General features: G+C 51.7%; 1 protein-coding gene across 3 annotated transcripts; it reads right to left on the bottom strand.

Moving 5' to 3' along the window:
* Positions 1–28,292: 28,292 nt before the first annotated feature.
* On the bottom strand, positions 28,293–48,660 carry SMUG1 (single-strand-selective monofunctional uracil-DNA glycosylase 1). Of its 3 annotated transcripts, none has more exons than XM_074934818.1 (3): positions 48,593–48,660; positions 37,719–37,954; positions 28,293–31,050 (listed from the first exon to the last, which is right to left on the bottom strand). In XM_074934818.1, the coding sequence occupies exons 1-3, from the start codon at positions 48,648–48,650 to the stop codon at positions 30,523–30,525; spliced, it is 822 nt and encodes a 273-aa protein (XP_074790919.1). In that variant the 5' UTR covers positions 48,651–48,660; the 3' UTR covers positions 28,293–30,522. The 3 variants fall into 3 exon arrangements, with proteins under 3 accessions (XP_074790919.1, XP_074790917.1, XP_074790918.1); XM_074934816.1 differs by having other exon boundaries at positions 37,668–37,954; XM_074934817.1 differs by having other exon boundaries at positions 37,668–37,954; positions 48,589–48,660.
* Positions 48,661–71,266: the final 22,606 nt, after the last annotated feature.

A 71,266-nucleotide genomic window follows, 5' to 3' on the forward strand; every position in this document is an offset into this window, starting at 1 on the left:
CACAAGTCCATGGGGCCGGGGGTGCTAAAGGAGTTGGCGGATGTGATTGCAGAACCATTGGCCATGATCTTTGAAAACTCATGGTGATCTGGGGAGGTCCTGGATGACTGGAAAAAGGAGAATGTAGTGCCCATCTTTAAAAAAGGGAAGAAGGAGGATCCTGGGAACTACAGGCCAGTCAGCTTCACTTCAGTCCCTGGAAAAATCATGGAGCAGGTCCTCAAGAAATCAATTCTGAAGCACTTAGAGGAGAGGAAAGTGATCAGGAACAGTCAGCATGGATTCACCAAGGGCAAGCCATGCCTGACTAATCTAATTGCCTTCTATGACGAGATAACTGGCTCTGTGGATGAGGGGAAAGCAGTGGACGTGTTGTTCCTTGACTTTAGCAAAGCTTTTGACACTGTCTCCCATAGTATTCTTGCCAGCAAGTTAAAGTATGGGCTGGATGAATGGACTATAAGGTGGATAGAAAGCTGGCTAGATTGTCAAGCTCAATGGGTAGTGATAAATGGCTCCATGTCTAGTTGGCAGCCGGTATCAAGTGGAGTGCCCCAAGGGTCAGTCCTGGGGCCGGTTTTGTTCAATATCTTCATTAATGATCTGGAGGATGGTGTGGATTGCATCCTCAGCAAGTCTGCAGATGACACTAAACTGGGAGGAGAGGTAGATACGCTGGAGGGTAGGGATAGGATACAGAGGGACCTAGACAAATTAGAGGCCATGATTCTAATCTAGGCATCTCACTCCCATGCTGGTGCTTTCACCACTGGACCACACGAGGCCAGCCTGAGACCTGCCAAACTCATTCCATTAGGGGCCACCAGCTGGAAACAACTGGTAACTACCCACCTGGGCTGGACAGCTATGTATTTGTTTCCGGTTGCATCCAGAATGTGCTAGGTGCTGTATAATGATGACAAAGGCCTCCATGGCCCAGAAGCCAAACAAAAGAGCAACATGGTGGGACTGCACAGACAGCACTGAGGATGGACAGATGGCGCAGGGACACACAGATGGCACTGGGGATGGACAGGTGGTGCTGGGGACCCACAGACAGCACTAGAGATGCACTGACAGTGCCACAGGCAGACAGACGGCACTGAGGACACACAGACGGTGCCGCAGATGGATAGGCAGTGCTGGAGATGCATAGGCAGCACAGGGAACACCTGGACAGTGCCAGGGATAGACAGACGTCACTGGTGAACCACAGACGGTGCTGCAGACAGGCAGACGATGCTGGGGGCACATGGACAATGTTGGGGATGCACAGACAGCTGCTTAACCTTTTCTCCAGCCAAACAGGGATCGTACAATTCTCCGGCAGTTCTGAATTATAGAATCATAGAATATCAGGGTTGGAAGGGACCTCAGGAGGTCATCTAGGCCAACCCCCTGCTCAAAGCAGGACCGATCCCCGACTAAATCATCCCAGCCAGGGCTTTGTCAAGCCAGGCCTTAAAAACCTCTAAGGATGGAGATTGCACCACCTCCCTAGGTAACGCATTCCAGTGTTTCACCACCCTCCTAGTGAAAAAGATTTTCCTAATATCCAACCTAAATCTCCCCCACTGCAACTTAAGACCATTACTCTTTGTCCTGTCATCTGCTACCACTGAGAACAGTCTAGAGCCATCCTCTTTGGAACCCCCTTTCAGGTAGTTGAAAGCAGCTAACTAATCCCCCCTCATTCTTCTCTTCTGAAGACTAAACATCCCCAGTTCCCTCAGCCTCTCCTCATAAGTCATGTGTTCCAGTCCCCTAATCATTTTTGTTGCCCTCTGCTGGACTCTTTCCAATTTTTCCACATCCTTCTTGTGGTGTGGGGCCCAAAATTGGACACAGTACTCCAGATGAGGCCTCACCAATGTCGAATAGAGGGGAACGATCACGTCCCTCAATCTGCTGGCAATGCCCCTACTTATACATCCCAAAATGCCATTGGCCTTCTTGGCAACAACGGCACACTGTTGACTCATATCCAGCTTCTCGTCCACTGTAACCCCTAGGTCCTTTTCTGCAGAACTGCTGCCGAGCCATTGGGTCCCTAGTCTGTAGCGGTGCATTGGATTCTTCTGTCCTAGGTGCAGGACTCTGCACTTGTCCTTGTTGAACCTCATCAGATTTCTTTTGGCCCAAACCTCCAATTTGTCTAGGTCCCTCTGTATCCTATCCCTACCCTCCAGCGTATCTACCACTCCTCCCAGTTTAGTGTCATCTGCAGACTTGCTGAGGGTGCAATCCACACCATCCTCCAGATCATTTACGAAGATATTGAACAAAACCGGCCCCAGGACTGACCCCTGGGGCACTCCACTTGATACCGGCTGCCAACTAGACATGGAGCCATTGATCACTACCCGTTGAGCCTGACAATCTAGCCAGCTTTCTATCCACCTTATAGTCCATTCATCCAGCCCATACTTACTTTAACTTGCTGGCAAGAATACTGTGGGAGACCATGTCAAAAGCTTTGCTAAAGTCAAGGAACAACACGTCCACTGCCTTCCCTTCATCCACAGGTTCTATTCCCAGCTCTACCACGGACCTGCTCGGTGACCTCGGGCAAACGCTTCCCCGCTCTGCGCCTCAGTTTATCTACACTCTGTCTGTTCAGACGCCGAGCTCTTTATGGCGGGGTTGGCATCCGTGCAGCGACAGGACCCTGATCGCAGCTGGGGCCTCAAAATGGTACTGGAATAAGAACTGGCAGCTTTGGAAATCTCACACAGGACTGGGGCCCTGTGGGAGTACTGGTGAAGTGTGTCTGGGGGGGTTGTTTGCAGGTGGAAAGGCCCCCTACCCCCTGTGCAGCTGGGAATTCTCCCCACGTGGCACAGCGCCCCCTGGGGGAGAGTGCCCAAAGCACGGCCTGAGCAGCCTTGGAGCACATAGTGATAAATGTGCTGCCTCCAACATTAGAGTGGCCATGAGGGAGGCCCTGAGAAGACCCAGAGGGAGGCAGGCGTCAGAGGTCCAAGGCTTGAGCTCTAGCGCGGGACAGGAGAGGGAAGGGGGGAGGCCTGGGGCAGGGAGGGGAGTTCCAGCAGGAGGAAGGGCTGGAGAGGACACAAAGGGATAGAACCCAGGAGTCCTGACTCCCTGCTCTAACCCACTCAGCCTCACTCCCTTCCCTGAGACATGAAGTTTAAGGCCAGAAGGGGACTCCCAGATCATCTAGTCTGACCTCCTGTATATCTCAGGCCACCGACACCACACATAGGGGCCGACTTCTACGGGTGCCGGTGGGTGCTCGACCCCCCTCTGCCCCCGGCCCCACCCCAGCTCCACCCCTGCCCCCATTCCAACGCCTTCCCCAAAGTCCCCACCCCAACTCCACCCCCTCCCTGCCCCTATTCCGACTCCTTCCCCAAATCGCCGCCCCTTCCCCACCTCCTCCCCGGAGCACGCCACATTCCCGCTCCTCCCTCTCCCTCCTGGAGCTTGCTACAGCTGTCTGGTGGTGGCAAGCGCTGGGAGGTAGGAGGAGGAGCAGGGATGTGGCGCGCTCAGGGGAGGAGGCGGAGGTGAGGTGGGGTGAGGCAGGGTGGGGAGCTTGGCTGCCAGTGGGTGCAGAGCACCCACTAATTTTTCCCTGCGGGTGCTCCAGCCCTGGAGCACCCACGGAGTCGGTGCCTATGACACCACCCAGCACCCAAAGGCCTAAATGAGACCAAAGCATCACAAGCTCAAGCTCAAGGAGTGTGCCACAGGCTGAGAACAGGAAGGACTGAGATGCACCGTGCCCCTGCAACGTAAGGAAATGATTAAATGAGAGACACCCCAATAATCCCTGCCCAATGTGCCATTTCCAGCTGTGGCCATCCCTGAGGCTGCAGAGGAAGGAGATCTCCCCAGCAGCCAGGACTCCATGTTCCTTCTACTCTAATCACTAGATATCCCGCTCCCCTTCCCAAGCCGGGCATAGAAACAAGGAATCTTGAAACCCGGTTTCCTGCTCTAACCACTAGAGCCCATTCCCTCCCTGAGCTGGGAATAGAACCCAGGAGTCCTGACTCAGTCTGTTTCCATCCAGGCCAGGCGGCCCTGGTTCTGTCCTAGGACTGGTGGCACAGTGACTACTCCCCATAAGAGGGGTGAGCAGAGGGGTAGCAAAACAGCCAGAAGAGGTGCCGTGATTTAGGTGAGCCAAGTCCAAAGAAGGCTGCGAGGAACCTCAGGGGGACCTAAGCAAGTTAGGACTGGAAGGGACCTGCTGCGTCATCGAAACCAGTCAACGCAGTCTTAGAACCCCAATCAGAAATGTGGCAAGCTCCATCTCAGAATCAGTCTCCCCCCGCCCCAATGGCTAGAAACCTTCTCATTTCCAGCCTCAGTTTCCTCCTGGTCTGTTAATCCCCATGTGCCAACACTGTCCTTGGGCTGCAATAGCTCTTCTCCCTCCCTGGTGTTCATTCCCCCCACCCCCCCTGTATTGGAAAGAGCAGTGAGACCCCTCTCAGCCTGCCTTTGGCCAGGCAAAGCACGCCGAGCTCCGGAGCCAGGGGAATGGGGAAGACGCTGGCGGGTGGAGTTCAGAGCTGAGCCATGCAAAGAAGGAACCACGGAGCCCCTTATAGGGTTCTAAATTGGCTGCATGATCTCAGGCAAGCGACTCAGGGGTCACCGTGGGCAGCTCGGTGGATGCCTCTGCTCCATGCGCAGCTGAGATCTAGAAAGCAAAGGCAATGTTAGGAGGCACCAGGTCGGGGGTGGAGAATAACGGCAAAAGGCCGATAAAGCCTATGAATCAGTGCCGTGGCGTCATGGCCTCTTGTGGAAACTATGTGCAGCCCAGGTCACCCAGTCTCCAAAAAGGAGCTTGCAGAACTAGAAGGGTGGTCAGAGGAGGGCGATGAGGATGATCAAAGGCCTCACGAAGCTCTCACGTGACAGGAGATTGACAAGCATGGGCTTGTGACCTTGGCAAGGACACGAGTAAGAGGGGCCAGGCCAACCGTCTGTAAAACCATGGGGCGTTTGTGAAAAGAGAGATCGGGAGTTTGTGTTCTTCCCATCTCAGATTTAAAGGAGACATTCAGTGAAACTGAAAAGCGGCTACTTCGAAAAGCCATCTAAGGAAAATTATGTTTTCACGCCAGATGGAGTTAGCCTGTGGAACTCACCGCCACTTGAAGTTGCTGAGGCCAAGAGCTGAGCTGGGCATCAAAGAGGAATTGACTGTTTCTGTGGCTAACAAGAAGATCCTGAGTTGAAATTGTTAATGTTACAAAGAGCCTTGGAAGGGAGGTGCTTGGGGGAGATAAGCCAAATTCTAACTGCTAGAGCTCTGGGTGAGGCCTCATGAAGCCGATTATCCTCCTGTGAGGCCCTTACACTTTTCTCTGACACAGCTGGTACCAGTCACTGCCCAAGACAGGATACTAGATGGCTGGAGCAGAGGCAGAAGCAGACATTCAGAGAACTCACTACAGTTTTGACTGGATTTTGTCTGTCCTGTGCTGATGGCTCCAATCCACTCCCTCACAGTCTCTTCGCTTCAACTTCATCCCACACCTGCCTGCCCCCTTCTCTTCCCCGGCCCCTGACATTCCCTTTCCCTTCCCTTTTCATTTAGCTGAGTCCCCACCCACCCCATCTAAACAAACCATGGAACTAACATGCCGTTTGCTGCCATATTGTTCACCCTGCTGGTGTGTTCTATGCTTTCCCCCATCAAGTGTCTGTCTGGTCTATTTCCATGGACCATGGACTGCTATGTTTGTTCAGGTGTGATCCATTCTCTCTGGTGAATCTGAGGCTATAATCCGGGCCTGAGTCTCAGGGGAAATTTCCAGCTCTCCTGGAGGGGTCAGCCCCTGGAGAGTTAATGGGGAATGCGTGGCTAATGGGGGACCTGAGTTATGGTGATGAGTGATGGACAGGAGGCAGAGAGTGAACAGGCCTGAGATGGAAATCTCCTCTGATACCCCAGCTAATAGATGCAGTCATAGCGCCGAGTGACTTAGCAGCACTAAAGAGGGCATCCTTCAAGCTACACGGCACGCTGGAGACATCACCTGCAGCGGCCCTGCCAGAGCCGTGCCTGGGACTTGCTCTCCCCCATGACTCACAGCCATCAATATCATCCCCGTGCTAACGGTGCGCTGCCATCCCCCCTGGCCAAGAGCTGCTGCAATGCGGCCACCTCTGGGCTGGGGGAGCAGCCGGCAGGGGGGCACAGAAGAACAGCCATGGGCAAGGGGAATCGAGCGGCTTTCTTTGAATCATCAGTGATCCCAACACAGAGCAGAGGGCTCCACACACATGGCCCAGTGGTGTGGCAGGACAAAAGGTCCTTTGCTTTGGTTCAGTGGCCAGGACATTAGCTTTGGTCTTAAGAGACCTTGGTTCTATTTTCACTTCTGCTGGTGACCTTGGGCAAGTTACTGGCTCCGTGCCTCAGTTTCCCCTCCCACCTTTGACCTGCTCAGATTGCAGGCTCTCATAGGGCAGGGAGCGTGTTGCCAGTTCTAGAGCTAGACACCTCAGCCCCAAACACTGTTCCTGCATTTCTTGCCTCTGTGTTCACTGGGGCCCATTGCTGTGACATTTGCATCGACCCCACAAGCTATTTCAGGGCCATCCTGGATGCTGGGGTGGCCCCACAAAAATCCTGATAGCAGAACTCTAATTATCTAGACAGCAGCACCCAAGGGCATCCAGCCCTATTGTCCAGAAGTGGCAGGGGGCTGTATTCACCCCATCCTCTGTTGGCTGGAATTGCTCATGTTATAGATTCCACACTGCCAGCACCGAAAAGGGATTCTCCTTTGGCTCAGGGACCTGGGCTTTTGTAGCAGGATGACCTGGGTTGGAGCCCACCATGAAGGCCCCAAATTCAGGAGGGTCGGAAGCTCCCTACATATAGGATGGGGAGTGAAGGGAGGTCCAGAGAATCGGCAGGGGACAGCTGGCTCCAGGTGAGGAAGGAAGGTCCTGGAGTTCCTACCCTCTCCTGGACCCATTCCAGCCCCTCCAGGCCCCACTCTCACCTCTCCATCCCCCATCATGCAGGAGTTTACACAAGGGCAGAGCCCTGCAGGAGCACCAGATCGCCCTGCGCCCCTGGTTCCACTACCCCTGCCCAGGTTTGCTTCAATATACGAAGAGGAGACTGGGTCAGCCCTGCCATCTGACGTCCCAGAAACCCTGGGCATCACTCCCCGCTATGCAAGGTCAACCAAGGAGCACCTGCTCATCCTGTTATCTGTAACCTCATCCCAGATCCGGGCCCCTGTTGCGCCAGGTGCTGCAGAGCCAGAGCAAGAGACAGCCCCTGTCCCAAGGCACTCACAGTCTGAACAGACAAAGGAAGAGGGGAAACTGAGGCACAGAGTGGGAATGTGACTTCCCCAAGGTCACCCAGTGGCAGAGATGGGAAAAGGGCAGAAGTGTTTGATTCCCCAGTCCACTGGTCTATCTGCTAGACCTGCCTGGAACCGGTTTTGCCACAGACTTTGCACTAGCCAAGGCCTTGCCGCATGCGGGTCCCACAGTCCCAGCTCTCTGCACCCCTTATTTCTGGATCAGTGTTTATTTAATGCTTGGGACCCTCTGCAGGCCTTGGCTAGCAGGGGGGCTGGGTGTCCCTAGTCAGCATGCCTGGAAGGGAGGGGGACCCTGGAGCAGGCCCATCAATACCCTAGCCCGCTACCACGACGATTACTGTGCCATGGCAGCTCATTCCGTCGCCTGTCTGCGGCTGTGATGCAGGGCCGGCCACTTGAGAGGGGATTTATGGCAGCAAAGGGAGCAGGGAGTAAATCCCCGACCTGTCGAGGTAAATCACTGCGGGTGACGCACCGGAATGAGGCGGCTGACGGGGGACGGGAGGGGCTGGCGTGTTGGGACCAGGCCACTGAAGTGTTTTACATGCTCATCCATCAATCCACGAGGCTGGGGGGGAGCACAAATCCACGGAGACGGGGGGAGCACTGGGAGTTGTGGGAAGGGGAATTGGGGGCACATAAAGGGGTCTCCTTGTCTGGCTGTTGGTGGGGGATGCATAGGGGTGGGGATCTGGACTGGTCCAAACAAGGAATGTCCATTTCACTGGAAAGTTCAACTTTCCACCATGTGATTTCTGTCTGAAACAGAAAATATTTCGCAAATTTCCCGTGAAACAGACACTCCGGGAAAACCCCAGGGGGGGAATATTTTGAAATCCTGCTGACACTATTTTTCCCCCCTCACTTCGAAGTTTCGTCCCCCAGTGGGAATGTGGGTCAAAACCGATACGATTTCGTGAGAAATTGTGGTTTTGTCAAAACAACCTTTGCTAGCAGAAAGTTGTTCCCCCAAAAATTTCCCAACCAGGTCTGGCGGGGATAACGTTAGGCCCGATTCTGCAGTCCAGCCCCGCCTGCACCCAATGCTGCTCTGCATTGGGCCACCCTGGGGACTGAAGATTGCACAATCCCCTCCAACTCTGCTGAGGATTGGGCCGCACAGGGAGAGCTATTATTATTCATTATTAATATATCCTAATAAAGGAATAATCAAGCAATTAAAGGCTGTGGAGTCATAAATAACAGTGATGGTAGAGAATAAATCACAATAAGGGAACAAACTTATACAATAATATCACCAAACATGCCTCAAAGAATCAAATCTAATTGCCCTCCCCCGAAAAACGATTGTTGTTATTACATTACGGTAGGAACTTGAGGATGCAACGGAGATCAGGGCCCTCATTGTGCCAGGCACTGCACAGATACAGAGCAAGAGGCAGTCCCTACTCTGCAGAGCTCAGAGTCTGAAGAGACACAGGGGGTGTGAGGGGAAACTGAGGCACCGAGAGCCGAAGCCATTTGAGCCGGAAAAAGAACCCAGGTGTCCTAGCCAGCGGGCCAGGCATTCTGCCTCACTAGGCTGCTTGCACTGCAATAAAAATATCCTCTGAACATGTTTCTGCTCCTTGGAAAAAAACCCTTTAATTTAGTCTCTGACCAGCCGTAAATGTTGCTCCTGACCTGCCAGCGCTCCTCGCCCCCACAGCCCACTCCCCTAAATAGCTGGGCGGGCAGCACTTGTTCCTATGTCTCCACTACTGAGCCAATCCCATGTGGGACTCAGTGAAAGAAAACAGAGCCCTGTGCTGAACAGCCTGAGTCCTAGGGACGCCGGTGCTCTGTGCTGTGGCCAGAGTGAAACTGATCTGGCTGCACAGAGAAAGAGACAGGCCCCTTGCAAAGGAAAAGCTAGTCTAGTCCTCCGGCTTCTCTGCCCCAAAGAGTGATGGGAGGCAGGGGGAATAAATCAGCCCAGGGGGAAACTGAGATCTTGCCCTGTTCCCCCCACCCCAGCCAGTGCCTTTGGAGCAGAACCATGCTCACTGCCCCAGTGGAGTTTGTGCTAGCAGAGACTTAATTCAAGTGGTGTAAATCTGCCAACTGGGGTGTAAAATAACACAGCTCTGCAAGATGAGAGGCTACTGTTGGCGCTGCAGGGGGCTGAGCCATCCTCTCCCCCAGTGCCTGGCAGTGTTAGTGGGGGTCTGAGTGGGACATTCCCCCTCTCCTATCTGCTCCCCAGCTCAAAGCTTCCAATAATGACCCTCCTCATCCTGGATTACCCAGTGGCTTCTTCCGTAAGGAACTGAGTAGTGTGGGTTCACTGCTGCTCTCTGCTGGATGAAATCGGCTCTGTTCAGCTATGTGCCCTAGGCCCTGTAGTGCAGTGTGCTGATGGGGATTCACCCTTACCTTTGGGAGCAGGAGGATCTAGCTTCTCTCCTTACTACTGAGAAGTTCTGAGCGGCTGCAAGTTTGCTATATTGTCACTAGGGTTCCGGGGCAATTGCTGGTCTAGTGTACTCTTCGGGGTGGAGTGGGGGGGTGGAGATGAGAGGAGCCGGGTCCTTTCAGAATCAGAGATAGGCAGGGAGATCATGGTAAAGCTGATGCCATCCCCACTCACACACACAGTCAAGAGCCACCCTTGCTGGGCTCAGGCTCATTGGCAACCTGTGCCTCGGTGTTAGGTGCAGTTTGGCTCCTGCCCATCATCCAGCCTTGTAACTTTAGCCAGAGATCTTCTTTCAAAGCCCAGGCCCCTGAGCCAAGAGAGAATTTGTCCGGAGACCGGGTCATAGACGGTCATGCCTAATGGTTGGAGTCCAAATGCCAGAGCCCAAATGCCTGGTTCCAAGGCAGAGACTAGAACATGGCTGGCTGCAGGGCAGGGTCTAGGCTGGGGCAAGGCAGGAGCAGGGCTTGGAGCAGGGTGAGCAGAGAGAGAGAATCCCCAGGCATGTGCACTGAGCAGCCACTGATCCCCTGCAGCTGCTGGGCGTAAGAGCAATCCCCCTGGCCTTAGCCCGTCAGGCGGCTGTGCTGTGGCCCAGCCACACTCACTGGCTGCCTGACGACTGGGCAGGTGCGGCTGCAGGCCCTCATTCCTCACAGAACTCCCATCAGCACGTGGGCACTGCAGGGCCTATGGCACACAGCTGAGCAGCGCCAATTCCAACCAGCAGAGGGCAGCGGCCCACCCACCTTGGGGGATGTCTACACTGCAGCTGGGAGCGATGGCCCAGATAGGTAGACTTGTGCTAGCACCGCTCACGCGAGCGCACTAACAATAGCAGTGTGGCTGCTGCAGCATGGGCGGTGGCTCAGGCTGGCCACCTGAGCTTGGACCCGGGGGTCCAGCGGGCTTGGAGTCGGGTGGCCAGTCCCAGCCGCAGTATCCACATCGATATACCTGCCCATGGCTGTGTAGAGGGACCCTAACACCAGGGGGGAGTCGAACCTTTTGCATATGGCAAATTCCAGTTACATGATATTTACACTCCTAAGCCTACACTCCTATTTCCATAAACACATGGAGTGCAACATCACAGCAGTGACCTACCCCATGGCCAGAGCTGGAGCTGCCTCCTTCATACACTTCAGATATAGGAAATCCCAGTTTAATTCCCCCCTCTGCCTGCTGTAGAGGAGAGATTTGCACTTGGGTCTCCCACATTGCAGGAGACTTCCTGAACTATGGGATGCTCCACAGTAGAAATCTCTCTTCTTGCAGCTGTTCTGCTTTTTATAACTAATTGAAGAGCCAAGGAACCACAGACTTGAACTTGGGCCTCCCATAGCCCTAGCAAATACCCGGACTACCAGGCTATAAAGGCTTTAATGACAAACCGTTGTCATCATGAACGACTAGCTATGAATGACAATGGACCATCCCATATAACCCCAGTAGCTAGGGCATGCTCCTGAGGAGTGTGTGGGGAGTGAAGTGGGTGTGGAAGGGGGTAAGTGGGTGTGTTTTGAAGCCGCAATGGGGTGCTTAGAGTTTGCAATACAAGATTGAGCGTATCAGATCTGGGTCCAATTTATCCAAATCCCACAATGTTGGATGGGATCATTTCTAGTCATCTGTCAAGTTTGGTGTGTGACGTGTGTGCACAGACCGACAGATAGATTGGTGAGTATAGGGATAGAAAGCAGAAAGAACAAATGGACAATTTTAGAAAAGAATCCAATACGCCAGCTTTTCCAAAGTAATTAGCAAAGCACCAGATGATCTTCAAAGTTACGTGCCCCTGCCACCCCCACCCCCCCAAAATAAAAACCAGCAACAACGCTGGACTATAAAAGCTGTCATGTTCCCTCGCTGAGAAATTGCTGCCGGAATCGCTGAGGTGCACAAAACCCAGCGCTGGCAGAGGATTACACTTTGCTAGCTCACAATTTTCATCATCATTGGATGTTCACTGGATTGTTATGCATTTAAATGTTATTTAATTGGATTGCAGAGTAGCTGCAGGCCAGAGCGCAAGCCGTAAAGTTGATAGCCACTAACTGGTAATCGAAATTCCCAAATAGCAACGCATCCTGTCTGACTGGGGACATTTTTCTTCCCAGCAAGTGAATTTTTCTTTTCTTTAAGTCACAAGTTCTTTTTTTCCTTTTAATGCTTCCTCCCTCGGTCTTAAACTCACACCACACACTCAGACACGCAACACACATTCACACAGAGAAAAATACACAACTCTCAGATAGAATACACAACACGCTCTCAGAGATGCACAACAGACATGCACTCAGAAAAATACACAACACACACAGAATACACAACATACGCTCAGAGATCCACACAACATTGCACAAGCACAGAAACACACAACACTCTCACAAACACACACACACACACACACAAAGGCACTCCCACCTGCAGTGTAACTCACACAGCTGCATACACAGACCCAGCAAACCATCCTCCCACTCCCCACTGTGTCTCACTGGACAGGGAGGCTGTTTGGACAGATGAAGCCATGGCCTACCAGGTGCTGGGATCCAGCCCCGAGTGACCCTTTCAAAACCTCAGACAGCTGCCCTCTTGCTTTGTCCCCGGGGCTGCCGGATAGGCTCACAGACACCAGCCAGACAACAGTAGGCAGGAGGGCTTTACAAACCCAGAGCCAGGGCAGAGCCTGTTCCCCACCCCAGGAGTTAGGGGGAGCATGAAGTGAGCCCCCAGGGGCTGGCAGGGTCACTGCAACAGGGGGGGATCCCCCAAAGATGCCCTGCATGTTTCAGGGGCTTGGTCCCCCAGGCCTGCCAGACGGGGTCACCCAGCTACCCTGTTCTGACGCCAACCCAGGGGTAGAAGTCGACTTACACCCCCATCTGCTGATCGACTCATGCCCACCAATTGCTTCTCCTTGGGCTGCCCCTGGAGGGACCCCCTCCTCTGGCTTTAGCGGAGTGTCAGAGTGTTCTCTGCTTCAGAACCCTGTTCTGGGCCGAAACAGCCCAGGTCTGTCCAACTTTCAAGTATGCTGCATGGAGCGTCCCTTTGCTCAGCAGAGTGGGCACTGATGGGATCAGACCTGCCTGGGGTGGGAGGTCTGCCTGCCACAGGGGGAGCAAGTTTGGTAGGTGTGGGGCTAGCTGCAAATGGAACTTGTCCCTCATGCCGGTGTGAGACCCAGAGAGGGACACACCCCGAGAGATGATCTGAAGTGCTTTGAAATCTGCCCAGATCTATAGGAGGAAGATGGATGGACCCTGGTAAGCCTCGACCTGCACCTGAGCTATTTACTGTTTCCAGGATCTGGTTTCTCTGTAATGCTTTTGTTCTGATTACAATCGTACTTTGGTTTAGGAAGGCTGGTCGCTGGTTAACCCTGTCATTGCCCCTGAGAGAACAGGATGGCAGGAGCTTAAATGAAGTCAGACCCACTGAGAGGATCACAGCCTAAATTGCAGCCTAAATTCCTTGTTTAGAGAGAGAGTCAATGGACTCTGCCCTGAGAAAGGTGGTCACTAGAGACCTGACACCTAAGTGGGTGCCCTCAACGAGGGCATGAGGGGCTCAGAGGAGCAGTTACTCAGGATCTAGTGGGCATCTAGGCCAGCGGGTTGACATTTTCCCATTAAAACAAAATTTCAATGAAAAATAGCTTTTTTGGAAGAAGAAAAAAAAAAGAAAAGAAAAAAAGTGGGGGACAGTTTTATGGGAACATTTCATATTTGATGAAATTATCTAAAAAACAGAAATAAAAAAACGGATTTTTTTTACTGAGAACACTAATTTTTATCAAAAACCAAAATTTTACCAAAAATCAACACATTTTGACTGAAACCTGAAATGATCTTACTGAAAATAGTGCACAAGAACCAAATATAGTTACCAAACGCTGATTATTATTTTTTTAACCTAAAACAGTTCAGAATTCAAAAAATGTTTCAGGTTTCATTTTTTCGACGAAAAAATGAAAACTTTTCATGGGAATTTTCAACTCAAACAAAAATGTTTTGAAACCCCCCCATGACAATTAACGCTTTTTGCAATAGCTCTGGAGTCTAGGACGTCAGATCAGCAGCTTGTGATAGAGATACATAAATTCACATAATAAAACTGATGGCACCAATCATTTGACTCAGACACCGTAATGTAGCGTATCTTCTAAACGGAATCCAAAAGGTTGGATTTGACTTGACCTATAAAGCCCGACATGATTTGGGCTTTGGTCTGTGAGAATTCCCCTCTCTCCCTAAGCCATATCGCTGCAAGTAAGATCAGCACAAATCCTTCAAGTTTCTCCTTCGATATAACAAGAGGGGGATACTGGGATGGACTTTGGAACTCTCCTCCACTTGATCCTGGATTTTTTAACCACACAGGCATTCTGTGTAGCCCGTTGTCTTCCTCTAGCTGGTGAGGAGAGGGGGCTGAGGCAGTATTTTTGGCCAGCCCTTTATATTTATCTATTTTAAGGAGTCCACAGCACAGGATAAATTTGAATCCATAAATAAATACAGACTTGGTGGCTTCAGTGGCTGGGAATTTCCTACCCTGAAAGGGGATTCTCATCGAATGACTCTGAATCCCTGTTTAAAAAAAGACACCTACAGCAAGAGGGGCTGGATGAATTTTAAAAGACAATTCACCTAACCTAGTCAATTTCAATGGGCACTGATGCTGAGTGGTCCCAATTAGTTTGTGCTGAGAACTCCCATCAAAGGGTCAGCCCAGCTTCCCCCAACCTGGCCTCCCTGCCTGTGCAGGGCTGGGAGTGTAGATCCTCACAGACAGTCCCAATTGTGAGCATTAATCACTTTACAACTCACAGTGCATGGAGCAAAATTACCTTCTGCAAGAAAACAATTTCCCCTGATAAACTGTAGCTTGCAATAAGCAGGCCCTGCTATTACATTTCAGCGACCTGATGCAGGGATCTAATTATTCTCCAAAATTGGGAGGTGATGCTTAAAAACAATAATTTGTCTAGTCCATAAATTTGGAGGCTAAAATATTTCCACTCAGAGACAGGGAACGAGCACCCACTCCTCCACTCCAATAACAAGCCCAGCAGATGTGTGAACTATTGTAGGAGTGGTGGAACGGTGGCAAAGGGAACTGGCTGGTTCGCGGGGAGATTGGGAAGGCTGGGCTAGGGAGCTGTTCACCCCAGGAGCGTCAGACCGGATCCAGCAGAGGTAATTGGTGGTGCAAAGGCATCGTACGGCTCTCGAGTGGCCTGAGTGAAACAAGTTGGGTGGGTCTCAGCCCAGTTCCTAGGGGCATCGGGGTCCTGCCACACAATCCACCCCCCTATCTCCCAGCGGTGAGCTAAGGAGTGGTGCCCTATGAGGTCTACATGTTGTGGGCGATTTGTACATGCGGCAGATATTAGTCATGTTACAGAAGCACGAAGCTCAGGGCCCATTGTGCTAGGGGCTGTACAAACTTAATGAGGCACAGTGCCTGCCCCAAATGATGATTTACACAGACACAGGGTGGGAGGGGAAAGAGACCCAGAGAGGGGAAGGAACTTGCCCTAGGTCACTCAACAGCCCAGGGGCAGGAATATCACCCAAGTTTCCTGAACACCAGTCTAGGGCCCCAGTCATTGGACCACACTGCTGAGGGAAAAGGAGCGAGAGATGGGCTAAGGAACTCCTCCAAACTCCTCTCATCTCCTTAAAGAGAGTCCCTGAGTCCGGATCAGGGTCCCAGCAGGCAGGGGATGCTCTGTATGCTAATGGGAGGGAAGCAAGCATGCACCATCACTGCCTGGGCTGGTTTTACTGTGTGGCTAAAGGGACGGTGTCTCCAGGGCCGTCCCACGGGCCTCTTTCTCTGCCTTCTAATCACAGGAGAACTGCCGCCAGCTAACACAGGCCAGAAAGCGCTTCTCAGAGCTGCAGCAGCTCCCGGCTTTGGGAGGGGCGGGTTAGGAAGAGCCTCAGAGGCAGAGAAACAGGATGGTGAGTGAGTTTCCCTCCAGGACCCGAAGCGAGGGCACTGCTCGGGAAGCGCCATGCCCGCTCCAATCGGCAGACGGACGCGCCGGCGCTAACGATCCAATCCAAGCTGCTCCCATTAATGAGGATGTAAATTTCATGCGGCGGAGAGAGACGTTTTGTTCCTCCGGCTCTAGGGAAAGCATCATGCCTTGGTGGCATAACCATTAAGGTGAAGTCTGTCGCCTTGAGATGAACAGAAGGACGTGGAAGGGGGAAACAGCGTAGGCAATTTGTGGTGGTGCGAGCTAGAGAAATGGCAGCCAAGCCCCGAAGAAGCTGGCCTCCAGCCGCGATCTCTGCAAACAGAGTCACCATCTGGACAGGGGCAATCCCAGCTGAAATGAACCATGGAGCAGAGGTTGCAAAACTGACATAGCAAGGGTGCTGTAGGTCAAATTTTAGGGTGCCGGGCTTACCCCTGTTATTATTCACATGACAGCAGCCAACCAACCCTGCTCTCAGCCCTGTTGTGCCAGGCTGCAGTCAGAACATCAGACAAGGCCTGCTCTGAAGAGCTTACAGTCTCCATAGACAAGGCAGAAAGCAACTTGCCCAAGGTCACCCCCCAGATTAGCAAGAGAACCAAGATACACTGATTCCCTTGTCCCAGGCTGGGCAGTTGGAATGGGAGGAAATGCTTTTCTCCTTTAGCAGACAAGGCCCAGAGTCTCAAATGTCTTTAGGCATCTAACTACCATTGATTTCAGTGGGAATTAGGCCCCTTAATACCGTTGATGATCTAGGCCTTAAAGCACTTACTAAACAATGCATCCCTTTTAGCTGCAAAAAAAAAAAAATTGCCCTTTGGGCCCCATTCCTTCATCTGGGACTCGGAACCTGCCTCCGTTGGTCTGTTGTGCTCCTTGAACAGGCTTCTGCTGGATTTTAATTTCCAAGGCCCAAACCAAAACCTTACGTCAGACTGAGCCCAACCTTTGAGCAGCTGGTACAAAATTCTGAATTTTGCAAAAGTTTGCCTGGCATTTGCAACCGGCTGAAGCAACCGCTGGAGCCGGATGTCACCTCTGGAATGAGAGACACCTGAAAAGAATTTGTGTGTTTCTGCTGCAGGGTGCTAATGGTGGCCATCAAGTGGGTCTTTGTTCTCTAGACAGTCCCAGATCTGGTTAATGCCCGTGAGTGTGCTAAACACCCTTCATTCTGGCTAACTAGCAGAAGGGGCCATTTTTGCTGTTGCTTTGCTGACTAGGAGGCCTTTTCAGGACATTCGGGTGCCAATTTGATGGCATCTGTTGTGCTTATGCATGTAACAGGGGAGACCATGAGCAGGGAGGGAATTGCCGAACTGCGACAGTGGCACGGTGCAAACTGTTGGACATATCACGGATGATTGTCCAATCTATGCTCATCCTGGAGGTGTCGCAGCCATTCACATGGCTACGCCCTCTGCTCTGGACTGGATAAGAGACCTAAAGATCCACCTGTAGTTGCAACATTGCTTTTACTGTGTCACTGTTGCCATAGGACAGAAGAAGACTGGCAAAAGCAGTTAAGCCCCATGTACATAGTGATAGCTAGAAACAATAGAAGCCACTGCCCTAGGCAAAGGGCTGCCTGGCGAGGCCTGATCAGAAGCTAAATGGTGTGGGCTGAGAGAGGTTTCCTGGTTGCAAATGCAGGGGCTGAGGGACAGTGTGGCCAGATGTGTGGGAGAGAGGCAGGAAGCGGAGAAAGCCAACAGAAATGGAGAGACACCGTGATGAGCCTGGCCCTGACAGACTGCGGAAGGACAGAGCTCCTTGGAGCATAGGACCACCTGGAGATGCAGGCTTGGGGATTTCTGAGCAAGCCAACTGCCTGCTGCTGTTTGTTCCTGCTGCGTTTCAGGCCCAGGACTCTCTGCACATTCTTTGTAAATAAACAGAATTGCACCAGGAATAGACCTAACTCGTATAATCCATTTCTCCCCTTAATGGGAACAACCGGCAAGGCCCCGAATATTGGCTAAAGCATTCAGGCCCAGGGGGCAATGTGCACCTCCAGATGCAGAAAGCAAGAGACACTCTTGCTGCACCTGATCTTTGATCTAGGGATCTGCGAAGCCATTTGCCCCTCTCGAGTCTCCCCATCAGCGCTCTGATGGCTTCCACCCCCTCTCCCCACCCGTCTAGTCCTTTCAGAGTCGCATCTCAAGTTTCCGGTTAATGTCACATGAGATGAGAGGCTGAGATGGGGCAGGGGAGGAGGTAATGACTTCAAACAGTGGAGAGAGAAATCTGTGCAGACAAGAAGGGGAAGGGGAGTGCAGGGGCAGGGGGAATAGGACAGGACAGAGGCTGAGGCTTAAGCCTCTCTCCCTCCATCAGGAGCCGGCTCTGTTTTCTAGGGGCTTTTTGATCAGCACTGACAATCCCTCCCACCCCCAACAGAGGCATTCCTCCCTAACCTCCTCCCCGATGCAGGGACTGTTACCACCAATCTCGGCGCTGGCAACAGACAGAATGCAAAGGAAGCAGCCAAGCTTAAGAAGTCATAATGTACCCGCTGGGTGATCCATCATCTGGCGTCATGACTAGCCTATTAAATGCCTCCTGTGAGGGTTGGGTGCTTCTGCCAGAGGGTGGGGGTGGGGAGGGGTCCTCTGGCTGCGTGTGTGTGTGTGGATCATGCATGCACATCTGCAGGACACAGTGTCAAGTGTGAAAGCGCCACAAGAATAATCCTCTGCATTTCATCTCAGTAATTCTCTGCATCCACCTCCAAGGGCTTTACAGCCACCCACCCCTCGAGGCCAGAGGTAGGGACTGGAGGAATAACCCCATTGTGCAGATGGGGCAGCTGTGGCAGAGACAGGGAAAGGCTCAGGACTGGCGTTTAGAATATCAGGGTTGGAAGGGATCTCAGGAGGTCATCTAGTCCAACCCCCTGCTCCAAGCAGGACCAATCCCCAATTTTTGCCCCAGATCCCTAAATGGCCCCCTCAAGGATTGAACTCACAACCCTGGGTTTCACAGGCCAATGCTCAAACCACTGAGCTATCCCTCAAATAGTTGAGGCAGCTGACTGGCGCAGAAAGGCAGGATGGTCCAATGGTTAGGGCCCCACGTAGCGGAAAGACCTGGGTTCAAGTCTCTCCTACGATGCAAATTTGCCATAGAACTTTGAGTACGACCACACAGCAAAAAAAAGTCTCCAGTAGTGAGTCTCTGACTCAGGCTCCATTGATTGGAGCTCCTGCTATGGTGCCAAAAACAGCAGTGTAGATGCTCAGGCTCTGAGACCATCACCAGGATACAGAGCCTGCAGTCCAGCCCAAGCAGGATTGTCTCCATAGCTATTTTTAGCACTGTAGCATGAGCCTGAGTCAGCTGACCCAGTCTCTAAGTCTCGCTGCCGAAGGGGCTGTTTTGCTGTGTAGACATATCTTTTGGGTATCCCTACACTGCATGCTAAGCCAGGCCTCTGATTGGCTGGAAATCAAGCCCCCTGCCCAGCCACACCCAAATCAGTCTGATTCAGCTCAGCAAGCACCTAGTAGTTAGGACCCTGCTGGGGAGGGGGCGGGAGTCAGAGTCACAAGCCTGAATCCCACAGATCCAGCTTTACAGTGTAGACATACCCTTAGGCCCAGAGCCTCATGGGTATTTAGCCATCTAACTTCACTGAAATGATTGAATCAATGGGCATTAGCCAGTTCACTATCTTTGAGATTCTAGGCCTCAGGTCCCCTCTGTAACTGGGGAAAGGGGCTGTGTTATGAGGCCGGAAAGATTGAGCTGCCTAGATGCTATGGTGATGGGGGAACATATAAGCACTATAGATAGGCGGAATTTCAATGGGATCAGGGCTCCTAACGCCCACAGGCTCCTTTGGGAAATCTCTCCCCATGTGGCCTATTATTTGGGGGACCCCCGATTTCAGATACCCCAGGCCTGAGTCTCAGAGTGACCAAGCCCCCCCGCAACCCGTTGTAGGTCCCAGTGATTTTGTTTAGGGCTGTGGGGGTCTCAACACCTCTGGAAATCAGGGTCCTTTGTGCAGTGGGCAGGACGCCCCCAAAGTCAAAGAGACAAAGCTTCAGAGGCCAAATGTTGCCATACGTGGCTTTCAGAGATTTTTAAGGCTACATGGGCCCGTTCTGCTCATGTAGGCTAGGGGTTCTCAGCCTGGGGGTTAGGGGCAGGTGTTAGGGGGTCCAAGTCCCTGTCATTATGGCTAGGTGGCTGGTGGTCCCAGAACTATTTTATGCTGGAAGATGATGGGGCCACACTCTGGAAAAAGCTGAGAAGCCCTGATCTAGCCTGAACTCCCACCTAACAGGCCAGAGACCTGATAGATTCGTAGTGTGTAAAGCCAGAAGGGACCGCTAGCTCATTCAGCCTGACCTGTATAACACAGGACATTAAACCACCCCCCTACCCAATAGCTTGTATCTGGCTAAAGCAGCTTTTCCAATCTAGATCTGAACCCATCAAGAGACAGAGAAGCCACCACTTCCCTTTGTGCCCATGGCTGAGCTGTCTCACTGATAAATGTGTCTCATTTGACTTGGTCTGGCTTCAACTTCCAGCCGTTGGTGCTTGTTCAGCCGTTCGCTGCTAGTTCAAAGAACCCTTCAGTATCTGGTGGCTTCTCCCCATGAAGGTCCTTCACGCTGTGATCAAGTGACTTTGCAATCTTCTTTTGACAAACTAACCAGATTGCGCTCCTGAAATCTCACCCAGCTGCAGGTTACCCAGCAAGTCAGTGGCTGAGCCGGGAACAGACCCCAGCCCTGCACTCTGACCACTAGCCAATATTCCCCCGTGACTGTCTGCATATTTGAGCATGGGTATATGGGGGTGCTGTGCACGTGCTACCTGTGTATCGGGGTGTACAGACCCGTACCACGTGTGTGATTAGACCACGGATCTGGTTACATGGGTTGTCATGAACTTGGAAGAGCACTGTGTGTACCCCCTCCACACAACCCAGGACCCCCTCCTCACCCCCATCCCCACCCCCAATCCCTGCCCCCTGCCACTTCCTGCACATGCCCCTCTGCTCACTATACTGTGCTACCCCATATGCACCGAGGGAGAGGGCAGCTCCGCGCTTCTGCACTGGAGCAGAGAGAATGAGTGGGAGGAGGGAGCCATCCTCTGCCACGGCCCAGACAGGGAACTGTTCGGCTCAGAGCGAGCAGCCAGGCCGGGGGATCCATCCTCAGGGCAATGGATCCGTGGTGCCAACCGCCCAACCCTGGGAGCAATGGAGAGGACAGGCAAACAAGCTCGGCCTGCAGGATGGACCAGCTGCAATTGGTACCGGGGACAGAGGGGACTGGCTGGGTCATGAATGAGGAGGGATCAGGGAAAAGAGCACAGGACCTTTCTGTTCTAGGAAGCACTGGTTCTGATCTGGCCCCAGGGGGACAGGCTGGCTCATAGGGTGTTGGGGAAAGAAATTTGGAGCCACTGGTTTTGATCCGGCTCCAGGGAGAACTGGCTGGCTCAGGAGCCACAGAGCGAGGTATGGCTGTGGCCTTTCCCCTCTAGGGGCCCGCAGCGAGGCCGAGGGGAGAGCAAGGGCTCACTACATGCCCCTTGGTGGGCAGAGCCTAGCCTGCCCTGCCCCCCCTCCCCCCCGCCAGAAGCACCGGGGCGGGGCCGCAAGTATAAGACAAAGGCCCTGCAGCTCAACTGGGGTGGGATCCACGGAGGAGAAGGATGCTCCTGCTGTACTACCAGGCCCGGGAGGGGAACCTACACCCGGCAGTCCCCTAGCCACAGAAGTGGGAGACCCCGATGAGGAGTGGCCCGGACTGCCGGCCACAGTGCCCTGGAAGTGAGCGGCACCAAACCCCGGGGAGGCAGGAAGTGGCCCAGGGGCAACCACGAAGCAGCTGGCTGCAGAGTCAGGTGTGGCTCAGTCGGCGTGGACCCCCCCGACACAGGGGCAACCAATCCTGCCTCCGCCAGGGCCCTGGGCTGAGACGTGGTGGAGTAGGGTGGGCCCGCGTCCCCCGGCCACCCCAACCCGGGGCCGCCGACTCCCTACACGTCACAGGGAAGCTCCCGCTCTGGAGAAGGAGCCTCCCGTACCAGCTCCCTCCTAGACAGTCGCTTTGCTGGTGGCCGGAGCCCCGCCCCGGCTAAAGCCAGCCCCTGAGACTGGCTTTAATTGCAGGTAGCCTGAGCCTCCATAAGCCCAGGCCCACACCAGCTCCATACCTGGAATTGCCTTGCTGGCGGCCTGAGCCCCGCCCAGCCCCGGTAGGTGTGTGTTTGCCGGCAGTTTGAGCCTCCCCAAGCCCAGGCTAGAGCCTGACCATGACGGTCGGCGCTCAGCCCTATCGTGGGGCTGGGAACTAGAGAACCTGCAGGGCCTTGCTCCACCTCGGGGTGGAGATGGGGGCCCTAGACTGTTCTGCAGCTTCGTGCCTTGGCCACACAAGCCCGACCGAGAGATGGCCTACGCCTTGGGACCTCCCAGCCTTCCCCCTCTAGGGGCGCTTGCTCCAATCCAGTCCGGGGGGGACTGGCTGGCTGAGAGGGGGTTAGGAGAATGGGATATGGGCCTTTACTCTACAGGTGGCACCAGTTCCAATCCAGGCCCAAGTCAGGGAATGGGATACAGGGCTTCTGTCTCGAGGGTGCCGCCGGCTCTGAGCTGGGCTCAGGTCACTGGGCTTAGACGGCTGGAGGGAGCTGGGTATAGGAAATGGAGCCTTTTCCTTCTAGAGCCCGGGTTAAAAGCTAGCCCTAGGTCGAGGGACCGCTGGCTCAGGGGCATCAGGGAATAGGATACAAGGCCTTTCAGCTCCAGGGCAGCAGTACATGCCTGGCCTCAATTGGTGGTTCTCATGCAATGAGTTTGCTGGGTCTCAGTCCCCACACAGACAGATGACCACGTCCCACAACTCCCCAGCACAGTGGGCTCATGGGGGAGGCTAGGAGGGACTGACCCCAGAGGCTCACTCCCCTTACACCTAGAGGAGTCTGAGGCTCAATGATGGATGAGGTGGGCGGGTGGTATCATGGTACTGCCCATGCTCTGCCTGCTGTGTGGGTTCCGGCTCCACCCTCCAGCATCACCGTGCCCCAGTACCCCCATGCTCTGAAAGAGCCATGCATGTGGCCCCACTGCTGACCCACAAAAACATGGGGCCTGCAGGGGGAGGGACTCTGGCAAACATGGGGTTAAATGAGCTTCTTTAGGGTTTTCTCCCCTTCAAACTATCCATACTATGCCCACAAATGCAAGGCACTGGCAGCGCCAGCTTATGTCAGGCAGAGCCCCAGGTATCGCTGCATGGGCTTCCCTGGCACAGCCTCTGCCAGACAATTGTGCCCTATTACTTGTTGCATTGGGAGCAAACATCTGCAGCGTGGAAGGACTGAGACCCCAACGCAGAGAGGGGCAGTTACCCTGGCTCTCAGTGCCACTCCCAGAAGCAGGCACTGGCTTCTGGGAGAGCCACACCTCTGCTCTTCAAGGGTAGCTTTGGACACTTACTCCCCTAGTTGCCAAGGGATGAACTAGACCTGTCCACGTAACCCTGCTTCCCAGCCTGGATGATCGTACCCAACATATCCTGATCTTCCAGCGATGAGCTGCTGTCTCACTGGTTGATCTGGAAGTGTTAATGCCACAAACTACCCTCAACCTCCTCCACTTCAGGGAGAGTTTCCAGACTGCCAGAGCCCATCCAGCTCATCACACTGGTAGCCTGCCTCAGGCAGGCTGGGAAGATTTGCACCAAAGGTGACTCATGCTGCTGCTGTCAGGCAGGTTCATTTGTTTCCAGCCATCTCAATTCTGGCTGTATTTGTTTAGCTGATGAATAGGGTTGTTAGCGTTAAACAGACTCCCAGCTCCGCAGTTAAGTGGGTGGCATTGTAATAAAATATTGAGAACATTTGCTCTCGGCAGCTGCGTTCCTGCCTGGATCCCATTTCAGAGAAGGCAGCCCCTCGACGGCAGATTATGTGCAAACAACAAATGTGTGCATGCGCCTTTGAACCCAGCACCTGGAATGCCCAGGCATAGCTGCCCCATCCAGGGAGCGGAGACAGAGGTGAGACAGCACAAAGAAAGGGGGATTGGGTCATCCTGCACAAATACCTCAGCATGTAATGCTCAGGTATTTCCATGCTTCCAGGTGCAAAGTTGTTCAAGGGCAGGGCTCTACACAAACTGGCACCAATGTAGTTAAACCAGGGCAAAAGGTGAAGAGTACCATTTTGGTTTAAGACTGGGGTATTGTGGTTTAGTTTACAGTTATTAAGGCTGGCACCGAATTAAGGCTGGCATTGTCCCTGAGCCGGGTGACACAGCAGATGTGGGGAGCCTGCCGGTCAGTTTTCTGTTGGGGAAGAAATCAGTGACACGGAGACTGGGTATTTTCTCAGTGTAATTTGCTTAGCAATACGATATGCACCAGTCTGGGAGCAGAGGTGGCCCTGAGTGGCAGGCAGCCAATCCCCTCTGCTCAGTTCCCAGGGAAAATCTCCGCCCCAGCAATTGCATCTAGCTAGGGAGGGTTAGCCGATGTGCCTGCAACTTGCAACAGCAGCCCCTAAAGAACTGTGCATCACAGAACAACAAGGTGGCACGTCTTCCAAGACTGAACACGGCTCCCATGTGAAGAAAAAAGAACTGGCAAGACTGCGCAACAGCGCCACCTGGTGACTCCTGCCATAACACTGGGTTAAACCAAAATAAGAATGTGTACACCACCTTCGGGGCGAGTTTCACATCACACCTTAAGTTAAACACATTTAACTCTGCCTGAAGAGAAACGCATGCCCCCGAGGCTCTAACTCAACCCACTTAGCAGATGCTCCAGTACAATTTGTCTTGTCTTGACTTGAGTTTTAGGTCTTAATTAGATGGAGTTAGCTCACAGGCTTGCCGCTCTCCCATTCCAACTTCACATCCTAGGCAAGGCCAGGCCGCAGCATATGCAAGTGCAGCGTAGGCAGGTGCCTGCATGAGTTTAACCTTCTAATGCCAGCAAGGTCCAAATTGCTGCTCGGGCATCAACAACCTCGCAGCACCAGTTCTACACCCACATGCCCAACCTCCGTGCACCCCCCTCGTGTATTTCAATTACGATACAGCCTCTAATTACATGATCACATTGCTATTTTTTCCACAGGACCCCAGCCTCACCCCATGCACAGGTTGGATCACCCAAAGGGCCTGAAATCCACTTTCTGTCCGATCCCACGTGCATAATCAGCCTGTGTTTGCAACATCACAACCTGCTGGCAAGGGGCAGGGACAGAGACGGAGCAAGTGAGATTTGCCCCATTTTAGCAGGGGTGGTGGCTCACATAATTCCACGTACTCCTCATCTCTGGGTCATCGGGTCACCCCTCCAACAGTGCTTTGTCACTAGATTACACGGTAAGGATATAAAGCTAGCCCAAGGCGAGCAGCCTCATTAGATGTGTAAAAGCAGCTGGCCAGCTTGGGGTCCGTTCCCAGCAGTGCAGGTATCCTTATCACAAACTCCCAGGCACTAAAAGGCCACACACTGAACTGAGCTATTCTTTATTAGTATGAAAGTCCCACCTACCGGTCCCGTCGCACCAGGCACGGCACAGACACAGAGCGAGAGGTGGTCCCTGCTCCAAAGAGCTCACAGTCTGAACAGACAAATGGCTGCAAGGGAAACTGAGGCACCGAACGGGGGAGGAACTTACCCAAGGTCACAACCAGGAATAGAACCAATGTGCCCTGAGGTCCAATCTGGTGCCCTACCCACAGGCCACATACAGAGGAAGGTAGCTTAACAGAGGAAGCTTCCTCTACCACTGCGGGGGGCTAGCGAGGGGGTGTCAGACTCCCAGAATGGGACTTGGCTCTGTTCAGCAAGCCATGCCTGTCCCAAGTCCCCCACTCCCCTTTGAGCAAAAGCCCCAAGTTTGATTTGACACCCCAGGCAGTGTGGAGAAGCATCCGGCATCCCACAAGTTATGTGAATCCTTAAGCGGCTGCGCTAGCAGATCCCCGGCTGCGAATTAAGTTAGCAGGATAGTGCAGATTGCTTTTGTCCACTCCGCTTTGGGCCATCCATCACCGGGCCTTGACAGCACTTAAAGGTCCAGAGACAGAGGCGCAGCGGCACTTAGCACTGAGTTATTTGCAACATTACAGCTTGGAAAATGTTATTAAGTGGAGAGATGTTTATACTCCTGGATTGGAATAAACCTCCGATCTGCACCGCAGCCGGCTCATGTGCAGCTCGCAGCTAATCCTTCAAAGGCAACGGGTGGGGGAAGGCATGGAGGGCACCTTTCTCCAGAAAATTATACTTTCCCTCTCCCCCCAGCATACACACAGGTCAAGGAAGTAGAGGATACAAATTTCCCCAGTGGAGATCTTTCATGTATTGCACGCTGCCTTGGGAGAAATGAGGGCGGGGAACCTGAGTGCAAGAAACTGTCTCTGCTTCCTTTAAAAGGAGACTTGGAATGGGAAATAAAACGGGCCTTTGCCCCTATAAAGGACTGAATGTGTTTCCCCCATACACACAGACACCCACCTCTGCTGGCTATCTCCAGATGTCCAGTGTGATCATTCCTTTTGATTTAGTTGGGGATTGGTCCTGCTTTGAGCAGGGGGGGTGAACTAGATGACCTCCTGAGGTCCCTTCCAACCCTGATATTCTATGATTTTATGACTTGGAGAGGTGAACTGGGAGCTTTCTGAATGGCATCTTTAACATCTCATCTTAATTAATTAGCCTCTTACAGTTTGTATGGCAACTTCCACCTTCTCTGTATGTATATATACCTTCTTACTATATGTTCCATCCTATGCATTCGATGAAGTGGGCTGTAGCCCACGAAAGCTTATGCTCTAATAAATTTGTTAGTCTCTAAGGTGCCACAAGTCCTCCTGTTCTTTGTGCGGATACAGACTAACACAGCTGCTCCTCTGAAACCTGTCTTTAACAGAGACATCTTTTCTCCCAAACACTCCTTGGGTGTTTGAGCTAAATAAGTCTGGACAAAAGCAAACCAAAAAAATTAAAGGTGCATTAAAAAAAGCAAAACTGCTTCCCCTCCCAATCAATAACATAACATCTGAGCACCTCACAATCTTCAATGCATTTATCCTCACACACACCCCTTTAAGGCATAGCAGTGCTATTACCCCTATTGCACAGATGGGGAAACTGAGGCACAAAGAGGCTAAGTGACTAGCTCAATGTCACACAGGGAGTCTGTGGCAGAGCACTGAACCTAGCTCTTTCATGTACCAGGCTAGCACCATAATCATTGAGATATCCTTCCATGAAAGAGTTTTTCTATCCTTTGTTTTGCCCATTTCTGCCTGAAGGATTAGCCCTGGAGGGAGTTGGCTGTTTTTGTTTTTTGCCAATTTCACATTTTAGTGCGCTTCGCTTTTACCCTGATTTTTTTCTTTTTATTAATTTTATTGCCTCTCTAAAAATCCAACAAAAACAGAAGCAGCCCAGAACCCAAACCCTGCGTCTCAAAAATCTTTGATGTACAGACTCCAAAAGATTAGCATGCATTTAGTCTCGCTCTCACTCAGACTTCAAACCCAGCAACACAGGGCTGCATCTGGGAATGCTAAGAGGATAGCCACCCTCTTGACCAACGCATGAGGGATTGAATCAGGGACCCCCAGAGCTAACAGTGTAAGCCACTACAGCTTGAGCCAAGTCTCTACAGGGGAATGGGCTGTAACAATTCACATCCATTGTGCATCAGCACAGAGAAGACCCTGTAACACACACTCATCAGTGGGTTACGATGACACCCAAGACTTAGGATTGGCAGACAGGTGCCAAACTGGATTCGGCATCCAGTCAATGATCAGCACATGTCTGGTGCTGGACGTCAGGCCATGACCACATTCTGGGCTGGGCTGGCAAGGTCAAAAGAGGGTGCTGGACAGGTGTGACACTCTGTAGCACCCTGGCGCACCCATATTCACCACTGTGATATGATTATATGTTTGGTACAAAGTCTGTCTTGTGAGGTATGACTTAAAGAGTCTTAAGCCACTGAACATTACTACCATGCTGAACTGTACGTATGATCATTGTATGGGAAGTTGTGAAGTATTGCTCTATGATCGATACTGATGTGACGGGTTGGATCACAGAACACCCCTTGGGAACTGCCAACTGATGTGCCTAGACTACCTCTGAGCCCATTTTCCCTGCCAGCTTGGAACTTCAGTGCCCTGCCTCGTTCGAGCCAGACATGCTAGCCTGCTACAAACACAGACCCAGGTCTGAACAACGTCCCCCAAAAGCTGCAGGCTTAACTGAAAACAGCTTAAGAAGTGTTCCTGTCTCCAACACCCAGATGCCCAGCTCCCAATGGGGTCCAAACCCCCAATAAATCCGTTTTACCCTGTATAAAACTTATACAGGGTAAACTCAGAAACTGTTCACCCTCTATAACACTGATAGAGAGATATGTACAGCTGTTTGCACCCCCCTCCCCCCCGCCAGGTATTAATACATACTCTGGGTTAATAAATAAGTAAAAAGTGATTTTATTAAATATAAAAAGTAGGATTTAAGTGATTCCATGTAATAACAGACAGAAGAAAGTAAATTACCATGCAAAATAAAATAAAACATGCAAGTCTAAGCCTAATACAGTAGGAAAGTGATTGCAGATGAAATCTCACCCTCAGAGATGTTCCAGTAAGCTTCTTTTACAGACTAGTCTCCTTTTAGTCTGGGTCCAGCAATCACTCACACCCCCTGTAGTTACTGTCCTTTGTTCCAGTTTCGTTCAGGTATCCTTGCGGGTGAAGAGGCTCTCTCTTGAGCCAGCTGAAGACAAAATGGAGGGGTCTCCCAGGGGCTTAAATAGACTCTCTCTTGTGGGTGGAGACCCGCTCCTCTCTCCTATGCAGAATCCAGCGGCAAGCTGGAGTTTTGGAGTCACATGGGCAAGTAACATGCCTATGCATGACTCAGAACTTTACAGGTGGCAGCCATTGTTCACATGCTACTTTGAACATCCCCAGGTAGACTTCTTATGTGGATTGCAGTCTTCCAAGGTTCCATTGTCCATTAAGTGTTTCTTGATTGGGCACTTAACTTGCAAATTCCTTTCTTAAGAAGCTGACCAAATGCCTTACTAAGGCTACTTAAAATCAAACAAGTACACAACCAATATTCATAACTTCGAATATAAAAGTGATACATGCATACAAATAAGATGAATATATTCAGTAGATCATAACCTTTGCAGAGATATGTTACATGGAATATGTAGCATAAAACATATTCCTGTTATGTCACAAATACATTCATAAGCATATTTCCATAAAGCATTACGGGGGGCAACATCACAACTGAGATACTTGGTAAGCGGGAAACGCCCAAAGCTGGCCTTTCAGTGGTAACAAAGGAACAACTGACAAGACAGATTTACATCAGGACCAGCCAGACATGTGTTGATGGCCCATCAAGAAGAATTCACTCTTTGAGACTCCTCAGAGAGGCCACATACCCAATGGGAGCTGCCTAACCCCCATGTCACAGCAAGGATCTTCCTAGCACCTGGAAGAAAGTATTAAAAAAGGGACAGTGACATCATCATTTGTCCTCTCTCCTCCCCTACCTATGCTGAAAGAAACAAGAATGCTGGGAAGACAAAGGCTTTGAACTGAGGAGACTTGTCCCAGGCTGACAGAGAGATCCAGCCTGTGTATTAAGAACTGTAACCTACCTGCAACATCCAGGGGGGTAAGAAAAGCTGTTTGATGTAAATCTTTCTTTGTCTGTTCAAGTTAGAATTTAGACTGCAAGTCTATTTTTATTTCTTATGTAACCCACTTTGACCTCTGGGCCTAAACACTGATAATCACGTAAGTTTATTAACTATAGGAAGATAGATTTTATTTTAATATTTTATCCTTAGCAATGAGTTTGTCTAAAGTGCTTGGGGAATCTGCTCAGATTACAAAGGCTGGTGAATGTCCCCTATCTTTTGACGAAGGGGCAAACTAATTAATGAGCTTGCACGGTTCAAGAATAGGTCTTGAGCAGTGTAAGACAGTATATTTCTGGGGTGCAAGGCTGGGGGCTTGGGAGATGTGCTGGTGTTTCACTCTGCATAGTTCAGGAGTGGCTTGGAGACCATTCATGCAACTTAGCTGAGTGTGTCCCTGCATGCTGGTGCTGAATGATAACAGCCCCTGGAGGGGGTTGGCAAAACATGGTTAAGGGGGCACAGCAGTCCCACAGTTCCAGGTCGTACCCCAGGGATCCCATCACAACAGGACACCAGGGGGTGGATCTGGGCTGGTGTAAATTGGTCAGAACTCCAAGCTGCCTCCTGATGTCAAACACCAGCTCATCTCAGTGTTAAGGGGGCCAAGCGGCATGGGAACCAAACTGGTTTCTAACAAGGCGGGGGTGGAAGGATCTGACTTGCCCATCCAACCAGGACTGGTCCCGGCCACAGCAGGTGGCAGAACTGAAGACAGGCCTGAACCAAACCCCCAGCTCATGAGGATCTGAAGGCTGCAGTCCCTGTCTCCATCAGACACCAGCTGAGAGCAGAACCCAAGGCCACCCCTCTGCAGCCCCCTATGGGGGATGTAGATGTGGGGTAACAAGATCCCAGGTGGCGGTATGGGGAGGTAGTGTTGGTGCAGGAAGTCCCAGCCTTCAGGACAGGGCTCCTGTTATCTGTTAGTCAGCGGCTACGGCAATAGAAATGTATGTCCTAGGTAGCCAGGAGCATCAGCCATGAATGAGACCCAGTGAGTGTCTTCAGCAGGGGGTGCCCTCCCTGCCCCAGGCTCAGCCCATCAGCAGGGGCAGGACACACAGCTCCTCCAGCCTGGCCTTGGCAATGGCCTCCCAGCCCCTGTTGGCCAGGGGGTTGCGGGGCGAGGGGTGCATCAGGCCTTCCACCCGGACCTGGAGGCCAGCCGAGGCCAGGGCCTTGCGGGCCCGCTGCTCGGCGAAGCGGCCCACGCCGATCACCATGGCAACACTGAGCAGGCGCACGGCCTGGGCCAGCCCGTCGTCGCAGACCTGCAGCAGGCGCTCACGCTGGGCGGCTGGCAGGTCGGCTGGCGTCAGGTTCTTGCCGCTCTGGCTCATGAAGAGCAGTGGGCAGTGGTTGTGGACGAAGCAGCGGCGGAAGAAGGCCTCAGGCTCAGGGCACAGCGAGCGGAAGAGGCCCCAGAAGCGGGCACCGCTCACCTCTGTCTGGGGGCACTCCAGCCCCAGGACAGGTCTCTTGGGGTGCTCCTGGGCTGGCTTAGACACCTGCCCGCGGATCTGTAGCCACTCCCGGACGTGGCGCACCTCTCCAAAGGGCACCTGTGGGGAACAAGAGCAGGGTCAGAGAGGAGCCTGACCAGCAAGACCCCACCTCCTCCATCAGGGGGAGCCATGGAGCCGGAGCCACAGCCATTGATGGGCTAAAGCCAAGAGCCCCAAGGAAGCCAAAGGAGGTAGACACCATGGGAGGCAGTGTGGCCTAGTGGCTAAAGCATCACGTTAGGAGAGTTGCGTCCTGGTCCCGTCTCTGCCATTGGCCTGCTGGATAACCTAGGGCAAATCATTCCCCCTGCTCTGTGCCTCAGTTTCCCCTCCCACCCTTTGTCTATTCAGAGTGCAAGCTCTTTGGGGCAGGGCTGTCTCTCAGTCTGTGCAGTGGCCAGCATGCTGGGATGGTTGAGTCCCCATTCTGGATCTGGGCCTCTGGCCACTGCTGCTATACAGACATTGTCTAAAAACAACACTTATTTTATTCTAGTCCTTGGAATGGAGCCCAGGAGTCCTGGCTCAAAATTCCCCACCCCTGCTCTAACCACTGGACCCCAGTCTTCTCTGAGAGCTGGGAACTGAATACAGGAGCCCTGACTCCCAGCCCCCTTTATCTAACCCCTCTCCCTTTTACCCACTTGGTCAGAAAAAGCAGAGACAACCAAGCCCCCTCCCGCAACCCTCTGCCCCAGCAAACAGCCCCCCATGGACGATCTGCATGGCCCCATGCCCAGAGCCATCCCTGCCAGGCCTGAGCAAGCAGCCAGGGCTCTTCTCTGCCCCTCCTCCCCCCCTCTTCCCCCTCCCGCCACCAGTTATGCAGCCAGGCAGAGGAAGGAAGCACTCCCTGGTAGGAAGTGGCCCCATCTCTAACAGGCTGGCATTAGGATCCCGCTGTACCACAGCCACAGAGAATTGATGCCACCGCAGAAGGGGCAGGGAGGAGACATTGCTTCACCCTTCTCCATCCTAACACAGACACAGGCCAATGCCTGGGACTGACTGGGTGCCCCACTTGTCCGAGAGCCCCCCATGCAGGCCCCCAGAGCAGGGCTGGGGAGGGGAGACTTGGTACAATTACCCCACTCCCAATTAAGGAGGTAACAGGAGTCAATCCCACAGGGCAGGATTTATCTCTCCCCACTGAACCTCAATCTGCTGGTAGCCCCCCACCCCCTCACCACCAGGGGCTCCCTCCCCCAGGACCACCCCCCAAAATAATAATGCAGGCTGTTTACTGATGGGCCAGATGGGGAGAGAGTGAGAATCACACTCAGCTCTACCGATGCCCCTAAATCCTGACCCACAGCCCCCTGCTACCCCAGCTCTGGGCTTCCCCACCTCTCCCCCCAGTCTGCCAGTGCCCCTCAATCCCAATCTGCAGCCTCCTGCTACCCCAGCTCTGGGCTTCCTCCCTCCCGCCCCCCACTCTTCTGGTGCCCCACAATCCCAATCCACAGCCTCATGCTATTCCAGCCTTGGGCTCCCCCCAGTTCTGCCGATGCCCCTCAATCCTGACCTGCAGCCCCCTGCCTCCCTCTGTGCCAGTCCTCAAGAGCTCCTAAGTGGAGACTCCCAGGCAGCTGCCAGCAAACTTATGTCATCTGGGGCCAACAACAACCTGGACCCTTTGCAGCTGAAAGGCTAATGAAGTGGGGTGTGGAGGGGCTGTGCCAGCCTCTGGGGAGTGCCATTGGGATGCAGAGCATTCCACCACTGGGACCCGACCGGGTTCGGATTCAGTCCAGGTTCCCAGGAGGAGGCAGCTCGGGACCCGCACTCCAGATCCTGGTGGGTTCATTTGCAGCTGCTCAGGCCGATGGGAGTTGTGGGGAGGGGCAGCGGATCTGTAGCCATTGGACCTCTAAAAATCCACTGCCAGAGGCCTCCATCCCAGCTGGTCCCCCTTGCCAGCAGCCTCAGCAGAGATGCCACCCCCCACCCCATACACTCGCCTAAAAGGAACCCAAATGCTCTCTGCTGGATGGGACCTGACACGGAGAAGCTGCCTTAGGACCGTTGGGACTGAGCACCCAGCTCCCTGCAGGGAGCACCCCACCAGCGTCAGGCCAATGGGGCAGGAAAGAGCCTGTAGAGGCTGCATCTGGCTGGAGATGAGTGTGGGGAAGAGAGAGATTTGCAGGCAGAGATCAGAGGGGAAACGGGGGGAACTGTTACCATACTGGAGCCGTAGAGCTTCCCCCCTCATGCCGCCCGCATTGAGGGGTGACACACTAGGCCATGAGGGATGGGGGTCAGCGGGGACCCAGCTGCAGAGAAGAGAAACTGGGCTATGTTAGCAGAGCGGCAGGGCATGGGGGGGTGTGAGAGGAGACACAAGAGGCCGCGATTTCCCCATACAAGGCACTCGCTGGTCTCTGCTGGTGCAGGGTTCTGTAGAGGATCCTGGTTATTTTCTCCTTAATGAGAATTTAGTGGCCGCCAGGCAGCCAGCTCCGGGGGCTGGAGTGCACAGCTCAGATAGCAGCGGAGCAAGCTACGCACACGGACTCACCATTCGTGGGCTGCGGCTGCTGTCCACCTGTGGCCGGAGGGCAGTTAAAGCCCAGTCCAACCTTTGCCTCTGCTGAGATGGGCAAGGAGGCGGCCAGTCAGCGCCCACTAGCATGGTGCATTAGATGGTGCAGCCACCTTGGCCCTCAGTTCATTTCACAAGGGCCACCAGGCCAGACCTGCACCCTGGAGGTCAGAGGCTGCACTCAGACCACTGCCATCTGGTCACCCGCGAGGGGCATGGTGGCTCTGCTCCCTGACACACACACACACAGCCCATGGGATGGAGGTTATTTGGAAAGGGAGCAGAGAAGGAGCACAAAGGCTGGAAGCATCTACGTTGGGTGGGGGAAGGGGAAGGAGGAGACTGGGGCGGACAGTACGGGATCTGAGCCCCGAGTCGGCCCCCGGGGGAGGCCCAGAGCTAACAAGTGCCAGATCTTCAAGCACGCGGCATGTCAGGAGCTGGGCTCTTTGGAGAATCTGGGTAGGAGCATCACACTGGGAGCTGTGGATCTGGCGTGGTAGGAAAAACAAAACCTTCCTGACTCCTACAACCAGCCTTCTCCCTGGAGCATGAGAGTTGCTATCTATCTCAGGCCTCCATCACCACAGCCTCTGAGCACCTCAAAATTTCAGATGTATTTACCCACACAGCCCCCTGGCAGGACTATTATCCGCATCTGGGCAACTGAGGCTAAGGGACTTGCCCAAGCTCACACAGGGAAGTCTGTAGCAGAAGAAGGATTTGACCCCATATCTCCTGCATCCTAGGCTGGTGCCCTAACCACTGTGCCATGCTTCCTCACCCCCGAAGTGCACACAGACTCCTTGTTAAAAGGAGGCTGCCCCGAGAGCCGGACAGGGGAAGCCACACTGGGGAGGGGCTAGCATGGCAGGGGATCGGAAGGGAGGAAGATGGAGTCGAGGGAAGATGCCCAGATGTGGTTTCTGGAGGCAGAAGGGGGATTGGGAAAGCTGGGAACAAGGGCTGAGTGCAATAAACGGGGGCAATGGCATCACAAGGGGGTGGAAGGATCCTAACCCAGAGCCCCCAGCACGCACCCTGGCTACAGATCTGCTGCCACCACCCACAGACTCCCAACCCTGCTGGCCCCCAGAAAGGAACCATGGACAAAGACACCACGGCCAAATGAAGCCGGCTGCTGCATTATTCGCCAACCCCCCCGCCCCCAAGTTTAATTGATACAAAATACCATGGGGTCCCACCCTCCCCCAGTGCTGGGGTCCTGCCGCAGCAGCCCTCGCGGTCCTGGCCCTGCGCTGCCCTGATCTGTAACTGTATTTCAGGAGACGCCAATCTCGCCCTCTGCAGCCCCCAGCCCCCACAAAACACCCTCCCCAGTCTATCGATTGCCCCTGGGTCTAATGTCAAGATAATGCCTCCCCTCACCCCTGCTTGCCAGATCTGCCAATTAGCAGCTGGACAAATGCAGCTTGGCGGGAGACATCCCCCCCCCCCCGACCCCCAATATAAATTAAAGCGCATTATTGAATGATTTGTTTAGCTGATCCTTTGACCTCTGACCCCAGGACCAGGGGCTGTCAGAGGGGATCAGTGATGGAGCAGCTGTCAGGCACCGGGAGGGGAGAAGGGGCTTGGGGGAGGGGGTCTCCATCTTGCTCTCCCGTCCCCTCACATCATCCAGTGAGTGAGACATGGGCTCCTCTCCCATTTTCTGGCCCTCTGCAAATGGATTCAACTATGGGTAAGTGGGTGGGGGGGAGGAAGTAGTCACAGGGTGCTGCCTCCCCTCCTCTGCCAGTCACTTGGATAAACTGGCCACCCTTCTATTCAAATGCCCACTGAGATCCTGAGTGTGGTACAGGCCGGATCAGGCCCTAGAGCTGGGATTGGGAGGGAGCTGGCTGGACAGACCCCTGGGTGACAGCAGGGCTAAGGTGTTACCCATGATCCTCCTGTGACATGGTTTTCCTGGTCAAACTCCATTATTCTTGTTACCTTAAAGTCCCTCCCTGCAGCTTCGTATGGACAAAGCGTCCTTCTTCACTTCCTTTCCTAAAGTGCTGCTGTTAAACAGCTGCTGCATCCCACCCCAGAGGTGGCTGCATTTAGATTGGGCGCTCTTTAGACCAGAGACTGTCTTGTCGTTCTGTGTTTGTACAGTGCCAAGCACAATGAGGGGGTGCTGATCCATGACTGGGGCTCCTAGATCAGAGGTTTTCAAACTGGGGGTTGCACCCCCTTAGGAGGGTGCGGAGGAACGTTTGAGGGGTGCGGGGGAACAAGCGGCCATGCAGGGGGGGCTCAGGGAGGAAGCGACACCTCCAACCTCTGACTCACCTCAGCGGGCCACCCAGCCTATTGCTCAGTGCTGACTCTGCCCCCAGAGACCATTGCAGGCACCTTCCCCAACCCTGAAACCCCCACGGGGGAGGGGTCGCAACCAAAAATTTTAATTCAAAGGTGGGGCTCCACTCACAAAGTTTGAAAATTGCTGTCCTAGGTACTACCACAATACTCATCAATAATAAAATAATCGTAATAACAATAATTTCAGTGCTGGGTGAAGTGTAAACAATTGCTGTGTCCCACCCCAGAGGTGGCTGCATTCACAAACTAAACAAACTGCAAGACTAAACCACTGTAACAAATCACGGCCAGACAGGAAACTCAGTCTATCCAGAGTACTTACACAGAACCATTACCACTGTATCTGAGCACCCCAAAACCCTCTTGTGAGGCAGGGCTATCATCCCCATGGAACATATGGGGGAAACTGAAGCACTGAGCAGATACGAGACTCCCCCAAAGTCTCGCATGAAGGCTGCGGCCAAGCAGATGCTTGAACCACAGTCTCCCAAGTGCAAGGGTAGGGTCCAAACCACAGGACCCTCGGTCTTCTCACTGAGCAAAAGGAGACTCTCCATTAGTAGTACAGAGCCTATGACACACAGCTGAGCAGTTCTGGTTCCATCCAGTAGAGGGCAGCAATCACACAAACACACACACACACGTGCGCATGCATTCACGCTTTGCAATATCTTCGCAAGCCCTGGACTCTGACAGCAGCTTTCCGCTCTGCTCTGAAATGTGGCCTCCGCTTCCTGGCATGGCATCAAAGCAGGAGTGGATCTGCATGGCCCCCGACCAGTCAAACGTTAGGGGAGGCAGCAGGGAACACTGGTCCCGCCTGGGCACAGGGAACCAGGATCTTAGAGCCTGCTACACAAGCAACACGTGAGGGAGCTGCAGCTCTTTGGGCAGATGAGCATTAACGAGCAGGAGATCCTGCTGCAGTGCAGGCGCCTAATTACTCCCCGAATTAATGCCATTAATATTAACCAGCTGCATCGTATCAATCAAGCGGCTCATGGCTCCCAGCTGCAGCCACTGAACAACGCAAGCTTCTGGGCTACTGCTCCGGGCTATCCCAGTGCGGGGCTAGAAGTACATTGTCAAAATGTGTCATGGTCCAAAGGGTACAGCACTAGACCAGGACACCTGGGTTCTATTCCCAGCTCTGCCATGTGACCTTGGGCAAGTCGCCCTCCATGCCTCAGTTTCCCCTCCCGCTCTTTATATATGTAGATCGTGAGCTCCATGGAGCAGGGACGGCCTCCCGTTATGCGTACGTGCAGCACCGGGCGTACATCCAGATCTTGGTTGGGGCTTCTAGGCTCTGCTATAATGCAGATACTAGCGTTATTTGACTCCATGCAGCTACGGCTGATTGACACTCGCAGGGGTCTGGCCCCATTGATTTCCATGGAGCTATGGCCGATTGATACCCCCTGGGGATCTGGCCCATTGGTGCAAATGTGCGAGGTCTCATCCCCCCCCCACCAGCAATCACCCGACACTGGCTGTGGTCAGTAGGTACAGGAGCGTCTCATGGGCACTTCCAATGCACCCACCATGCAACTCAAGACATGTCCCAATTCTCTCCCTGCCCACAAGATTCCAGTTTGAATGTGGAGAGACTGGTCTTGCCTAAAGCCTTAAGGGGCTCTAGGGCCCATAACAACCCGGGGCGAGATGCTGGCCCCACTGAAATCAAGGGGCAAATGCCCAATGGGGCTGGGACATTGCCCACAGTCGTTGCTCCCAATCCTCACCTTCCCGTTCGCCCCCCTTGCCCAGGTGCACCCTATGGGGCAGGCTGCCTTACCCCGGTCTGTGCCATCCCGAAGGGGCCGGGGTTCATGCCGAGGAAAAGCACCTCTTTGGGGGAACGGCAATATCTCCTCACGTAGTCCTCGTGGGGCTCCCAGGCATATTCCAGAGGGTTGTAGATGTAGCGGACAGGGTCGAGGAAGGAGAGCTCCCTGAGACGCACGTTCTGCTCCAGCTCGGCCTGCAGGAACTGGGTGGCCAGGACATCCCCCTGGGGGAAGGCCGGACCCACAGGGGTGGCACCGAGGGGCACATCCAGCTGCTCCATCATGCTGCCATCTCCTGCCAAACAAACACTAGCTAGTAAGAACCACCCGGCAGGAGAGGTGGGGGAGACGTGTGACGTTTGGGGGCCATTTTCAAGATCCCTTGTGAGGGAACAGATTCCCACCCCCACCCCTTGCTTATCCACAGGGCTTGTACAGCTCCAAGCGCCTGCTGCCAGGGTGAAGAGGGGAGCTGGGTCATTGCTGGGGTTGCCAACAGAGGACCAGCTATAGTGGAGGCTCTGGGCACACGCACAGCTTGGTCCCACTCCGAGTCAGCGCAAGACCAAGCAAACTCGCCTGACAGAGGCCGCTGTGGATGGGTCATCCCCGCTGACCCAGGCAGATGGGAGCTGGCGCCCTCAGGGTCAAAGACTCCATCCCAAGCTACCCAGTCCTCCTGGCCAGGAACCTGATTCAAACCTACAACCTCAAGGTGAAAGGCAGCACCGTCCCCTTGAGCCAGCTGGGTCCTGACCTGGGCCAGATTTTAACATGTGCTCTAGACTGAGCACCCTCGAGCATCTGATGCCAATGACCTGGATTGGAACTGGGGACCCTACAGGTGAAAGGCCCCATATCCCATTCCCCAATCTCTCCTAAACCAACCAGTCCCTTGAGCCTGATGCAGATAGGAGCCAGTATTCCCAACAGGAAAGGCCCCATATCCCATTACCCACCCCCTTGAGCTAGTCAATCCCCCAACCCTGCATCTGGAACACAACCAGTCCATCCTCTTCCCCCCCACCCCGAGGAAAAAAGCCCCATATTCCATTCCCTGATCTCCCGAGCCATCCCTCCGCCCCCCACCAGCAGCCTGGGGCCAGATTGGAACTGGTGCCCCCTAGAGGAAATGGGGTAATGGGATATGGAGCCTATCTCCTCTGAACCAGCCAGTCCCCCCACTCTGGGGCCAGATCAGAGCCAGCGCCCCCTAGAGGAGAAAGGCCTCGTATCCCAATCCCACATCCCCAGGCAGCCTATTTTGTACCAGAATTCTTTCTGTGCTGTAACTCAGATGAGTGATTTCATTGTAGCCCTGGTTACAAGTGAACCAAGAAGGACCTCCACATAGATCCCTCCACGGGGAATGTGCTTTTTATAGCCTTTTTTATTACTGTAATTAGTAAAGCATTCGCTCAGATACAAACCATTACTGTAAATAATCTATAAATGCTTTGTGCTGTGATTAAACACACACACACACACCCCCTACAAAACCCAGATTCGCACTTCCGCATGTGAGGGAGGAGAAAATTAACCTTCCAAGAGCCCAACCATCAGGCGCTTGCAAGGAGCATTATCACTCAATTACGGTAGCACACAACAAAGATCAGGACCCCATTATTATTATTATTATTATGTGTATTACAGCTGCACCTGGGAGCCTCAGTCATGGGCCAGGACCCCTGTGCTCTAGGCACTGTACAATATTTATTAGGTGTATTACGGTAGCATCTCAGAGCCCCAGTTATGAGCCAGGACCCCATTATGTTAGGTACTGTACAATATATTTAGGTGCATTATGGTAGCATCTAGGCCAGGACCACACTGTGCTAGGTGCTGTACGTTTATTAGGTGTATTACAATAGCACCTAGGAGCCCATCAGATGAATGTGCTAGGAGCTGTCCAAACAGAGAACAAAAAGACAGTCCCCAACCAGAGAGCTTTCAGTTTAAACAGACAAGGGACAGCAGGAGAAACTGAGGCACAGACAGGGGAAGTGAATTGCCCACAATCACCCAGCAGGCCGAGCTTAGGGTTGCCAACTTTCTGATTGCAGAAAACTGAACATCCTTGCCCTGCCCCTTCTCTAAGGCCCCGACCCTGCCCTCTCCCTCCATCGCTCGCTCTCCCCCACTCTCGCTCATTCACTCATTTTCACCAGGCTGGGGCAGGGGTGCAGGAGGGTCTGAGGGCTCCGGCTAGGGCTATGGGGTGGGACTGAGGGGCTTGGGGTGCAGGAGGGAGCTCCAGGTTGGGGCTGAGGGGTTTGGAGTGTGGGAGGGGGCTCTGGGCTGGGGCAGGGGGTTGGGGTACGGAAGGGGGTACAGGTTCTGGGCTGAGGGTGCAGGCTCTGGGGTGGGGCCAGGGATGAAGGGTTTGGGTTCCAGGCTGGGGCCGAGGGGTTCGGAGTGCGGGAGGGGGCCCAGGGCTGGGGCCGGGGGTTGAGGTGAGGGAGGGGGTGCAGTCTCTGGGAGGGAGTTTGGGTGTCGGAGAGGTCTCAGGGCTAAGGCACGGAGGGCATTCGGGGTGTGGGCTCTGGGCAGCACCTACCTAAGGCAGCTCCCAGGAAGCAGTGACATGTCCCTCTAGCTCCTAGGCGCAGAGGTGACCAGGGGGGCCCCCATGCACTGCCCCCATTCGCAGGGGCCTCCCCCACAGCTCCCATTGGCCATGGTTCCCAGCCAATGGGAGCTGCGGAGCCAGTGCTCAGGGTGGTGCCTGGACTGCAGGCAGGAGCACCACATGGCGCCCCCCTGGCTGCCCCTCCACCTAGGAGCTGGAGGGACACGCCAGCCGCTTCTGGGAGCCGCACAGAGCCAACCGCTGTGGCCAGCCAGACTTTTAGCGGCCCGGCCAGCTGTGCTGACTGGAGCCACCAGGGTCCCTTTTCGAAAACCGTATGCCTGGCAACCCCAGAGCATGCAGGTCTGCTGAGCCCTAATCCACTGTCCCAGCCACTAGGCCAGCGTTTCTCAGCCTTTGCAGTGCGGCAGCCCCTTAATTGAATCAAAAATGAGCACGTTTACTTTCAGAGTAAAAAAATGGATCAATGCAAACAATGCTAGGCCTGTATAACTGATGCTTTGTGTGCGTTTCGAGCCATGGAGAGACAATACTTGATCTTGAACTGTCAGGAAGGGGGGGGGGGGGCGGAATGAGATTTTCTTTGCTTAGATTGTAATAACATTTTCAACCCCTTTCGTCAAACTGGTGGAAATGAGGCGGCTTTGTTCCCACATCCAGAGATTCTAAGGCCAGAAGGGACCACTGTGATCACCTCATCTGACCTCCTGTATAGTACATGCCAGAGAACTAACCATCAAAGGAGGGCAGTTCAGGACCAGTCTCCTTAGGACAGTGGGGGGCAAAGGACCTAACTAGTGTGAAGAGGGAGCTTGCTAAATTTCTGAATGGGCTTATCTGATGGGGTTGCTGAGACAGCAGGGACTGGATGCCGTGTCCCAGGAGATCTCAGCTGGTCCTCCATCCTACCTGAAGCAGGGCCAACAGGTGATGCTTCCAAAGAGACTGACACAACACCCCCACAATAGTAGGTTGTTTTCCACCCCCTCTTCCACTTGAGGATTTCTAAGCACTCTGCAAACAAGAGTTAGTCAGGGTTTAAGCTCTGATTCAGGAATATTTTTCATAGATCCCAAGGCCGGAAGGGCCAACGATCCTTTAGTCTGACCTCTGCGTAACAGAGGCCACTGAACTTCCCCACAATCATTCCTGTTAGAACTAGAGCGGATCTTTTAGAACAACGTCCAACCTTGATTTAGAAATTGCCAGTGATGGAGACCCCACCGCGCCCCTTGGTAAATCGCTTTGATGGTTAATTACCCTCACTGGTAATAACGTGCACCTTAGTTCCAGTCTCAATGCATCAAGCTTCAACTTCCACCACTGGATCTTGTTAGACCAGAGATGGGCAAACTACAGCCCACGGGACCGTCCTGCCAGGCCCTTGAGCTCCCAGCCAGGGAGGCTAGCCCCCGGCCCCTCCCCCGCAGCCACGCTGCCGAGCAGGCAGCATGGCTGGCTCCGGCCGGGCGGCGCGGCTACTAGTACTGCCGCTCTGAGCAGCAGGTTGGATAAGGGGCAGGAGGTCCTGGGGGGCAGTCAGGGGACAGGGGGGGTTAGACAGGCACTGGAGTTCCAGAGGGCCTGTCAGGGGGCGGGGGTGTGGATAGGGGTCGTGACTGTCAGTGGACAGGGAGCAGTGGGGGGGGTTGGATAGGCATGGGAGTCCCGAGGGGCGTGTCAGGGAGCGTGTGTGTGTGTGTGGGGGGGGGTTGGACAGGGGTCAGGGCAGTCAGGGGACAGGGAGCAGTGGGGTTGGATGGGGAGGTTCCGGGGGGGGGCAGTTGGGGGGGTCCCAGGAGGGGGCGGTCAGGGGACAAGGAGCAGGGGGGTTGGATAGGTCGGGGGTTCTGAGCGGGGTGGTCAGTGGGAGGGGGCAGACAGGGGGCAGGGGGCCAGGCTGTTTGGGGAGGCATAGCCTTCCCTACCCAGCCCTCCATAGAGTTTCACAACTCCGATGTGGCCCTGCTAAGCCAAAAAGTTTGCCCACCCCTGTGTTAGACCTTTGCCTGCTAGACCTGGATCCCCTGTCGACTGGGATCAAGTCACCCCTGAAGAGTGCCAAATTCAGCTGACTAGGGCTCAGACCACTCCAGCCCTGGGGCAGACAGGCGAAGGCACTCGGCCTGATGCAGCTGACCCCGAAGCAGGCAGGAGCTCTCCCAGCGCAAACTGCACTGGTGCAGCTATGCCGGTTGTTGGAGTTGGAGCCAAACCCCAGCCTAGAGAGCGCCTAGACTGTGGAGTACATGTTCCTCACCAGCATCTGGCCAAGCACCGGGCATGTGGCAAAATAGGAAGGCCAAAAGCATCACTGATTTTACCCCCCAATGATGGCCTGTTCCAGAGAGCAGGGTGTTTGCGAATGGGACATTCGTGACTCTCCTGTTCAAAACGTTTGTGTTGTCTACTGGGAGGAGAAACAATCTGCTGGAAAAGTGTGATCCAGCAGAACTCCTGGATTCGATCCCTGACTCTGTGAGGGCAGTTGTGTCTAGTGGGTAAAGCAGGGGGGCTGAGTGTCAGGGCTTCTAGGTTCTATGCCCAGCTCACAGAGGGGAGGTGGTGTCTGCCAGTAAGAGCAGGAGACTGGGCACTATTCTGACCCCAACACTGATTCTCTGTGCGACTGAGTAAGTCACTTCCTCAAGCTGTGCCTCAGTTTCCCCACCAGTAAAATAGGGATAATGACCATGGACCTTCCTTTGTAACACACTTTGAGGTCAAGGGATGAAAATGTGCTGTCCTCTAAGCGCACAGAATTTGTTGCTGTTATTAATAAGTGATCGAGCAGCAATGTGGTGCAGTGGCTGCACTGGCCTGGGTCTTAGGACAGCTGGGTTCTGTTCCCGGCTCTGCTACTGACCTGCTGTGTTACTGTGGTAAAGTCACCTCCTCGAGCTGGGCCTCAGTTTCTCCTCACACCTCTGGTCTATTTAGACTGTGAGGTCTTTGGGGCAGGAATTGTATCTGTCCAGCACCCAAGCACAGCAGGGCCCTGATCTCAGTCTGGGTAATATCATTAATCATGAGCTCAAAAAACAGAGCAAAGAATTGATTCTGCCCTCATGGGGGTATCCTGCCACCCGACCTCCTCCTAATCCGGAGAACCTCAAACCCTCAGTGCAGGGGGGAAGGGGTTGTCCCATCATCAAACGCTCTGCTTGCACCGAAATGCAATACCCTTGCCAGCTGCGCAGCGTATAAAGCCATCTGCCCCAGATGAAAACCACCTAGGAATGCCATGCTCCCAGATGATGCATTAGCACCATCCCACCTGCTGGAAAAGGGGATGCCTTCAACTTCTAACACAGGAAGGGGATGGGACACAAGGTTAGCGGAACAGGTTCCCCACAGAGCATCAGTCACAAGCCATTTCCCCAGCAGGGGATGGGGATGGTCTAGATTTGAGGGGCTTTGGAGACTCGAGACAGCCAGTCCCAGCTTCCTCCAAAGACTAGATTTTCCTTAGTCCCTCCCAGTTCCCTGCAAGCCCGTCCCACAATATTCCAGTTGGGCTGACTTTGTTACCACTGGTCAGCTAAATCACGTGGTTTGGGTATAGGACATTATTTCTGCTGTCCAGTGGCGGAGGAAGCTCCCACCCATTTGGGTCATAGATTTGAAGGCCAGAAGGGACCATTATTGATGGGGTGTCAGGAAGGAATTCCCACCCACCCCCGCTCAGATTGGTTGGGACCTTGGGGGGGTTCGCCTTGCTTTGCAGCATGGGGCACGGATCACCTGTTGGGATCATCTGGGCATATCCCACCAAATCAGTTCCCTGCCACTACAGGGGCCTCGGGCATCAGTGGCATTTCAGTCTCCCCCGTTCTCTGCCTGTGGTGCACAAGGATTTAGGATCTGTCTACTTGGCGAGTTACTGTACGGCCAGCCAGGGTGTGAATCTCCAGCGCCCCAGCTTGCCGCACAGGAACATCCCGGGTGGACACTGCCACAGGGCAGCAAGCGTCGCAGCTTGGCCAAGTGCCCCGCACTTTCATGGCCACACATCCCCTGAGGACAAAAACGGTTTCATCTACCTATTGCCATTGGGCTCAAAACAGGAGTCACTGGTGACATTGAATGGCCTGTGACAGAGAGGCTCTAATGGACCCTTCTGGCCTGAAACTCTACCCTCCTCTGTAGCATCAGCCAATCTCACCCACTAATTCCTGCATGCAGCTTTCGGATCCTACCACAGGATGAGCAGCGCATGAGAGTCTCGCTATTTCCTTCTGTGGGATCCCTGTCCGTCTGCACTTGGTAACTCTTGCCTACTACTTAGATGGGCAGCTCCTTGGGGCAGAGAACATTTTATTGTTCTGTTCACACAGCGCCTAGTGCAGGGGCTCCCGGCCCGTGACTGGGGCTCCCAGGTGCTACAGCAATAAATAAATCAGAAAAGTAGCCACACTGCAGAAAGCTCAGGCCACCTCTCCTAAATCGGTGGCTTTCAGGTGCTGGCTTGCACCTGAGCTACATCATGGTGGAAAATCCATTAACTGGATCTTTACCTGACTCCCAGCCAGCCCGCCCACCCACTAGACCTCATTCCCCTGCCGCAGCCAGGGATAGAACCCAGGAGTCCTGACTCCCAGTCCCCTGCTTTCGTCACTAGATTGCATGCTCATTTCCCCAGCTGAGTGAATTTAGGGGCCCGATGGACACAGTGGGAGAATGAAGTTGCCCAGATATTCACAAAGCAGGTACAGCTAGGTCAGCCCCCCTTCCCCATCCTCAGATTGCAGCTGAGCAAATAGGTTGCAGTGAATAACTCCGCCTTGTTCCCTGCAGCTGCCAGCCAATCAAAGCTTCCTCCAAATAACTGGATTTTCCTTAGTGCCACCCGGTCCCCTGCAAGCCCATCCCTCAATATTCTAGCTGGACTAGTTTGACTACGACTGATCAGCAAAATCACATGGTGTGGTTCAGCTTCCCTGACTGGTTGAGCCGGCAAAGCACTCCTGGGTTGGATGCTCATGTTACAGAGTGCAAAATAGGGTGTCAGCAAATAACCCCTGGAATCTGCTTCCCCCAAACACCCAGGCCAAGGCAACAAGTGCAGAATCCCCTCCCACATCTCAGCTGGGATGGGGGCTGAGTCTCCATGGCCCATCCAGCCAAGGCCGCTCTGCTGGGACTGCCCAACTGGGGACAAGTTTCATGGTGGGTTTTATGCCTTGTACATCTGTCTAGTGAAGCTAGGCTGAGGTAGCATGGCCCAAGAGCAGGGCACTGCCCAGGGATCCAGGACACCTGGGTTCTATTCCCAGCTATGCCACCAACTTAGGTCCAGTCCCTTCCTTTCTGTGCCCATAGGCTAGGAGCTCTTTGGGGCAGTGACATCTCACCATGGATCCGTGCAGCCTCCAGCATAATGGGGAACATACTTGGGTGGTCTACATGCTACTGTAATACAAATAATGTTGAGACCTACCAAACTCACCATCATTCAGTGCTAACAGCTCTTCATCTCAACAGGACTGATCTGAACTGTTGACCTAGCTGCCAAAGGCCCCAACCCCTGAGGCAGCTGGCCTCTGCCCTGCTTAGTCTTTGCAAAACTAGTTTGTCCAACGCCTAAGGGCTGTTGACATCGGCTGCAATGCAGCTCCTCTGACCTGGCCTAGGTTGCAAAACAGGCCCGGAGGGGTCGCTAGCAGCAGATCAGATTACTTGATGGGCCAGCCTTAAACATCTGACAGGGGCACCACTCAAACCAACAGAGTGCACTGGGAATGGGTCCCTGAACCTTTCATCTCCAGGTCACCTGTGCAAACCCAGGCAGGGCCCACAATGACACAACCATGGGAGTGCTGCTCAGTGGGGAGCGACGGGGCAGCTGCTGGTTCAGTTCCCTGGGGGGACAGGAAGCCACATCGCAAACCCCATCAGCACAAGGAGCCTTGGGTCCTTGACCCCCTGCTAATGGGCTATGAAGATGAAGTTCCCCTCTGTCAGGGGGCTGGGGAGCATAGATGAAAAGAAGATTCCCTAGGCATAGGGGCAAGCAGGGAGGAGTGTAAAAACTGCCCCCCAACAGAACTCCTGGTTAAAGCCAGACTGTTGCCTACCATTGGGAGCTCCAATATCACAAAAGGCATCAGATGGCACCACCACCCCTAAGTCAATGGCATCGCACCCCATTTTGCCTGGGTCCTTGGCATCATCCTACAGCCCCCTATTTAGGTGGAATGGGATGCTCTGCTCACTACGCCAGGTCTTCACCAGTAAAACGGGGGCAGGGAAGGGGCCGGGGGCATGCACAGAGCCTCCAGGGCCTACATTATGTGTGTCCCCATCCTGGAGCAAGGCCGACACCAAAGTGCGGAATGTCTGAGGGCCTGTCATGGGGACCCTGTAACGGCAGCTGGATCAGCAGGCCTAAGGCTGAGAGGGAACCTGGTTTGGGGTGTGTCTGCACTCTCGCTGCTGGGATGGAGAGGAGTGGGAGCTGCCTGGATCCGCAGCAGGCCTCCTCTGGATCCCTTTTCCAGCCCTGGGTTCAAATGCACCCTTAATTCTCCGCTAGTCCCTACCGTAACACACTAGAGATTCTAATTCAATACCCAGCCCTGACCTCTTACTCCCTGTCCCAAGCGCTGCAGGGGAAGAACCCCGAGTTGCTCTAGGGCACCGCCTCTGGCCAATCTAAACACTGCATGGATGAATCCCAACCAGCACGGGTCGTGTTGTACAAAGGGAGCAGAGATGGAAAGATCTTGTAAACTCCATCTGTAGCAGAGCTAAAATTGGGGAAACATTTGGGACTCATGAACATTTTCATCCATGCAAATCATGTCCCATCACAGAGAACCAAATGCAGCACTTTCTATCTGTGAAAATACTCACCCGTCAAACTATATCCGTTGGCCCAGCTATGGTTCAGTCTTTGCTTCCCTTTCACAGATGGCCAACATTTTAAACAAAGACCCTTGATTTCAGGTGCCCAATTTTACACCACAAGGGGCTAAGCAGCCAAAGGCTCAGCTGAAATCCACAGGAGCTGTGGGCTCTCCACTCTTCTCAAAGAGCAGGCCCAAGGTGTCACAATCTGGGCATCCAAAATCAGCAGCCAATTTCAAAAACATGGACCTAACCGTCTTGCCGAAGGTCACACAGCCAGCCAGAGGCACAACCGGTGGAAGCCAGGTTGTCTGGCGCCAAATCCCCCGCTCTAACCCCTGCACAATCTTGATTTTTTGCTGCCTGGAAATAGCCCAGGGCCTTGTCAACTTAGCAATGTGTCCACCGGAACAATCAGAGATGGTACCACTGGCTGGGCCCCACTGAACTGGGCTGAGCATAGTAGGGCAGTTCTCAAATTTTTCCATGCCAGGGATCTCTCCCCAAGACTCTTGGAGAGGCTTTCTGGTTCTGATCCCACGCTGTCCGTGCAGCGATTGAGACTTGGTTATGTATATAAAACTACTAGGGCAGGGCCAAGCAGCCAAAAGGAAGAGAAACTCATCTTGAGGGAGCAGTGTGGCTGTCGGGGCTCTTGAAACCCCCATTCCTTTGTATCTGTGGTGTGTCTGCCCGCTCCACAGGGGCAGGGCTCAAGGCTGAATTTGCCCCCTATTATCTGCAGGTCACTTTGCGCGCTGGTCTCCTGCCCATTTGCTGCCCCCAGATTTCTATGCTGATGATAAAGCCAAGCATGCTGGGTTCACGCCATGAGAAACGGAATGATGCAGACAGGGATGACTTGCGGGAGGGGAGCAGGGTGAGTCACATCAAGGAGCCTGGCCCAGGCTGCAAGCTAGGCCAGGGCATCACACTCAGGGAGGGGCAGCTCCGGAGAGCTGTGCCAGAGAGGGTGCTCCACCCCCCCCACTGAAGGGGGGGGGGGGAAGAGAACAAACTCCCTCCCTTCTCTCCCCTTCTTAATTCCCCCTCCCAGCTCCTGCTCCCAACTCCCCCCTCCGCTTCCTCCTTCTTCGCTCCCCCTCCCAGCACCCCCTTCTCTACCCCATCTTCACTCCCCCTCCCAGCTCCCTCTCTCCCTCCCAGCACCCCCACGGCTTCCTCCTTCATTCCCCCTACCAGCCTCCTCCCTCGCTCCCCCCTCCACTTCCTCCTTCTTCGCTCCCCCTCCCAGCCCCCTTCTCTCCCCCTTCTTCACTCCCCCCAGCTCCCCCCGTCTTTGCTCCCCCCCTCCTCTCCCTGCTTCACTCCCCCTCCCAGCCCCCCCATGGCAGGGGGGAGGAGGCAGACAAAGGGGGAGCTGCATTCTCTTTCCCCCCCCTCCCCCCGGGGCAGCATCCAGCTCTTCCCTCCTGCCTCACCCTACGGGCCCCAGGGCTCAGCGCCGCCCCCCCTCGCCCGCCCCTTACCTGCCTCCTCCAAGCTCAGGGATCTCCCCCTTAGTGACCAGCTTCCCATGTGCCCTCGCCATGGTCTCTGGGAGTTGTAGTCCTTCCGCCTTCCACGCCCCCTTGACACTCAGCTGCAGGCCTTCCACCCTCGCACTACAGCTCCCAGCAGGCTCCTGAGAGCCACGGGGGATGCTGGGAGATGTAGTTCCGAGGGGCAAAAGCATGTGGATGCGTTGTTCACTACTCCAGCAGCGTCACTTGACGTGTGTGTGTTTGTGTGTGTTAAGGGGACACACTGCTGGGGGTGTGTGGGTGTGTTATAAGGACAAACAGGTGGGTGGGTATAAGGACACAGGTGTTGTGTGTGTGTTGTAGGAACATGCGGGGGGGGGGTTATAGGGACACAGGGGTGTGGGTGTGACAGGGACACACAGGCGTGTGTGTTTTATAAGGGCACGGTTGTGTGTGTGTTATGAGGACACGGGGGGGTTATATGCACATACAGGTGTGTGTGTGCTTGTTTTAAGGACACAGGATTGTATGTGTGTGTTGTAGGGACACACAGGGTTATGGGTGGGTTAGTGTTATAGGGACATAGGCAGTTAGTTGAACAATAGAACTAGATACTTTTTTCTTAAAGAAAACCCAGTTTTGCCCATTCTCACAATTTTATCACAAGTCTCACAATGTTTGATGCTTTTTTAAAAGACCCAACTTCTGAAGTCATAGAATTACATGAGAAAGAAGAGCAAGTTTCTATGCCACATAATGCAGTTGCAGTGGGGGAGGTCTAGGCTGGATATTAGGAAACACTATTTCACTAGGAGGATGGTGAAGCACTGGAATGGGTTACCTAGGGAGGTGGTAGCCCTAGCTGGGATAATTTAGTTAGTGTTGGTCCTGCTTTGAGGAGGGGGTTGAACTAGATGACCTCCTGAGGTCTCTTCCAACCCTAATCTTCTATGATTGTATGATTCTATGCTGAGAAAAGCTCGAAAACATGACCCCTGGTGTGAGCCTAAAGGCTCAGCAACCAGAAGGCAAAGAAAAAGAACCCCAAATCAAACGTTTTTGATAAAAATCTTGTGCTTTTTAAAGCTAGTCTCGTGATTTTGCAAGGCCTGATTAATTCATGATTAATTTTAACAGTTGGGGTCAGTCACACTGAAAATGTCCTTCCATTTGTTACTCTATAATCTCATAAGGACTAAAAAGGGGGACATGTTAGACATCCTAGGTGAGATTTTTCCAAGCCACCTACAGGATATATTATTGCTATCATTTGTATTGCAGCAGCACAGGACCCCCTTGTTCCAGACACTGTACAACCCCCCCACACACACATACACACACACACACAAACACAAAAGATGTGTACTATATACAGTTAGATGTGTATGCTAGGATTTATAGAGAGGGCTCAGAATATGGTTCCCACAACTAAGAAGAGGTGTTGGTGTTGGTGTCTGAGTTCCTGTTTAAATTATAACTTTAATGCTGCTGGTGTTTTATTGTACAATCAAGGATGTGTTAGGGAGGCTAAAGCATTGGCTTTTTATTATTTTAAATCTAAATAAACAATAATACATCATGGCCAGCCCCAGCAAATCATGAGACTGATTTAAAAATTACAAGGTGTTACAATGCAATAATTCATCGGTGGTGGTGGTGGTGGTTGGGATGTTTTGTTTCTTTTTGTTTTTTCCTCTGGGTTATGAGTCTTTACTGGTCATGTTTTCAAGTTTGTAATAATCTGGCTCCATGATCTGAAGCCTGAAGAAAAACAGCAAATGTTTTGAGATTCATGCTAAAATCACAAGAGTTATCTGTCCTGGATTGTGGCTGATTATAGGGTTGTTCTGTGTTTGTATGGCACAAAGGGGTCTGGTCCATGACTGAGGCTCCTAGGTGCTACCATAGTACAGTAATAAATAATAGAAAGAGGTACTAAAGGCTTGGAAATTTGGCCTGGAGATTTTTTGAAAATCTGGCCCTAATTCCCTGGTATGAAGTTTCTTGCTCCTTTTTATGAAGCCTCAGATATATCTGAATCCCTGAATCCCACTTGACCCTCACCCAGCAGAATCCAGAGTCCCTATGCACGATCTATGCTTCCCTTTCAGTCAATGAGACAGGGAAAAGCAGGCAGTCTCACCAGGGCCTTGGAGATTCACTGTGGTTCAAAGAACCGAGTCCAGGCAGGATGATCCTTATTCAATTATCCCATGAAAATGACCCAGTCTAATTATTCCTTAGGTGAAAACCAATTTAAAACAGGAGTTAAAAATTCACAAATCACCCTAATGGATGAATGATCCCAACCGCTAGGTCTGCTTTAAACCGGCCTGATTTCCCCACAGACAAATACTGCATTTCCACGTGCTTTGAGAAGGGAGAGGGCAGGGGGATAAGAAAGGGGGGAGCTATTTGAGGACACCAAGATCTTGTTGTGCAGAGGACAGATGGAAGCAGATTTACATCTCACACTTATACCAGCAAGTAGGTGAATGGGGGCAAAATGCACCCCTGCCACTTTGTAGATTCAGAGTTTCCAAGGCCAGAAGGGGCCATTGTGACCATCTAGTCTGACTTGGGGTATAACACAGGCCAGAGAACTGCCCCAAATTAATTCCTTTTGAGCTAGAGCAGATCTTCTGAAAATAAAAAAAATCCAACCTTGATTTAAAAATGTTTCATTTCACTTGAAACAAAAAAAATCGACTTTTTCATTTCACTGGAAAATTTGACATGTTTTCGTTTCTAGGCAGCCTGAAGAAAATGAATTCCCCCCCCCCCCCCACCCATTTGAGTGGGGTTTGGTCACAAAAACATTGGTTCATAGCACACCTCTAATCTCAGTGTAGATTGTAAATTCTTCTGGGCAGGGACTATCTTTTTGTTCTGTGTTTGTAGAGCACCTACACAATGGGGCCCTGCTCCATGACTGGGGCTCCTAGGTGCTACCATAATACCCCTAATAAATAATATACAGTGCCTAAAGCCATGGGGTTGTGGTCCATGACTGGGGCTACTAGGCGCTATCATAATACCCCTAATAAATAATGTACAACGCCTAGCACTATGGGGTCCTGCTCCATGACTGCGATGGGGGCTCTTAGGAACTACCAAAATACACTTAATAAATAATAATAATAAGTCAGACCCCTATATGCAGAGGCATCACAAATAGCTAGTCACTTTTGAAAATTCCATCCAGATTAAAAAAAAGACAGAACAAGCCCCCAGCTCCCCCTCACCCCATAACTCCAAAATGCCTGAAGGGATTTTGTTCCAACATTCACCAATGGACAAAGACCAACTGTGAGGAAGTTGCTCCCAAAAGCTGAACGCGTGGGAAATTTAGGAGCATGTTGAAAAACAGAAAAGTGTTTTGTAGCTTCGCTTTGCACTGGCTGATGGTGCGACTGCTTTGATACATAACTGGATTCCCACAAGTTGGGGTGGGTAGAGCTCTGGGCTGCCATTTGATCACCTTTCTAATGGAAGACAAGAATCCAGGGACTTTCACTCACTGCTGGCTCTTTCCATTCCATGTTCTGCTCTGATTAGAAAAAAAGAAAGAAAAAAAAAAGTTCTGGCATAAATACACCAGACCTGACGATGAGCAGAAATGACTGGATCTAATTATTGCTTCTGTCAACACTCAGGACTTATCAGCTGGGTTGGAGCAGTGGCCTTGTCCCCTTCCCCACAGCCGCCCCTCTGTGCGTGTGTGTGTGTTGTTAGCAGTGAGATGATGTTTAAAGGCCCAGGCCGAGGGCTCACCAAAGATCCAAACATTTCAAAGCATCAGACACCCGCAGCTTGCTCTGGACTTTCTCCAGACAGGGGCTGTGCAAAGCAGTGGAATGCAAGACTCAAGTCTGGAAGGAGGCATCTTCACTCGGAGTAGCTCATAGCTAATGGCCCACGTGGAGAGCACATTCAGCAGTGTGGGGGTGGCAGTGTGGCCTAGTGGCTAGAGTCCTTTACTGGGACTCACAATACCTGCATTATATTTCTAGCTCTACTGCTGGTCAGCTGCTGTGCCTCAGTTTCCCCATCTGTCAAATGGGGGTAATGATAATGAACTCGAGGTGTTCAGATACTACGGTGCTGAGCACCATATAGAATCTTAGGCCAGAAGGGAACATTGTGGTCATTGCTGACCTCCTGTATATCACGGGCCATGGAACTTCCTCAGAAGAATTCCTAAAATAGATCTTTTAGAAAAACATCCCATCTTGAGTTAAAAATGGTTAGTGATGGAGAGTCCACCATGACTCTTGGTAAATTGTTCCAATGGCTAATTACTCTCACTGTTAATAATGTGCACCTTATTTCCAGAATTAATTTGTCTAGCTTCAACTTCCAGCCATTGGATTGTGTTATACCTTCCTCTGCTAGACTGAAGAGCCCATTATTAAATATTTGTTCCCCATGTAGGTACTTACAGACCATGATCAAGTCACCCCTTAACCATCTCTTTCTTAAACTAAATAGATTGATCTCCTTGGCCTGGTCTACACTACGAGTTTATGTCGGATTTAGCAGAGTTAAATCGAATTAACCCTGCACCCAACCACACAACGAAGCCATTCTTTTCGACATAAAGGGTACTTAAAACCGATTTCTGTACTCCTCCCCGATGAGAGGATTAGCGCTGAAATCGACATCGCCATTTCGAATTAGGGTTAGTGTGGACGCAATTCAAATGTTTTGGCCTCCGGGAGCTATCCCATAGTGCACCATTGTGACCACTCTGGATAGCACTCTGAACTTGGATGCACTGGCCAGGTGTACAGGAAAAGCCCCGGGAACTTTTGAATCTCATCTCCTGTTTGGCCAGGCGAGCTCATCAGCACAGGTGACCATGCAGTCCCAGAATCGAAAAAGAGCTCCAGCATGGACCGAATGGGAAGTACTGGATCTGATTGCTGTATGGGGAGAGGAATCCGTGCTATCAGAACTATGTTGCAAAAGACGAAATGCCAAAACATTTCAAAAAATCTCCAAGGCCATGAGGGACAGAAGCTACAGCAGGGATGCAACACAGTGCCCTGTGAAACTTAAGGAGCTCAGACAAGCGTACCAGAAAACCAAAGAATCAAACGGACACTCCGGGACAGAGCCCCAGACATGCCGCTTCTACGCTGAGCTGCATGCAATTCTAAGGGGGACCGCCACCACTACCCCACCCCTGTCCGTGGACGCCGATGATGGGGTACTCTCCGCCATGCCTGAGGATTTTGAGGACAGGGACGATGAGGAGGAGGACAAGCTTGAGGAGAGCACACAGCACACTGTTCTCCCGACAGCCAGGATCTTTTTATCACCCTGACCGAAATACCCTCCCAACCCAACCAAGCCAGAGAAGGGACCTCTGGTGAGTGTACCTTTTAAAATATAATACATGTTATAAAAGCAAGCGTTTTTTAATGATTAAGTAGCTCTGAGGACTTGGGATGCATTCATGGCCAGTACAGCTACTGGAAAAGTCTGTTAACATGTCTGGAGATGGAGCACAAATCCTCCAGGGACATCTCCATGAAGGTCTCCTGGAGGTACTCTAAAAGCCTTTGCAGATGGTTTCTGGAGAGAGCAGCCTTATTCCGTCCCCCATGGTAGGACACTTTACCACGCTATGCTAGTAGCAAGTAATCTGGTATCATTGCATGACAAAGCCTGGCAGCGTATGGTCCCGGTGTTTGCTGGCATTCAAGCAACATCCGTTCTTTATCTCTCTGTGTCATCCTCAGGAGAATGATATCATTCATGGTAACCTGGTTGAAATAGGGGAATTTAATTAAGGAGACATTCAGAGGTGGCTGTTCCTACTGGGCTGTTTGCCTGTGGCTGAAAAGAAATCCTCCCCGCAGTTAGCCACGCAGTGGGGGGGGGGCTACTGGCACTGAGCTGTTCGCGTTTGGCTAGCAGGGATCTTCCCTGATACCAGCCAGGCGGTGGGGGGAGGGGTAAAGCGATCATCCCAGAGAATTGGATGTGGGGGAGGGGTGCGGGGTTAGTTTGGTTTCTGCTGCTGCACGTTAACAGGAAAACTGCAGCACTAAATGGCCAACTCAGCGTGCTTTACTTGATATGGGAGAGGAGGGGGCTGCTGTTATGAAGGCTGCAGAAGCCGAAAGACTATGGCTTACCATGGCCGCCTGCAAGCCGAATTCTGTTGCCTGGCACTGCGTGTGTGATCGCTAACACCAAAGTCGCAGGCACTCAATATAAGATGCAAAATGCGACCTTGTACCAAAATCACATGTGCTATGTAATGTGAATAGTGTTGTCCACCATGAAAGAGTATAGCAATTGTTCTGTAAAATGTATCTTTTAAAATACTTCACTCCCTTTTTTTCCTCTAGCAGCTGCAAATGTTTCAAGCCTCCCTCCTCCGTCCCAAAGGCTATCTCAGATAAGGCAGCAAAAAAAACGCACGCGTGATGAAATGTTCTCTGAGCTCATGCAGTCGTCCGGCACTGACGGAGCTCAGCAGAATGTGTGGAAGGACAAAATAGCAGAGTACAGGAAAGCGGCCGATGAGCGTGTAGGAAGATCAGAGGAGGCATGAGGCAACGCTGGGGCTACTGCCGGATCAAACGGACATGCTCTGGCGTCCGGTGGAGGTTCATGAATGGCAGCAGGATCACAGACTGCCGCTGCAGTCCCTATTTAACCGCCCTCCCTCCTCCCCAAGTTCCATGGCCTCCTCACCCAGACACCCAAGAACACGCGGGGGGAGGCTCCAGGCACTCAACCACTCCACCCCAGTGGACAGCCCAAGCAACAAAAGGCCGTCATTCAACAAGTTTTGAAGTGGCCTTTTCCTTCCCTCCTACCCTCCTCCCACACCCCACCCGGGCTACATTGTGAGTTATCTCCCTATTTTTATAATCAATTAATAAAGAATACATGTTTTTTAAACGATAGTGACTTTATTTCCTTTTGCAAGCAAGCTGTGATCGAAGCGGGGAGGGCAGGTGGCTTACAGGGAATTTAGAGGCAACCAAGGGGGTGGGTTTTCATCAAGGAGAAACAAACAGAAGTGTCACACAGTACCCTGCCCAGTCATGAAACTGGTTTTCAAAGCATCTCTGATGCGCAGCGCTTCCTGCTATGCTCTTCTAACCGCCCCGGTGTCTGGCTGCAAGTATTCAGCGACCAGTCGATTTGCCTCAACCTCCCACCCTGCCATAAACATCTTCCCCTTACTCTCACAGATATTGTGGAGCACACAGCAAGCAGCAATAACAATGGGAATATTGGTTTCGCTGAGGTCTGAATGAGTCAGTAAACTGCACCAGCGACCCTTTAAATGTCCAAATGCACATTCTACCACCATTCTGCACTTGCTCAGCCTATAGTTGAACAGCTCCTTACTACTGTCCAGGGTGCCTGTTCATGAGCCAGGGCTTTAAGGGGTAGGCTGGGTCCCCAGGGATAACTATAGGCATTTCAACATCCCCAACAGTTATTTTCTAGTCTGGAAATAAAGTCCCTTCCTGCAGCCATTTAAACAGACCAGAATTCCTGAAGACGCGAGTGTCATGAACCTTTCCCGGCCATCCCACGTTGATGTTGGTGAAACGTCCCTTGTGATCCACCAGTTCTTGCAGCACCATTGAAAAGTACCCCTTGTGGTTTATGTACTGGCTGCCCTAGTGCTCCGGTCCCCAGATTGGGATATGCATTCCGTCTGTCGCCCCACCACAGTTAGGGAATCCCATTTCAGCAAAGCCATCTAGTATGACCTGCACATTTTCCAGAGTCACTACATTTGATAGCAGCAGCTCAATGATTGCGTTGGCTACTTGCATCACAGCAACCCCCACAGTAGATTTGTCCACTCCAGATTGATAACCGACTGACCGGTAGCTGTCTGGCATTGCAAGCTTCCACAGGGCTATTGCCACTCGCTTGTGAACTGTGAGGGCCGCTCTCATCTTGGTATTCTTGCGCTTCAGGGCAGGGGAAAGCAAGTCACAAAGTTCCATGAAAGTGGCCTTAGGCATGCGAAAGTTTCGGAACCACTGGGAATCATCCCAAACCTGCAACACTATGCGGTCCCACCAGTCTGTGCTTGTTTCCCGGGCCCAGAATCGGCATTCCACAGCATGAGCCTGCCCCAGTAACACCATGATTGCCAAATTGCCGGGGACCGTGGTTTTAGAGAAATCTGTGTTCATGTCCTCATCACCGCGCTGCCGTCGCCTCCTCGCCTGGTTTTTCAGGTGCTGGTTTTGTATAACTGCACGATAAAGTGCGAGGTGTTTACAATGGTCATAACTGCTGCGGTGAGCTGAACGGACTCCATGCTTGCCGTGCTATGGCATCTGCTCGGGCAATCCAGGGAAAAGGGCACGAAATGATTGTCTGCCGTTGTTTTCACGGAGGGAGGGAGGGTTAACTGATGACATTTACCCATAACCACCTGCGACACATTTTTGACCCCATCAGGCATTGGGAGCTCAGCCCAGAATTCCAATGGGCAGCGGGGACTGTGGGATAGCTACCCACAGTGCACCGCTCGGAATGTCAACGCTTGCCATGGTACTGTGGATGCACACTGCCGAATTAATGTGCTTAGGGTGGATGCATGCACTCGACTTTATACAATCTGTTCCCAAAAATCGACTTCTGTAAAATTGGAGTACTTTTGTAGTGTAGGCATGGCCCTTGAGACTATCACTATAAGGCAGGTTTTCTAATCCTTTAGTCATTCTCGTGGCTCTTCTCTGAACCCTCTCCAGTTTATCAACTTCCTTCTTGAATTGAGGCACCAGAACTGACCACGGGATTCCAGCAGTGGTCACATCAGTGCCAATTAAATAGGTAAAATAACATCTGTACCCCTGCTCGATTCCTCTGTTTATTCATCCAAGGATCACATTAGCTCTTTTGGCCACAGCATTACACTGGGAGCTCATGTTCAGCTCATTGTCCACCACGACCCCCAAATCTTTTTCAGAGTCACTGCTTCCCAGGATAGTCTCCCAACCTGTAGGTATGGCTAACATTCTTTGTTCCTAGATATATACTTTTACATTTAGCTGTATTAAAATGCATATTGTTTGCTAGTGCCTCATTTACCAAGCAATCCAGATTAATCTGAATCAGTGACCTGTCCTCTTCATTATTTACCTACCCTCTATTTTTGTGTCATATGCAAACTTTATCAATGATGATTTTATATTGTTTTCCAGGTGATTGATAAAGATATTAAGTAGTGTAGGGCCACGAACCGATCTCTGCAGGGTTCCACTGGAAATAGACCCACTCGATTACGATTCCACATTTTCAGTTACATTTTGAGACCTATCAGTTAGCCAGTTTTTAATCCATTTAATGTGTGCCCTGTTAATTTTATATTATTCTAGTTTTTTAATCAAAATGTTGTGCGGTACCAAGTCAAATGCCTTACTGAATTTTAAGTATATTACATCAGCACCATTACCTTTATCAAACAAACTGGTAATCTCATTAAAAAAAGATACCAAGTAAGTTTGACAGGATCTATTTTCCATATGCCCATGTTGATTTGCATTAATCACATCACCCTCCTGTATTTCTTTATTAATCGAGTCCCATATCAGCCACTCCATTATCTTGCATAGGATCAGTGTCAGCCTGATTACTAGAGTCATCCCAATGCTCCAAGACTTATTGAAAATAAACATTAATTGTCCAGTGATTCAGAGTAGCAGCCCTGTTAGTCTGTATTCACAAAAAGAAGAGGAGGACTTGTGGCACCTTAGAGACTAACAAATTTATTTGAGCATAAGCTTCAAGTGAGCTGTAGCTCATGAAAGCTTATGCTCAAATAAATTTGTTAGTCTCTAAGGTACCACAAGTACTCCTTTTCTTTTTATTAATTGTCCAGTGACCTCCTTGGCCAGCTTTTTAAAAACCGTTGAATGCAAATTATCTGGACCTGCTGATTTAAAAATATCTAACTTTAGTAGCTTGTATTTAGTATGCTTCAGAGATACTAGTGGAATGGAAAGAGTGTTATCACCATATGAGACTATATCATCTGCTTTTTCCCCAAATGCAGAACAGAAGTATTTATTGAACCCTTCTGTCTTTTCTGCATTATTATTTATAATTCTACAATTCCCATCTAGTAATGTACCAGTGCTGTTGTCAGGGTTCTTTTTGTTCCTAATATATTTTTTAAAAACTCCTCCTTATTGTCCTTAATAATAATTAAATTATTATTAAATAAATAAATAAACTAAATAATGAAGAGGACAGGTCACTGATTCAGATTAATCTGGATTGCTTGGTAAATGAGGCACCAGCAAACAATATGCATTTTAATACAGCTAAATGTAAAAGTATATATCTGCTGCCAATGATTTCTCCTTGTGTCCCTTGGCTTCCCTTATCAATTTTCTACAGTTCTTAACTTTTAATTTATATTCATTACTATCAACTTCCCCTTCCTTCCATTTGTTATATATTATTTTTATTATTGTTTTTTGCCATCTGCCTTCATTTTATCTCTACACCACATCAATTTTTTAACCAGCACAGCCTTCTTCCTTGATTGTGGGATTGTGCCTACTTTGGGCATCTAATAAGGTGTTCTTAAATGATTGTCAAGACCTAGATAGACTATACAGTCTTAGGACACCCAACAGGGTCATGCAGACATGTAGAATGGCTCAGGCAGAGAAAAGAAAATGGCTGTGCTCTAGATTTAATAGAGGTGTGTTCAATGGGGTTACTCTGGTAGATCATTCATGGCCACTAGTGGTGAGGGCTCTGCACTGGAGCAGGAGAAAACCCTTGTGATCAAGGGCAAAGTTCCTGTGACCCTTGCTGGGTCTCATTACAGAGTAATACATCCAGTTTGTCAACAGCCCTGGTGGCCAAGTTAAAGAGAAAGGACACTTCTGTGGTTCAGGCGCTGGCCTGTGTTACAGGAGATCTGGCTTCAAAACCTGGCTCTGCCACAGACTCCCTGTGAGACCTGGGGCAAATCACTTAACCTACCTGATGCCTCAGTTCCCCCATCTGTGAAAGAGTACGATGCTGGGCTGAGAGTCTGGACTCCTGCGTTCTGTTCCCAGGCGTGGCCTTGGGCAAGTCTCTTCTCCTTTCTGGGTGTCTATTTCTCTTCCCACCCTTTGGCCAATCAGACTCTGAGCCCTTTGGGACAGGAACTGTGTCTGTGCAGGGCCCTGATCTCAGCTGTACCTGCATGTTATTATAATATTAATAATAATTAGCTGCCATTTCACTTGAAATGCTGATGGCCCAAAAGGATTTTGCACCTGAGGTCCTGGTTTGTAATGAAACCTGAAATTCCTGGCGAAGGTTTGGCAAGAAATCAGCCCCATTCGGCAGAGCCATCCATACTGCCCGGCATTTCCACGCCAGTCACCAACAGCAAGTTCCACCTGCCACCTTGGCAGATCTCCCAGCCTAGGGTTGCAGTTTCTATGAATGAGGCCATGTCCTTTCCTCCCGTAAGCACCTTTTAAATAATACCCAAAGCCCTCACTCCGGCAATTCCCAGAGATATCAGGAGGAAATGCCGGGGTGAAAGTTCAACTACCCACTGGTTATAAATGAACTGCTGCCAGAAATCAATACAGCATCAGGAGAACAGCTGACGCCGACACAGCTCCCTGGGGCTGGCAGAGAGATGCTGGCTGATTTCAAAACTTCCTGGGTTTGGGGCAAGGTTGAGGAGGAGATGGGCTCTGCCAGAGCAATTCCACCTTCTCCTTCCTCTGATTGCTGGTGGGTGGACAATAGCTCCTAGGCCAGATGGGGTTCTAGGGGTGAGGAGTTGGGTGCAAAAAGGCCATCGTCAAGCAATGAGGGAAAGAAAATCTGTTTCACATGCCCTGGTGTCCGATTGCCAGCCTGGGAGCCTTAGGGCCTGTGTTTACCCCAGGCCCCCAACAGTGGTCCAGCAAGTTCCTTCCCTGTTCCTACCCAGCCCGATGTGTGCCGGACACCCCACACACACTAGGACAGAGAGGAGGGTTCACACCCCATGACCTAGTCTGTGTCCCTGGCTTCTCTGCTGAGGCTGACAAGCGAGGGACAGGAAGGGTCCAAGCTGGCCAATTTGTGTCACACAGACCCCTCGGCAGCCATGACGGTCGAGTCTGACCTGGGCAGAGGCATAGGCCTTGTGTGCTGGAGCCATCCAGTCCCTCCCCAGGTAAAAACAACCTTTGAGGGGCCTGATCCTTCTTCCCCTCTGGACTGGGGTGGAGCTAACGGTTTGCTCCCTTTCGCTGGGGTTTTCCCCCTCCCTGGTGCAAAGGGGTGCACAGGGCTGTGTCAGCATTAGAGCTGCCTGTGTAATGTTTGCAGCCAGTTTGTTTAATAGAAGCAGGGGCTGGCTCATGCTAACGTCCCTTTTCTTGTTCAAGGCAGTGTGGTGCAGTGGCTAGGCACTAGGACTCCCGGGGTCACTTCCTGGCACATAGTGAAATGTCAATCAAGTCACACCATCTGTGCCTTGCTTTCCTTGTCTGTAAAATGGGACTAATGACACTGATCCTTCTGGGATGAGAAGAGGCAACTAAGTGCTGAGTGGCTGGAGCACTAGACTGTCACTCAGGAGTCATGGGTTCTAGGCCTGGTTCTGCCACCAGCCCAGTGGGTGACCATAGGTAAATCACTTTGTTGCTCCATCCCTCAGTTTCCCCACCTGAATAATGGGACAAATGAATCATGATACTGATCTCCTTTGTGAAGTGTTTTGAGATCTACAGATGTAAAGTGCTATATAAGAGTTAGGAGGTATTATTGCAATGTCAATTTTATTTGCATACATAGTGCCACCAAATTCCGTTTCCAGGAATATTTCCCAAGAGCCAATCCCCAGGCCCTGAGACCCAGAGACAGAATTTGCTTGGGGAAGTCACTTTGAAAGATGAGGTCATTTAATTGGGGACAGGACACAAAGTCATGTGACTGAGGCAGTCACTCACAAGGGTCGGAAGGTGGGTTTCCAACATGGAGCTGTGGATTGACTAGATTGCTAAGAGTCCTGTAAGGCGAGTGGGGTAGGGAGACAGGGAAGATGTGGTGGGCGCTTGTTTGAGGAACAAGGGCTTCTTTGCTAGCATCCAGAGGAGTCACAGGGGCATGTTATTTGAGTTTATTGATGTCTATGAAAGCGTATTGTAACTTCATTTTGAACCAACCCCGTTTCACAAATAGTTTTGGTTTTAATGAACCTCCTGCCATGAAAAATTATTGGGGGGAAAAAAGTTTGGAAATTGTCGAAATGCAAAGATTTTCGAGTTGAAAAGAGTTTTCATTTTGAAATTTAGACTTTAAAAGGTGGAGAAAAGAGAGAAAGGTCAAAATTGAAACAAACCCTTTGTAAATCTCAAAACAAAACGTTTCAACTGACCCGAGCTGAAAAAAAAATTCAGATTTTCAGTTTGCAAAAATTTCAAGATTTGACTTTTCATCTAATTCAGGACACGAAAATTTGTTTCTTATCATAAGAACGGCAGTACTGTCACACCAATGGTTCATCTAGCCCAATACCCTGTCTTCCAACAGTAGCCAGTGCCAGATGCTTTAGAGGGAATAAGGAGAATGGGGCAATTTATCAAGTGATTCATCCCCAGCTTCTGGCAGTCAGAATTTTAGGGACACACGGAGCATGGGGTTGCATCCCTGACTGTCTTGGCTAATAGCCATTGATGGATCTATCCTCTGTTGACTTATCTCGTTTTTTAAACCCAGTTTTACTTTTGGCCTGCACAACATCCCCTGGCAATTAGTTCCACAGGTTAACACTGAATCGAGTGAAGTAGTTCTTCATTTTGTTTGTTTTAAACCTGATGCCTATTAATTTCAGTGGGTGACCCCTGGTTCTTATGTTACCGGAAGGGGTAAATACCACTTCCCTCTTCACTTTCTCCACAAAAAGAAAAGGAGTACTTGTGGCACCTTAGAGACTAACCAATTTATTTGAGCATAAGCTTTCGTGAGCCTCAGCTCACTTCATCGGATGCATACTGTGGAAAGTATAGAAGATCTTTTTATACACACAAAGCATGAAAAAATGGGTGTTTACCACTACAAAAGGTTTTCTCTCCACGCCATTCATGATTTTATACACTTCTATACATCCCCCCTTAGTCATCTCTTTTCTAAGCTAAACAGTCCCAGTCTTTTTAATCTCTCCCCTTACAGTTTCATACCCCTAATCATTTCCGCTGCCCTTCTCTGTACTTTTTCCAGTTTTAATATATCTTGAAGATTTTCACAGCTCAGGAAAACCATTTCCTGTCCTGCTTTAACTGTAAATTTGCAATAGGCCAGTTTACACCGTGAGCTCTTCAGACAGGAGCTGCTTCACAGTCCGGCACCGAGCAGCACCCAGCATGATGGGGCCCTGGGCTCGGCTGGGACTTCTGAACACATCATCATCATCAGGCCAGTGACTGGAAGTTTAAGCTAGACAAATTCAGACTGGAAACAAACTGCCATTTTTTGAACCAGGAGGGTAATTAACCATTGGAACAACTTCCCAAGAGCTGTGGTGGGGTCTCCATCGCTGGCAATCTTTAAGTCAAGAGGGGCTGATTTTCTAAAAAGCTCTGCTCTAATTCAAACAGGGATTAATTCAGAGCAGTCCTAAGGTTTGTATTATACAGGAGGTTACAGCAGGTGATCACAGGGGTCCTGTCTGGCCTATGAATGCGCCTACAGGTTGCTGTAGACACCATGAATGCATCTAAAGAAATAAATGTTTGCAAAAAGTGCCGGAGCCGAAGGGTAAAAACCAGGATCCGATCACCGGCAGCAAGGGTCTAATTCTGGAGTTTTCAAAGGGGGCCTAAGTGGCTAGGAGTCAATGGGATTCAGGCACCATCGGCTCCTTTGTAAACGCCAGCAGAAATACGCCCAATAAATCTCTGCCCTTGAAAAAGCTCGGCTGGCTGGGTCGGCACTGAAACAACCTCAGGTTTGTGATTGACAAAGATCCAAGAGATTGCTAAATCCGGTGCAAGCTGTGAGGGAGGCCGGAGCTCAGCCCCTTCCCCTCCCCCTCCAGCCCTGTCCCAGCCGGCGTCCAGGAAGGGGTTAATGTTTTCAGCTTCAGCACCAAAGGATGTGTCCCCTGTTGGAGCTGGGGAAAGTGTGTTGTGCAAAGGGCACCATCTATCGCTTGACTGAGGGAAGTGGGGCTGGAATGCCCGGCATGCAGAGGCTCATTCCAAGGGGAGGGCCGCATCTCAGGGAGGAACAAGGGAGGGAGCCTCTGTGTGTGTGTGTGCGCGCGCGCACACGCACATATTAGTGTTTGGTTTTGCACGCGTGCACATGCATGTTAGTGTGTGTTCATGCATATGTGCGCTAGTGTCCATGCACGCATGTTCGTGGATGTTTGTGTATGCAGGTGCATGTGTGTGCCCACATGTGTTACTGGTATTTTCCACTGAATGCATCCGATGAAGTGAGCTGTAGCTCACGAAAGCTTATGCTCAAATAAATTGGTTAGTCTCTAAGGTGCCACAAATCCTCCTTTTCTTTTTGCGAATACAGACTAACACGGCTGCTACTCTGAAATGTGTATTAGTGTGTGATTTTGCATTTGTGCGTGCATGCCCATGCATGTGACTGTGTGTTCGTGCGTATGTGCGTGTGTGTCTTCACATATATTTGTGCATGCAGGTACATGTGTTTGCTAGTGTGTGTGCACGTACATGTATTAGTGTGTGCTTTTACACGTGTGCACACCTGCCCATGCATGTTACCGTGTGTTTGTGCTTGTGTGTGCCTGTATGCATTAGCATATGTTTGGGCCTGCATGTTCATGTGTGTGCTCATGCATGTATGTTTGTACTTGTGTGTTTATGCATGTGTATATGTGTGAGCACATGTTTGTGCATATGTGCCTGTGTGTGCATGTGCAGTATTGCTCACTCCAGACATTCAAAAATCGTGAGTCAGACCCCCACAAAACTCATGAAATTGGCCCACAACTCAGGAGCTTTTACAAAAATATTAAATCCTGTTTGGGGCCTGTCTTCTGACTTTTGACCTCCTCGCCCTTGTGAGTGTGAGAATCACAATGTTGCCAGCTCTCACAAATAATGTGGTTGTAGACTCTACTGCTGGAGCTCTTAATCGAGGCTCCAAATGAGAATGGGGCCCCACCGGGCCAAGCGCTGCCCAGAGACAATCCCTGCCCCAGAGAGCTCACGGTACAATGCAGAGCCTAGTGATGAGCTGGTCATGTGAGAGCTGAGACTGGAACCTACCAAACTCATCTCATATCAGGGCCATCAAACAGCCATTAGATGGGAACAACTTTCAACCCGTGCTATGCTGGGGAGGATAAAAACTGGTGACCTACATGTGAAAGGGTCCATGGCTCATTATTTAGTGACAGCCTGCGGTAGCCAGTCCCCACTAGCACTGATGTCCCACCTTGAAGAATGAGTCTGTTTTCCGGAAAGATCAGGTTACTAAATCAAGTTCTAGCCTTTTGAAGACTCTGTCTCGAGGTCCCTTCCAGTCCTACAGTTCTATGATTCTGTGCGCTACAAATATCTACCCCAGCCTGTTGTTAAAGGGAAAGAGCCCATTAACCAAAACAAAAACATTACAGAGCACTGGACTGGAACTCAGGAGACCTGGCTCTGCCACTGGCATGCTGGGTAACCTTAGGCAAGTCACTTCACCTCTCCGTGCCTCAGTTTCCCCATCTCTAAAATGGGGATGATACTGAACTTTGTAAAGTGCTTTGAGATCTAGTGATGAAAGGTGCTAGAGAAGAGCTCAGGTATTATTATAATAAATGCAACAAACAAATATTAGCAGAATATCCAAATTCATTCCGGCAAAATCATCCCACCCATTATTTTAGGGTTCTAAGTCTGGCTTTTATAAATGCATCTCCCACGCTGCCCGGTGGGCAAACGGCAGAGTCTGAATGCACAACCATTAAATCCAGAGGACAGATGTCTGCTGCTTAGCTACAGCAGTAATTGGCAGGGGACAGCATGCCATTATTTTTTCCTGGATCAGGCCATATGAGAAGATGCAATATACAAATATACACATACATGAGTTTGTGAGACAGTGGCGGTGGGACAGTGGGCATCGGGATTGTGCCTGGCTCTGGGAGCAGTGTTGTCTAGTGGTTTCCAGAAGCGCAGCCAAATGTAACAACCGCCCTGTTTGGGTTGTCTGCTGGGCGTGACGCTGGGATGCATGTAAGCAAGAACCACTTGAGGTAAAGAACCAGGTCTCTGGAGGTAGCAGGGCAGTCACAAGCCTCAATATGTGCTCTAGCTCCTAGAGAGCGGCATGGAGGTTAGAGAAGGGGGTTACAGAAGCACCCGGGTATGGCATGCTCCTTCTGAAAGGCAGCGTGACTGAGACTTTACTGTTACATTAGCAACCTGCGTTCTACTCCTAGCTCTGCTTGATATGATCTGGTGCAAGCCCTTGGTCATCTTATCTGTAAAGATGGGTGAATGCAATAAGAAGACTTCATTATTACAGCTTGTCATGGGAAGATTTGGCATGGGAGCTAGACCTCATGGTCACTGGGTGTGTAGTTAACCCTAGCCTACAGCACCCCACGTAGGCAGTCACATGCTCCCAACCCTCTATGCTTTGCTTTTCAGACATGGTATTCAGCTTCTTCCGCATCTTTACAAAGGATGAGGTTGAAAAAAGCCGCTAATGTTGTCCTCCCATTAATGTTATTTAGTGTTATTTGATGAGTTCATTATTTATTCTCTGCTGAGTGCCAAACCCACCATGTCTGTCAGAGGCAGCGTGGCCCAGTGAGTAGACTCAGGACACCTGGGTTCTATTCCTGGCTCTGCTGGGTGACCTTGAACAAATCACTTCCCCACCTCACCCTGTGCCTCAGTTTCCCTTCCTACCCTTTGTCTGTTTAGATTGTGGGGCAGGTAGGGTCTCTCACTCTGTGACTGCAGTGCCTGGGTTGAGGCCTTCTGGGACCTACCGTAAAACCCTGGCAACCTAAAGAAGGAATATTTGTCCGCCCAATGTTTGCTTTAAATCCGCTCACTGGGAAATTTGCGGCGCGCAGCCGCACCAGGCACGGCAAACTCAGGTTTTCTTTAGCGGAGTGGAAATCCTGACAATGCTCCTGCACAATGGTGCTCAGTCCCAGCTACAGGGGTGGGTGAAGAGAGGAAAATTCCCTCCTCCAACGAGCCAGCTTTGCTCAGCTGATGCTCTGCTTCATGCACAAGTCGCTTTGTTCCCTCCTGTGATGCCGCTTGTGTGGGGGGGGAAGCCCCTGTCGAAATCCACAATGTGACCTCTGCCGTCTCCTTCGAGTCCTGCATGCAGGAAAGCATGGCCTAATGGTTAGGCCCCAGTCTGGAGCCCAGAGGAGCGGCGCGGCTGCATGACCTCACGCAGGTCTCTCAGGGTATACCTGCATTGCAGCCGAGAGGTGTAACTCCCAGCTCAGGTCGATCCACTTGAGCCAGGGTGCTAAAAATAGCAGTGTGGACAGGGCAGCTCCAGGTTCGCTCCCTGAGCCCAATCCCATCTGAGATCATAGGTACATGCTGCCAGTGCTGTGTGCCAACTCGATCCACGCTCGCGTGTGCCCATCTCCTTGAGCTGGAAATCACACCTCCAGCCGGACCCTAGCCTCTCTGTACTGTGGGGAGGGCAGCCCTGCCTTGCCTCACTGGGGAGTGGTGAGGATAAATACCGTAAAGATTGCAAGGGGCTCAGATGCTGCGGTAACCGGGACCATATCGGTACCTTGGTAAGACAGGACATTGCCATTCTCTAGCAGCTAGAGAGGGGTGAGATCTTGTGGGTCCTGGCTGGTTAAACGTGGTGTGCAGAGCTAGTCTGTACTCCACCGCAGGACTGTTTTGGTTCTGCCCATTTGTTTGTATTACCCACCTGGTAGGGCTTGTCTATTTAGACTGGAAGCTCTTTGGAGCAGGGATCATCTCTGTGGTCTGTGTTTGTGCAGCCCCCAGCACCACGGCCTAGGAGCTACCATAATGCACCTAATAAATAATGTGCAGCACCTAGCACAATGGGATATTGGTCCATGACTGGGGCTCCTAGGAGCTACCATTATACACTTAATAAATAATGTACAGTTTCTAGCTCCATGCCTGGGGCTCCTTGGCAGTACCATAACACACCTGTGATGGGGTGTACCAGGCCCTTTCAGGTTCCCTGCTGGAGGCCCCACAGTCCGATCCCCTCACCCCAGGAAGGAGCAGTGAAGGTGGGGCCTTTAGGTGTGCCTAGAGAGGCCTTGTGGAAGCAGCCAATCAGAACCCAGCAGGCTCAGATAAAAGGAGCTGCAGGGCTTGACCAGATTCGTTGCTGGTCACAAGAACTCAAGAAGAGACCTAGAAGTTGGGTTCCTGTGGTACTTGCATTCAGCGAGGAGGAAGAGGGCTACTTACTAACAATGTCACACGATCCCCAGAGGTGATCCTCATGCTCTCGGTAACAGCACAAACTGTAGCAAAGGAACTGCTGTGGCTTTTCTCTCGGGTGGCCGTGCCCACGGAGATCCTCACAGACCAAGGGACAAACTCTGTGTCCTGGTTGTTAAGGGAGGTCTGGGCACTCCTCAAGGTTAAATCCCTCAGGAACTCCATGTACCACCCCGAAACGGAGAGGTTTACTTGAACTCTGAAAAGCATCTTGAAAAAGTTTGCAAATACGGACACCTGCAACTGGAACCAACTCCTGCTGTATCTTATGTTTGTGGGACGAAAGCTGCCGTAGGCATCAACAGGTTTTCCCCTTTTGAATTTCTTTATGTCCAGCAACCCTGGGGGATCCTGGACTGCTCAAGGAGACATGGGAAGAGCAACCTTCCCGAGCCCCAGATGTAGTGCAGTACGTGGTCCAGGTACGTGAACGACTAAATTGCATGTTAAGGTTTACTGGAGAGAATCTGGGGCAGGCTCAACAAGCCCAGGCCCAACATTAGAATAAAGGAGCCCAGGAAGGAGTCTACCATCCAGGTGACCGGGTCTTCTTGTTGGTGCCTCGCACTGACAGCAAGCTGTTGGCCAAGTGGCAGGGACCCTACAAGGTCATACGACGAATAGGAAATGTGGATTATGAGACCCATTTCCTGGATAAGAAGAAGGAAAGACAAATTATCTATGTGAACTTGTTAAAGGCTTGGAAAGGACAGAAGTGTCTCTTTATACATCCTCGAGACCAGACACGACCTGTGCCTGCTGATAGTGGGGCGACAGAGTGAGGGCAGCCGGCTTCAGCAGTGTTACTGAGCATGCTCAGTCCAAGTAAGCATGCTCACTACAAGCCAAGCAGTAAACTGGGGGGGCACATGACCCCGCATGCCCCGCCCCCATGCGTTGCCTTTGCTCGAGACCTGCCATACCGCCTAGGCCCTGCAGACGTACCCTAGCCGGGAGCTTCCCTCCACGCCTGCAATGAAAGGCTGGGAACCTGTTTGGGTACTTTGGTGATCTCTTCTTCTCTCAGCCAGGTCAAACCCACTTCCTGGTCCATCACATACAGATGAACCCATCTGCAAAGCCCAAAAATAGGACCTACCATGTTCCAAAGAAACTCCAAGGAGCACTATAACAGGGGGTTCACGCAATGCCAGAACTGGGCATCATTTAAGAGTCCCAATGTCCTTGGGGCAGTCCAGTGGTACTGGTGCCCAGATGGCACAACCTGGTTCTGTGTGGATTTCCGGGCCTTGAATGCAGCCTCACAATTTGACGCTTATGCCAAGAGTTAACGAACTCTTGAATCGGCTTGGGAAAGCGAAGGATAGTACGACACTGGATTTGACCAAGGGGTATTGACAAATAAACACTTACAGCTGACTCCTGGGGAAAAACAGCATTTGCCACCTCATTAGGGCTGTTCCATTTTCTAACCATGCCCTTTGGATTGCATGAGGCACCGGCCACCTTTCAACGGTCATGTACGTCGTCACCTCAGGCAATCTACAGCTGCGTATCTGAACGATGTAGTGGTTTTCAGTGAAGATTGGCAATCACGTTTATGGCACATAATGGCAGTTCTGCAATCACTGGAGAAGGCTGGGCTCATGGTGAACCCAAAGAAATGTGTAAATTTGGCCTGCAGGAGACCACAGAGCTATCTTGAAGGGAATGGGAGAATACAGCCCCTGCAAAATAAAACAGAGGCGCTGGAAAAAACTCCCGTCCCGGAAACAAAAAAACAAGGGTTGACCTTTTTAGCCCTGGCCAGTGGTTAGCTTTGGTTTACTCCCCATTTGGGGACATTAGCCGCACCACTGACAGATCTCACCAGGACATCTGCACCAACTATTCTACTCTGGACACAGGAGGGTCAGGAGGCAATTCAAAAAATAAAAGACATTTTGGGGTAGCAACTGGTGCCGAGGCTTTTCACTGCCTTCTATTTTACACAGTGACGCTTCCACCATAGACGTGGGGGCTGAACTGTCTCACGACTTTCGAGGGACAGAGCACCCAATCCTCTGCTTGCGCCGGAAGCTCCAGCAACGCAAAAGCAGGTACTGCCCCACAGAAAGGGAATGCTTGGCTAGTCGCTGGGCCACGGTGGCATTGCGCTATTATCTCCTAGGAGTCCCATTCGAACTATTAATGAACCACACTCCCTTGAACTGTGGGGAGGGATAGTTCAGTGGTTGAGCATGACCTGCTAAACCCAGGGTTGTGAGTTCAAACCTCAAGGGGGCCATTTAGGGATCTGGGTCAAAAACTGGGGATTGGTCCTGCTTTGAGCAAGGGGGTTGGACTAGATGACCTCCTGAGGTCCCTTCCAACCCTGATATTCTATGAATTGGATGCAAGCAATGAAAGACACCAGCCTGTGGATTACATGGTGGTATCTGGCGCTACAACCTTTTGCCTTTACAATAAGGCACCGCCCAGGGTCCCGACATGGGAACACAGACATCCTTTCCCGAATGGGGGGGACTCTGTTCTTGGGAAGAAGACTTACCCCTAATTATTTCTGCGGCGGGTGGGCGGGAGGGGCAGGGGAGTATGTGAAGGGGTCTACTAGGGCCTTTGAGGCCCCCTGCTGGAGGCCCCACAGCCCTACCACACCCTGCTCCAGGAAGGAACAGTGAAGGTGGGTCCTCCAGGCCTGCCTAGAGAGGCCTTGTGGAAGCAGCCAATCGGAGCCCAGCAGGCTGCTCTAAAAGGAGGTGCATGGCCTCACCAGGTCAGTTCCTGGCTGGGACTAGAGGAGCAAGGAAGGGGGCTTATTGCTGGTCACAGGAGCTCAATAAGAGACCCAGAAGGTGGGTTCTGGTGGTACGTGCATTCAGCAAGGAGGAAGAGGATTTGAGAACTTCAGCCCAGAGGGCAGGGTGAAGAGAAAGAGGCTACGTGGGAAAGGGCCCAAAGAAGAGCAGCAGCAAACTGAAGGAAACTGCATGTGGCTGCTGTATGTAGGGACCCTGGGTTGGGACCCATAGTAGTGGGCCGGTCTGGGTTGTACCTCCCCCCACCCACCGGCTGACTAGTGCAGTGGTCTAAGACCCAAGAAGGGGACAAGGCTCTGTTGGGAAGCCAAAATGAAGGGCAGCACTTAAAGGGGTCCAGAGATGGGGTTGAAGACCCTGGTGAAGGCAAACTGTGTTGAACTCTTTCCTACCCCCGGAAGGGGTTCATCCATTTTAGAGGGTGTGACCTCAGCCACTGAAGAGCCACTT

The sequence above is a fragment of the Natator depressus genome, chromosome 20, assembly GCF_965152275.1.
Source record: "Natator depressus isolate rNatDep1 chromosome 20, rNatDep2.hap1, whole genome shotgun sequence".
Taxonomy (NCBI): domain Eukaryota; kingdom Metazoa; phylum Chordata; order Testudines; family Cheloniidae; genus Natator; species Natator depressus.

Excerpts from the sequence above, each read along its gene's own strand:
- SMUG1 (XM_074934816.1), bottom strand. The coding sequence starts at position 48,650 with ATGGCGAGGGCACATGGGAAGCTGGTCACTAAGGGGGAGATCCCTGAG. Across the intron at positions 37,955-48,592 it reads GATCCCTGAGCTTGGAGGAG|GAGATGGCAGCATGATGGAG; the intron begins GCAGGTAAGGGG and ends TTTGTTTGGCAG. Across the intron at positions 31,051-37,667 it reads TCGGGATGGCACAGACCGGG|GTGCCCTTTGGAGAGGTGCG; the intron begins GTAAGGCAGCCT and ends TGTTCCCCACAG.